Source organism: Zea mays, chromosome 5 (genome assembly GCF_902167145.1).
Source record: "Zea mays cultivar B73 chromosome 5, Zm-B73-REFERENCE-NAM-5.0, whole genome shotgun sequence".
Taxonomy (NCBI): domain Eukaryota; kingdom Viridiplantae; phylum Streptophyta; class Magnoliopsida; order Poales; family Poaceae; genus Zea; species Zea mays.
In genome coordinates this window covers 41,342,482-41,412,950 of record NC_050100.1, presented here as the reverse complement: position 1 = coordinate 41,412,950, position 70,469 = coordinate 41,342,482, and the positions used below count along the sequence as shown (strand labels likewise).

Below are 70,469 nucleotides of genomic sequence, written 5' to 3'. Positions count from 1 at the left end.
GCAGCTGAAGAAGCCTCCCCGCCAAACTCAGGCACCACAGCCGGTTCAATGTAACGCGGCCAGTGGGTAAGTACCTTCATCTTTTTGCCCGCAGCCTTTGGCACAAGTTCAGTTGGGGCGGCCAAGGCAGCAGCTTTTCTCTTCTTCCCCTGTCCACGCAGCGGGTAGTGGTAGTCGGGGTAGACGAAGCCGATGGCGTCAAAAACTCTGTTTATTCTCTTTTTCTCCGACCTCCGAAGGCTGTAGATAATGCATTATCTTCTGCCTTGGAATAAGCTCCAAGCAGCTCATCACTTGTAACTTCAATGCATTTTAGCCAGTCATTGTTTGGTTCATTGAATTTATCCCCATTTCTGAATGTATACTTCAGTCGGACCAGTTCACCTTCGCTAGACTTGGTGATGGTCTCCTTCGGCATTTCCCAGCTCTCTATAAGCGGTCATACTCTGAATGTTATATGCTCTTGAATTAAATCTCTCATACCAATGAAGAAGCAGACAGTACCAAACGCCTTTTGGCACGCTTCGGCGACGTCATCAATTTCAACCTTCGGTTTTCGGAGACCGAAGCGGGACCATATGGGGCGCATAATAACCTCCTTGATGTCCTCCCTCGTTGTCAAGTTGTTCTTCACATAGAACCATTCTTCCATCCAAATTCTGGGCCATCTCTTCCGAAATGTTGACACTGGGTGGCTTGCGTTGGGGCGGGCGATAAATCCATAACAACCGAAGTTGTTGTGATATTGTTCTTTCCCTGTGGCCTTCGTCTCATACAGAAGTTCGTGCATGCTGCAGAAGCATTTTGCGCTTGGCTCTATCTCTTGGCTTCTTACTGCCCAGACGAAGACTCCCATCCTCAATATGGTTTCGAGGGTCAATTGATGAAGGAAAATTTGAAACGTTTTCAACACTTCAACTACAAACCTGCTCAGTGGGAACCGAAGCCCAGCTTTGAAGAAGCTTCGGAAAATCACAACTTCGTTCTCCTCAGGCGTAGGAACGTTGTTGTCTCTGCCAGCCCTCACAATAGACATATCCCGAAAGTACCTTCCCCTCATGTTTTCAAGGTGACTTTGCTTGATGGTCGATTTCTCGAAAATTGCATGACTTGGTCTCCAAGGCCGATCCTCGGAATCTTTGCCCCCACTTTCCGCATCATAACTATCACTGTCACCAGTATCTTTAGACAGGCCCTCCAGTATCTCCTTAGTAATCTTCTCTGTATTTGATTTTGCCATTGACTCGATAAATCCAGCAATGTAAGGATTCGCAACCTTCTTCTCCTCAAAAAGCTTCTCCTCTTCAGTTAGCTTCGTCTCAGCAGCAACATTCTTGTCTTGAGACATTTTTTCCTTCAGAGATGACAAAAATGTGTCTTTCTAACCGAAGCTCAGAAAGCTTGAGAAACTAGCAAGCGTTAGTGAGCAAGAGCTATGAAATTGAGAAAATAAAGCAAATGGCACAAGCAGCGTACCAAATGTGGTTGGTGCGACTTCTTATTTATACGCTCGGCACGCTCCAAATCGGGGGCCCCCGTCCGTCATTGACCGTTGCTATTCTAGCAAAGGGAAGGTGTTTTTTCGGACCTTCGGCTCAAGGCCTTCATCCATGTCGCAGCCTGAATTCGTTATCTTAAAAACGTGATTTAACAATATCTTCCAAGTGTGACATATGAACATGTACCTTCGTACTCGGGCTAAAAGCATGTACGATGTAAAAAGCATGATCGTGACGAAGGTTGGAGTTGCTCTGAAGCTACGCGCAAGGGAGCTTCAGCTAAATGGCGGTAAAAGGAACCGACTTAAAGGGGAAAAGGCTATCTAGTCCTCATAGAATTGTCTATAAGTCAATAATAAATGTAAAGGGCATGAATGTAATTTCTCACAGGCTATGTCCTGTGCCTATAAATAGATGAACAGTACTCTCGTACTGTTTACGCTGACTGGTATCCACTTTCGCGTCACGCTTGTACTTTCACTTTTCGTCAAGGCGAAGGTACCTTTTGTAATTTAATATTGTTTCTGTCTTTCCATAATAGTATAATGATAATGAATTAATAATGTTATATAATTGTATATGTTGCCTTGTTCTTAACTCATAGCATGGTTATATTAACATATATCATGGTTATGAAGGTATGTCCCTTCATAACCTTCGTCTGAAGATCATTATATCCTAAGGGAAATAATGCTTCGAAGGACGAAGGACATTAACATTTAATATTTTGTGTTGCCTTGTTCTTAACTCATAGCATTTGAGAACATGTCCCCAACAGTAAGGTCTGCAAAAAGAGAAGTTAAATCATCATTATCATCACTAGAGCAATCCTCATCATTGGAAGTAGTGTATTTGAGGGTATTTCTAGAATGTACATTCTTCTTTTGCCATCCTTAGCCATGAGACATTTGTGTCCGACGTTGTGAAAAATAAGGCCTTTGTTGACGGTGATGTTGGAGGCATCCTCGTCGGAGGAGGAGTCGGTGGAGTTCTCGTCGGAGTCTCATTCCCGCCCCATGTGCGCTTCGCCACCCTTCTTCTTATTGTCGTCCCTGTCACTGTCACTTGTATATGGACATTTAGCTATAAAGTGACCGGACTTACCACACATGTAGCACACCCTTTTGGAACGGGTTTGTAGTCCTTCTCCTTCCTTTGCTTGAGGATTTGTCGAAAGCTCTTGATGGTAAGAGTCATCTCCTCGTTGTCGAGCTTGGAGGCGTCGATTGGGAGTCTACTTGGTGTAGACTCTTTCTTCTTTTCTTCTATTGCTTTGAATGCAACGGGTTGCACCTCGGGTGTGGAGGTGGCACCTTGCACCAAGTTGACAATATATTTGGAGTCTTTGATCATAAGTTCAAAGCTCACAAACTTGCCAATTACCTCCTCGGGAGACATCTGTTTATATCTAGGATCTCCACGGATTAGTTCACTTGAGTGGGATTACGAAAAACAAGAGATCTAAGAATAACCTTGAACATTTCATGGTCATCCCACTTGGTGCTCCCGAGGTTGCGGACTTGGTTGACCATTGTCTTGAGTCGGTTGTACATTACTTGTGGCTCCTCTCCTTTGTTGAGGACGAATCGACCAAGTTCTCCCTTGATCGTTTCGCGCTTGGTGATCTTGGTCACCTCGTCCCCTTCATGCGTCGTCTTGAGGATGTCCCAAATTTCTTTAGCACTTTTAAACCCTTGCACTTTGTTATACTCCTCTCGACATAAGGAAGCGAGGAGTATAGAGGTGGCTTGAGAATTAAAGTGCCTTTTTGGGCGGCCTCATCGGAGTCGTAGTCCTCGTCGCCCACCTATGGTGCTGCGCTCCTAAACTCAACAATATCCCATATGCTTCCATGGAGTGAGGATTTAGATCCGAGGTCCTGGTGTGCGCACCAACTCTTGGAGTTATCTAATCTAATCTGGGTCGTTCTCTTCATATCTGGCGACACGGGTTGGCTCACACCCTGTTCGGCCAGGGCTATTTACGCCTGAGCACTCATATTTTGTTTAATTCAACCCGTAGTCCACACCTAGAGTAGAAGTATAGCGAATAAGTCCTGAGTTATTCAATTTGAACCCCGAACCCCCTAGTATTTATGTTCCCAGTCCAAAATTATCCGAGATGTTCAAAATAAATGGATTTGAATATAAAAAATCAATGATCTTGTAAAATCCATATCTTCTTCGTTTTAGCTCCAATTTGACTCGTTCTAGTTGCACTAGTTTGTAATAATGTTTTCTACGCAATAACAACCTCAATTTTATCATAACACATATTTTTATAATTAGATATTGTTTAACCCATATGTAATAGATCAATCTTTCCAATCAAAGTTAATCCGACTATACTTATAATCTGACTAAAATGTGATCACTAATCAAATTATAACTTGGATTAAAGATAAACTAGTTATTTAATTGCCATATCTTTTCTGACTTATATTAATCAATATAGAATGTAGTTATACTCTTTAATCACCTAAACTTTAGAAAATCATATCTTTTTAAGTGTAACTCTGATTTTATTGGTTTTCGAACCACCAAGCTCGAAGCGACGCGTAGGATATTCTTACGTTGTTGGTTCTCATGTTTGGTGTAATGTTATCTTTATGTACTCTTTGTCTAAATTGTATGTATTGCTACGAATAGTGGTGAGGTCACGAGAAATCTGAAGACCAGCTTGGGGAGGTACTTTGGATCTCGAGTCTAAGGCAAGTTATGCCCTTGATCACTCTTCTTTACCTAATAATGTTCTTCTTAATCACTATGACATGCTCAGGTTAATTTGATGGGACCTAATAGGTTTCCCTAGATTTGTTTATCCCACATCTTGTTTACCACTGGACTTTTGGGTAGTTTTGCTATTGCTCTACCTGGTTTTAGAATTAATATTATATTATGATCATGTTCCAGTTATGCTGTTGTTTTAATTATTGTTCATGACAAGGTCATTGTGTTAATTGGAACATGGAGCTTAACTTGAGATATATGTGCTACCACAAGGGTGGAATGGGACGCCCTTGGCTGACTAATTAGAAAAGCTAGTAGAGGACTACCTTACCCAAAAGGGGCAAGGGCAGTAGAGGAGCTGCGTATAGGGAGGTTCTCGGGTCGATCATGCTGCGATGGCTTTTCGGACGAGGGATTCCTATATTGCCCTTCTAAGAAACCGTAGCGGGTTTCCTGAAGCTAGTGGAACTTTGTAAAGGCCTCGTAGTGCTACCCTGCCTCGCCTTCTCGGTAGAGGTGTATGGGGTCCGTACAACCCCGTAGCAACTGGGTAACACAACTTAGGGGTAAAGGGCGCAACCTCTGTAGAGTGTAAAACTGGTATATCAGTCGTGATGTAACACTATAAAAACCATCAACTAAAAATAATGCATTTAGTTATTAATGGTAATTATGGTAATAGATTTTTCATTCAAGTGTTTGTTATTTATTTGCATTTGGAATAATTTTTGATTGTGCATGATTGATTTTTGGATATTTAATAGCATTTCTTCTTAAATGAAAATCTAAATAAATAATATAATAATTATTAGTCCAGAAATAAATATTTTATTCATAAATAACTTTGGTATAATTATTATGAATTTTAGGGTTATTTAAAAGTATATTTCGAATTTAGAAAAGAAATAGAAAAAAAGAAAAAAAAACCTAACCCTAAGGCCCACTAGGGGCCCATGAAACCCCCAGTCGCGCGCCCTCCCCTGGCTTCTCCCAGCCACCGCCCCCTGCTTGCTTCTCCTCCCCTTCCCTCTCTTGCAAGCGGGCCCCACCCGGCCCCACTCTACTTCTCCCTCTCCCCTTGCTTCCGAGCCGAAACCACGCCACCAGGGACACCGCCCGTCCAGCGCCCACGCTTAGGACCCGACGCCAACCGCGCCCCTTCCCCGAGCCTACCGCGACCGAGCAGCTAACGCGCCACGCGCTAGAACCGACCGTGCCCGAGCACCGCGCCGACCCCGACCGTTCTTCATCTTCACGTTATGGAACTTCACTGCTTCTATTTCTCCTCCCCATTACCTCCCGCCATTGATGGCGCCATGAAGACCCAGCTGCCTCTCTCCCTCCCCCGGACGTCTCTTTCTCTCCCCTCCCTCCTTCTGTAAAAACCGAATCATGGAGCTCTCTCTCCCTACCCGAGCTCGCCCCATTCTCTCTCTCAAGCTCCTCGCCGTTTGAGCCTCCGTCGCCGTCGCCGGAGTTCACCACGCCATCGCCGGAGCCCGTGGAGCTCGCCGGAGCTACACACCCATCGTACCGAGCCTTCGCCTAGATGCACGCCCAAGTCGTCCGCCATTCGTCGCGAGGTTGAAGACGACCCAAAAGAATTTTATGTATTTTCGAAATTACTTTTTGATTCAGTTTGTGAATTTTATAATTATTGTGTTGTAATATGAGCATATTGTGATTCAGGATTCATGCGTATGTGCGCTATGGAATTTTTGGTAGATATACATGCGATAAGTAGTGCACCATGATTATTCATGTTATTTGTTTACGATGACATTTAGAATGTTGGATTAGAGAGAAGTATGACGAAAATTAATATACACATGTTGGTGATAAAAACACTAGATAGGTAATTTTATAGTTAATTTTGTTCACGATGAATGTTGGAAATTATTTAAAAGATTATAATCATAAGTTCATTTTAATAGATAATAGAAGCTTTTCTTAACATGGAATTAGTAAATGGTATAGAATTCATGAAATATAAATATAATGGGTATTAGATGATTTATCTCCGATTATTTTTAGTGGTACTTTCTTTTAGAAAGAAAGGAGAAAATACCACTAGTCGTAATGAAAATAGATTTTTACTAGCCAAAATAATCCATAAGTATAGCACTTAAATTCTTAGAATTAGTAAAATACTTGTTTATGTCAAAATAACCATGTTTATGTTATAAAAAGCCCAATTGGTGATTTATATTGATTCGTAGAATATTAATGTTGGTAGAGTCATTTTTTAGCTATACGCATAAATTCAAGTTAGAAATAAAAGGAATAAAATCCATTAGTTTATTTATTAGTATTAAAGAAAATAATTAGCCTTTATTTTCATAAATAATGTCAATACATATTAATACATCTTAAAGCTATTATTATAGTCGCCTACTCATAATTTCAATAATAATGACTCGCAATAATAGTCATAATGAGTTAATAAGTATTTACATTTTAAGACATATTTATGAGTGTGATAAGTGTGATGTATGAATGTGAATGTAATGGTGAATGATTATCCTGTAATGGTGTATGTTTATTTATTTGGCGTACATATTCTTTTGTATATGCGATACGCAAATCGATGCTAGAAGTGGATTGTGAGTTAGACGAGCCTAACACGTTCGAGGACGACCCACAGGACACGTTCGAGCAAGGCAAGTGGATTCTCCCTCTGCATATTCTATTTGTACCCAATTAATGCATATAATAATGTTTACTTTTTTGATATACTGCATAATTTGATGGGATTTACCTAATTAAGGATTTTCTAGATTTACCAACTGTATTCCTTGATTACCCTGGGAAAATACTATGCTTTGCAAATTGATGCTACCGCTCAACTTGTTAATTTTGATGTCACTCATTATTTGATATTAATGTTCTGGAAATGAAATTGGCATTATTGTTGTTAATCCGATGATTAAACAAGATCATATGATTTAATTGGAACATGGAGTGACCACCTAGGAAAACAGTGCTATCATGAGGGTGGTATTGGACGCCCTTGGCTAAATAACTAGGGAAGTCTTATGTTGGGTGCTGGTCATGGTCGACCGGAACGAGGGCATCTGCCAAGCGCTTATATTTCTGGCTCAGGCAGATTGGATACGGGCATAGTTCCCAAGCTTTACCCTACAGACTGGACTATAAGTTGGTTACGTTAGATGTGCTCTATGCAGTTTGACCATTTTCAACATTTGCATATTGAGGACTCTAGGGAAAAGCCTCGTAGTGAGACCCTAGCCATTCACCTCGGAAGTGAATGCGGGTCTGATCAACCTAGGCTAGAAGGGAATCGCGACTCATGGGTAAAGATGCACCACCTCTGCAGAGTGTAAAACTGATATGTCAGCCGTGCTCACGGTTAAGAGCAACTTGTACCCTCACATGATAATTGAACTTAAAGATGGACAATAAATCGAGATCTGATGATCTGCCAATGGTTTGCTTAAGTGGTTTCACTTAATTGTTTTTGATATACTCTTATACCTTTGCTTAAATGGGATACTTGGGATACACCCTTATTAGTAAGACAGGTGTTGTTAATAAAATATTGACCAACTAAAATGCTTATTGCTCAACCTTAGCCTCACCTTGTTAAACTTGCATTAATTTTCCCCCCACTTGCTGAGCCCCAACCATAAGTGAGCTCACCCTTGCTAATATTTTGATCAGAGGGTGATGCTGGAGACTTCGCTGATGACAATGATGAGTTTTAAGTCTAACAATGTGTCAGTCATCTTCCTGTGGGAGATTACCCATATTTAATTCTGCCTTACTTTGATGTTGATACTTGTTAAAGATACAATGATTCAGATGATGTAATAAAGTGCTCTACTCTCTTTACGCCTTTATTGCATTGTCTTTTGATATATTACACTTGTGACGTCAACATATGTGTGGAAATGGATCTTGGCACACAAATGTTATGCATTCGGTTCTGTCCCTGGAACCGGGTGTGACACGTGCTCACGGTCAAGAGCGACTTAGGACTCTCGCATGATTAATTTATGGAACTAAACTTAATCTGTCATATGCATTGCATCACGGGTGTTATTATCAGTTGTGATTTCTTACTTAATTGGGTTGGTATCTACTTATACTTAGTAACTACTAATAAAATTTTGACCAACTCTAAAAGAAATTCTCAGCTTTAACCAACTCACTTGGTAAGCCTTACACTTCACATGTGCTCCCACCTTTGGTGAGTTCATGCACATTATTCTTCATAACTTGTTGAGCGATGAACGTATGTGAGCTCACCCTTGCTGTACTCACATCTCCTCAGGTCAAGAACAGGTACCACAGGATGAGGCGTATGAAGGATGTTGTGATGAGTTTGCGAGTGGTCTAGGCTGTCGTCTCCCAGTCAACTGTGGTTGCTGGATTGTTGTCTTCGTATGATATAATTATTTAACTATTTTATACAGAACTTCGTTATATATTAATGTTGTGACATTCGTTTTTGTACCATATGTCATCATATGTGTGAGACTTGATCCCAGCACACTTGGTGAATTTCGTGCCCGGGTTTTGGACCCCTAAAATTCGGGTGTGACACCCAGGGATCAGGGATCAATATCCCTGACATTAGCCCCCGAGCCCCGGGGGGAGTGTCTCCCCTCAGGAGCTTTTTCTCGGGTCGGGGGACGTATGCCTTTCCACCTTTCTAGCTGTTGCAGTGGCTATCCCTTCGCAAGGCATGCCATCTTTGGATGCAGTCTGTTTCTACTTAAGGCGGGGATGAGTGATTCTTCCTTCTTTCAAAAAACTTAAGCAAGTGTTCGCCTATCATTACCTCTAAGCTCTTGACCCTCAGGTTCTTACCTTAAATGGGATCTACCGAGGGGTCTCCATTGGCTCGTCATGGCCAGAGCCGATGTCTCCTCTCCCTCTCTCCTACTTCTCGGGAGAGTTATGGAATTTTTCGTATGGCACAGGAGGCTGCCGAGGTCGAGGGTGAGCTACTCCTATCCTGACTTGCTAAGTCTGATGGTCTCATGGCTGGTAAGGCATTCACCCCTTGCTTTCTAGATTCCTCGGCGGTTCCCTTGCCCTGATATTCTTATCATGTACCAATGTGTATTGTGGTTCTCCAAGTTACTTGATTCTAAATAAAATTTCATTGATGCAGGCAACTCAAAGCAACCTAGGCATTGTCTTCAAGAGCTTCCTCGTATAAGGACGTTGGTGAGTACAAGAAGGCCATCACTGAATGCTCCAAGGTATTGTGTTATCATATAGGCATCTGAAAGTGCACTTTGATTACTATGATAGTATGATATGCTATTAGGCATGATATGCTTGTTAAACTGTTTATTATCTTCGTTCATGATGTGTTGAAGTTACTTATTAATGTCTTTTAAAGTTGAACTGCTTGCATAATTTCATCAAAACCTTTAAGTTTTATGGGATATCAGGTTCTTAGGTTTCTTGGTTTAGGAGGAGATAAACATACATGAACTGATATGTTCCTTTTTTGACCCATTGTTTTTTGCTTTCTGTTGGCTTCCAATTTATGCCTTGATCTTGCTTTTGTATAGATAGTTTTTGGTCATTTTTTACATTATGTTATGGGTAAAGAACACATTTTGATCCCTGATCCATTGATTTCTAATCTAATTTTCTATGGGGATTGTATACTTTCAGGCATGGAGAGATGTCACTCTTTATGTGTTTTTAGTAGTGTTGTACTTATCGAACAAGTGGCCTGCTTCATTCTTTAAATTTGCTGCTTCTCTATATTCACTCCCAGTTTTGTTTTTAACCGATGAAGGGTTGCCTCTGTTCTCCGCATCAAGTGTTTTGTCCATGTTTTTCATTCTCTAGTGGCATTTATTGAATTGAGTAAATTGCTATACATTATAGCACTGGAATTAGGCTAAAGACAGGGGCGGACCCAGCGGGTGGTCCATATAGGGCATGACACACCCTAAGATCATATAAGGGTAGTTAGCATTGTGGTGTAAGTACTATCATTTCAACTTGACAGTCAAGGTTTGAGTCTTGATGATTTCTGTTTTTTGTTTCTTTTTTTGATATTTTTTCTGGCACACTCTAAGCGTAGCTAGAGAATCCCGGCACGAAGGAAGGAACAGGAGCAGGTGCTTCGTGAGGTGACAAAGGACCAACTGAATTTTCCTTCGTAAGCCTGTTCATGTCTTGACACAGTGATTCCTTTGTATATGTTGTTCTGTTTTTTTACTATTGTTGATTTTCATGTCTACAAGAATTTCTTATTTCCAATATTTAGAGTATGTCATTTGACTAAAGCTTTGAATTTGCCATGCTTAGCATGGCCTTTTGATCATGTTAGGCTATTAAATTCACAACGTGTGTTGAAGTATATTAACTCAGGTTCACTCATTGTGCACGGTGAAATTGTTTTTGGTGGTTGTTAACACGACAATGAATCTTTACTGCTCTATAAGAGAACAAAGTAGGCGTCCACCACCGCTTCGTGGCTCCGCTCCCGCACCCGTCCTCGCGATGCCTGCTCCGTCCCCGTAACGCACGCCGCGGTCCCCCGCGCCCTCGGCAAGGGCGTTCGCCCCAAATCCGCGTCCCTGCCATCTTCTGCCCCAGATCCGCGTCCACATCCACGCTCTCCATGGAAGGCGTCCGTGATGCTCGCGTCATCCCTAAACCCTGCTCGGTCTCCATGGAAGGGTCCTCCACCTCCGCCCCGGATCCGCGTCCCAGCCATCCTCCACCTCGGATCCGCGTCCGCGTCCACGCTCCCCGCTCGGTCTCCATGGAAAGGTCCTCCACCCGTGGACCTTGCCCCCACCGCACTCGTCCTCTATACGGGGGAGAAGTTTCCATCCAAATATTTGGGGCAGACCTCCTCGCCCCGCATCTCCCTTGCCATCCACGGATCTGGCCCCGCCCCGGATTCTGCTCGCGTTAAGGGCCAGTACTCGGCGTGGGCGGCCCTGAGCGCAGCGCTGGTCGCGTACCGGTGCCTCAGCGGCAGCCCCAAGAACCGGCTGGACATGTCCGCCGTCGTCCAGGCGCTGGAGCCCCTGCTCGACCTTGACGACGACGTGCCTATGGCACCCCTGGGCCACGCCGACCCCGTCGTGCTATTCGTAGCGGCCGCCGCAGAGGAGAATAAGGAGCGGGCCCCAAGGAAGGACGTCCTCGGCCACCGACGCAGGCCCATGTCGCCCAAGGCGAGCCCCAGGAAGCACCCCAGCGCCGGCACCAAGGACGAGTTTTGGGTGTGGCATCTGCCGGCCGACCAGAAGACACGTCTGAGCTTGGGCGATGTTGTGCAAGCGTGTGCGTGAGGCAAGCTGGCGAGGTGCTATTGGGGCTGAGTTTGTGCCTTGGACCAAATTATTGATTTTCAGTCTGCTGTTACGATGAGATGAGATGCAGAGTGTCGCCGCCGTCGGTCTCCGGCTCCTGCGGAAGTAGCTCAGCAGACCCCTACGGTGTCCCAGAATTCAGGTGGCGGGGCATTCGCCGGTACAAGCAGTTCCGGTCAGTCGACACGAACATGTCTACCGGCGACGACTCCGCTCTTGGCCAGAGACTAAAGTGAGTTTCCATTGATCGGTAACTACTACTCCCTCCGTTGCAAATCAAATACATTTTGTACTATAAAAGATTAGATATATACTAATAATCATTGCCTTTACGAGAAGAGGATGTAGAAAAAAAAGATAACTGAAGTTAAATAGTCTAACTCTAAAATATGTACTTATTTTAGAACAAATTGGGAGTACTACTGATCTGTTGGTGCAAGCTACATTTGACTGTACAAATAATATGCACACAGACAATAGATTAGAACAAGAGACCAACATAAAGGGTACTATCCATAACATCAACAGCAAAAAGCCTCAAATGAAAAGGGTACTATCCATAACCATTGGGGAAGAGTTCAAAGGCACCGAATATTTCTGTCTCCTGGCTATGAGTAGGATTACATTTATATGGTATCCAAAATAATTTGTAGTCAGCATTTATTGGACAGATGCACAAAAGAAAAGACAGTCAAACTCTTGGTTACTGAAAATCATTGTTGCAATAGCTCGAGTACACAGCAATCCGAAGGAAAAAAACACTTGCAGGTCCTTGTACAATAGAACCGGAATCATTCAAAGGCAAGAAAGTAAATTATTTTTACTATTATTCATACAGCACGACACATTGTAAGTCCAGTTTCAACTTCTGTTTTTAACCTGAAAACTTGCGTCCTGTAATCTTCTCGGACTCATATAGAATATGATTGATAAGGCCCCTTGCAGCACTGCACAGCAGGAAACAATTTCATAAGGTATGCTCCAACCATGATAAATTACTGGAAGATAAGACGGTAAAATTGAAAGCAAAAGTAAAAATTTACACAGGGCAGTCACTTACTCGTCCTTCATTTTCTGTATCTTCTCTGGATCAGTTTCATGCATGTTTTTCTTGAATTGTTGTCTCACCATGGCGACTAAAAGTTTTGTATTGTGTTTCTGGTTTACAAAAGGCTGGTTCAGTCTATTATTAAAAAAATCACAACTTCATGGTGGAGAGCAATGGTAAATTTTCAGATAAAAATATGCATACCTGATGGCCAATATACTTCGCCCTCTGTAAGCATTCACGATATAACTACATCATGAAAAAGGAGAGAACAATAAACAGAAAAAAATGTTTTTCTCCAGCATCGACTACGATTTTGTTTTGTTTCATTCATGACAATTTTTAATAAAAGTAACAAAAAACTAGGCTACAGGGTGCATATTAGATGTGTCTTCTGGAAAAGCTGAAGCTAGAATTTAGGGTAACTGATGCAAATTAATGAAGCCTGATGACTAACTATTCATTAACAGTACAACAGTACAAGTTGATTTGAAAGTTGGTCGCGACCCATAATACCAAGGAGACCACAGCAAAAAGCAAAAGGTGCAAAAGAAACGTTACCCTGAGCACATTATCAAAAGAAAGTTCGCCGCTTGGATGAGTGCCATGAGAAGCGTCACTGATAACGCCATCGAGCTCGGCAAGAACCTCTCCATCGCCTACAACCTACAATGCCAGGCCAAGATGAAAGGGAAATGTGCCCTTGGGCCATTTCTAAGTATTTTGGTGATTTAGTGTCCAACACAAGTGCCTAAGTGTAAAATGGTGGACAAAGTACAAATCAAGGATAAAGGTATGTTTCTCAGACTTAATACATTGTTTTAGAGACTAATGCATTGTGTATAAGTGCTGGAAACAGGAAAAATCGAATTGGAACTGTCTTGGCTCGAGCAGCCAAGAGTCTGCTCAGTCTGGGAGCACCGGACTGTCCGGTGGTGCACCGGACAGTGTCCGGTGCGCCAGGCTGGCTCGAGCGAACTGGCCGCTCTCGGGAATTCACCGGACTGTCCGGTGTGCACCGGACTGTCCGGTGAGCCAACGGTCGGCCGGGCCAACGGTCGGCCGCGCGATCTGCGCGGGACACGTGGCCGAGCCAACGGCTAGAAGGGGGCACCGGACTGTCCGGTGCGCCAACGGCTCTCTGGCTGCCAACGGTCGGCTGCGCCAGTTAAGGAAAGAAATCGGGCACCGGACAGTGTCCGGTGTGCACCGGACTGTCTGGTGCGCCACGCGACAAAAGGCAAGAATTGCCTTCCCAGATTGCTCTCAACGGCTCCTAGCTGCCTTGGGGCTATAAAAGGGACCCCTAGGCGCATGGAGGAGTACACCAAGCATCCTTTGAGCACTATTGATCACTCACACATCATTCTTGCGCACTTGTTCGACATTCTAGTGATTTGAGCTTCGTTCTAGTGTGCTAGCCATTCGAGCTTAAGTCTGGGTTCTGTGTGTGCGTATTTGCTGTGATCTTTGTGGCTTGTGTGAGTTGCTAATCCCTCCCTTACTCCGTGCTTCTTTGTGATCATCTTTGTAAGGGCGAGAGACTCCAAGTTGTGGAGATTCCTCACGAACGGGATTAAGAAAAGCAAAGCAAAACATCGTGGTATTCAAGCGGGTCTTTGGACCGCTTGAGAGGGGTTGATTGCAACCCTCGTCCGTTGGGACGCCACAACGTGGAGTAGGCAAGCGTTGGTCTTGGTCGAACCACGGGATAAACCACTGTGCTATCTCTGTGATTGATCCCTTGTGGTTATTGTGTTTTGTTGAGACTCCTCTCTAGCCACTTGGCTATTATTGTGCTAACGCCTAACAAAGTTTTTGTGGCTTAAGTTTAAAGTTCAATAGGATCACCTATTCACCCCCCCCCCTCTAGGTGCTCTCAATTGGTATCAGAGTCGTTCTCTTCAAGAAAGGGACTAACCGCCCGAAGAGATGGATCCTAAGAGGAAGGGAATCGTGATCAACGACAAGGAGAAGGAGTCCTTCATCAACGAGCCGAAGGATGACAAGCCTACTGACTCGGGCTCAAGCCACAAGCGCAAAGACGGGAAGAAGAAGAAGACAAGGCGCATCAAGGAGATCGTCTACTACGACAGCGACGAATCTTCCTCTTCCCAAAAGGACGACGACGACTACGAGAAAAAGAAAACAGTCAATTCGAACTTTTCTTTTGATTACTCTCGTATTCCTCAAAGTACAAATGCTCATTTATTATCTATTCCACTTGGTAAACCTCCTCATTTTGATGGAGAGGACTACGGATTTTGGAGTCACAAAATGCGTAGTCACTTGTTCTCTCTCCATCCTAGCATATGGGAGATAGTGGAGAGTGGAATGCATTTTGATAGTAGTTATAGTCCCATGTTTATCAATGAGCAAATTCATAAAAACGCACAAGCTACTACTGTGTTGCTAGCCTCATTGTGCAGGGATGAGTACCACAAGGTGAGCGGCTTGGACAATGCCAAGCAGATCTGGGACACTCTCAAGATCTCACATGAGGTCAACGACGTCACCATGCTCACCAAGATGGAGTTGGTGGAAGGCGAACTCGGGAGATTCGCAATGATAAGGGGAGAAGAGCCAACCCAAACGTACAACCGGCTCAAGACCCTTGTCAACAAGATATGAAGCTATGGAAGCACGCGATGGACGGACCACGACGTCGTCCGCCTAATGTTAAGGTCTTTTACCGTCCTTGATCCTCATCTTGTGAACAATATTCGTGAGAATCCTAGGTACACCAAGATGACGCCCGAGGAGATACTTGGAAAATTCGTGAGCGGGCGAATGATGATCAAGGAAGCAAGATACGTGGACGACACATTGAATGGTCCAATCAATGAGCCTCAACCTCTTGCTCTCAAGGCAACAAGAAGCAAGGAGACGCTACCTAGTAAGGTGGCATAAATTGAGGCGGTCGGACTTAATGATGAAGAGATGGCTCTCATCATCAAGAGATTCAAGACGGCACTAAAAGGTCGCAAGGGGCAGCCAAGCAAGACCAAGACAAAGGGGAAGCGCTCATGCTTCAAATGTGGTAAGCTTGGTCGTTTTATTGCTAACTGTCCCGACAATGATAGTGATCAGGATCAAGGGAACAAGAGGGAGAAGAAGAAGAACTATAAGAAGGCAAAGGGCGAGGCGCATCTAGGCAAGGAGTGGGATTCGGATTGCTCCTCTTCCGACTCCGACAATGAAGGACTCGCCGCCACCGCCTTCAACAAGTCATCCCTCTTCCCCAACGAGCGTCACACATGCCTTATGGCAAGGGAGAAGAAGGTATGTACTCGAAACTCTACTTATGCTTCTTCAAGTGAGGACGAATCTAGTGATGAGGATGAAATAGATTATTCATGTTTATTTAAGGGCTTATATAGATCTAAGATTGACAAGATTAATGAATTGATTGATGCTTTAAATGATAAGAATAGGCTACTAGAAAAGCAAGAGGATCTTCTGTATGAAGAACATGATAAGTTTGTAGAAGCACAAAAATCTCATGCTCTAGAAGTTAAAAGAAATGAAATGCTTTCTTGTGAATTATATTCTTGCCATGAGACAATTTCTAGCTTAAGGAGCATTAATGATGATTTGAATGCTAAGTTAGAAATAGCTAGTAAATCAACATCTTGTGTAGAAATTGTTGAAACTTGCAATAGGTGTAAAGACTTTGATATTAATGCTTGTAGCAAACACCTAGCCTCAATTTCTAAATTAAGTGATGAGGTGGCTAGTCTTAATGCCCAACTTAAGACTAGCAAAAGTGAATTTGATAAGCTAAAATTTGCAAGGGATGCCTACACGATTGGTAGACACCCCTCAATTAAGGATGGACTTGGCTTCAAGAGGGAAGCCAAGAACTTAATAAGCAATAAGGTTCCCATTCCCGCCAAGGAGAAAGGGAAGGCTCCTATGGCAAGGAGTACTAAAAGGAACCATGCTTTTATGTATCATGATAGAAGACAGTCTCATAGGAGTTGTAATGCTTATAATGTTTTTGATGCACATGCCTATGATTCTTATGCTATGTTTGCTTCTAGTTCTTCTTATTTGCATGATAGAGATATGTCTAGGAGTTATGTTCATCATGTGCCTAGAAAGAATATTGTTCATGTTGCTAGGAAAGTTATGGATGGTCCTTCTACAATTTATCATGCTTTAAATGCTTCCTTTGCTATTTGTAGAAAGGATAGGAAGATAGTTGCTAGGAAATTAGGGGCAAAATGCAAGGGTGATAAAACTTGCATTTGGGTCCCTAAGACAATTGTGACTAACCTTGTAGGACCCAACAAGAGTTGGGTACCTAAGTCCCAAGCCTAAATTTGCCTTGCAGGTTTATGCATCCGGGGGTTCAAGCTGGATTATCGACAGCGGATGCACAAACCATATGACGGGGGAGAAGAAGATGTTCACCTCCTACGTCAAAAACAAGGATTCCCAAGATTCAATAATATTCGGTGATGGGAATCAAGGCAAGGTAAAAGGATTAGGTAAAATTGCTATTTCAAAAGAGCACTCTATCTCTAATGTGTTTTTAGTTGAGTCTCTTGGATATAACTTGCTATCTGTTAGTCAATTATGCAATATGGGATATAATTGTCTATTTACAAATGTAGATGTGTCTGTCTTTAGAAGAAGTGATGGTTCACTAGCTTTTAAGGGTGTATTAGACGGCAAACTTTATTTAGTTGATTTTGCAAAAGAGGAGGCCGGTCTAGATGCATGCTTAATTGCTAAGACTAGCATGGGCTGGCTGTGGCATCGCCGCTTAGCACATGTGGGGATGAAGAACCTTCACAAGCTTCTAAAGGGAGAACACGTGATAGGTCTAACCAATGTTACTTTCGAAAAAGATAGACCTTGTGCAGCTTGTCAAGCAGGTAAACAAGTGGGAGGAGCGCATCACAGCAAGAATGTGATGACCACATCAAGACCCCTGGAGCTGCTACATATGGACCTCTTCGGACCCGTCACCTATCTAAGCATAGGAGGAAGTAAGTATGGTCTAGTTATTGTTGATGACTTTTCCTGCTTCACTTGGGTGTTCTTTTTGCAGGATAAGTCTGAAACCCAAGGGACCCTCAAGCGCTTCCTAAGGAGAGCTCAAAATGAGTTTGAGCTCAAAGTGAAGAAGATAAGGAGCGACAATGGGTCTGAGTTCAAGAACCTTCAAGTGGAGGAGTACCTTGAGGAGGAAGGGATCAAGCACGAGTTCTCCGCTCCCTACACACCACAACAAAATGGTGTGGTAGAGAGGAAGAACAGGACGCTCATCGATATGGCGAGGACGATGCTTGGAGAGTTCAAGACCCCCGAGTGCTTTTGGTCAGAAGCCATGAACACGGCTTGCCACGCCATCAACAGGGTCTACCTTCATCGCCTCCTCAAAAAGACGTCGTATGAGCTGCTAACCGGTAACAAACCCAATGTATCGTACTTTCGTGTATTTGGGAGTAAATGCTACATTCTAGTAAAGAAGGGTAGGAATTCCAAATTTGCTCCCAAAGCTGTAGAAGGGTTTTTGTTAGGTTATGATTCAAATACAAAGGCGTATAGAGTTTTCAACAAATCATCGGGTTTGGTTGAAGTCTCTAGCGACGTTGTATTTGATGAGACTAATGGCTCTCCAAGAGAGCAAGTTGTTGATCTTGATGATGTAGATGAAGAAGATGTTCCGACGGCTACTATACGAACCATGGCGATTGGTGATGTACGACCACAGGAACAAAAGGAGCAAGATCAACTTTCTTCCTCAACTATGGTGCATCCCCCAACTCAAGACGATGAACAGGTTCATCAACAGGAGGCGTGTGATCAAGGGGAGCACAAGATGATCATGTGATGGAGGAAGAAGCGCAACCAGCACCTCCAACCCAAGTTCGAGCGATGATTCAAAGGGATCATCCCGTCGATCAAATTCTGGGTGACATAAGCAAGGGAGTAACTACTCGGTCTCGATTAGTTAATTTTTGTGAGCATTACTCCTTTGTCTCTTCTATTGAGCCTTTCAGGGTAGAAGAGGCCTTGCTAGATCCGGACTGGGTGTTGGCCATGCAAGAGGAGCTCAACAACTTCAAGAGGAATGAAGTTTGGACGCTGGTGCCTCGTCCTAAGAAAAATGTTGTGGGAACCAAGTGGGTGTTCTGCAACAAACAAGACGAGCACGGGGTGGTGACAAGGAACAAGGCTCGACTTGTGGCAAAGGGTTATGCCCAAGCCGCAGGTTTGGACTTTGAGGAGACTTTTGCTCCTGTGGCTAGGCTAGAGTCCATTCGTATTTTGCTAGCATATGCCGCTCACCATTCTTTCAGGTTGTTCCAAATGGATGTGAAGAGCGCTTTCCTCAACGGGCCAATCAAGGAGGAGGTGTACGTAGAGCAACCCCCTGGCTTCGAGGATGAATGGTACCCCGACCACGTGTGTAAGCTCTCTAAGGCGCTCTATGGACTTAAGCAGGCCCCAAGAGCATGGTATGAATGCCTTAGAGATTTCTTAATTGCTAATGCTTTCAAGGTTGGGAAAGCCGATCCAACTCTTTTCACTAAGACATGTGATGGTGATTTGTTTGTGTGCCAAATTTATGTCGATGACATGATATTTGGTTCTACTAATAAAAAGTCTTGTGAAGAGTTTAGCAGGGTGATGACGCAGAAATTCGAGATGTCGATGATGGGCGAGTTGAACTACTTCCTTGGGTTCCAAGTGAAGCAACTCAAGGACGGCACCTTCATCTCTCAAACGAAGTACACGCAAGACTTGCTGAAGCGGTTTGGGATGAAGGATGCCAAGCCCGCAAAGACTCCGATGGGAACCGACGGACACACCGACCTCAACAAAGGAGGTAAGTCCATTGATCAAAAAGCATACCGGTCAATGATAGGGTCGTTACTTTATTTATGTGCTAGTAGAGCGGATATTATGCTTAGCGCATGCATGTGTGCTAGATTTCAATCCGATCCTAAGGAGTGTCACTTAGTGGCGGTGAAGCGAATTCTTAGATATTTAGTTGCTACGCCTTGCTTCGGGATCTGGTATCCAAAGGGGTCTACCTTTGACTTAATTGGATATTCAGATTCCGACTATGCTGGATGTAAGGTCGATAGGAAGAGTACATCGGGGACGTGCCAATTCTTAGGAAGGTCCCTGGTGTCATGGAACTCTAATAAACAAACTTCCGTTGCCCTCTCCACCGCTGAGGCCGAGTAGGTTGCCGCAGGACAGTGTTGCGCGCAACTACTTTGGATGAGGCAAACCCTTAGGGACTTTGGCTACAATCTAAGCAAAGTCCCACTCCTATGTGATAATGAGAGTGCCATCCGCATGGCGGAAAATCCTGTTGAACACAGCCGCACAAAGCACATAGACATCCGGCATCACTTTTTGAGAGACCACCAGCAAAAGGGAGATATCGAAGTGTTTCATGTTAGCACCGAGAACCAGCTAGCCGATATCTTTACCAAACCTCTAGATGAGAAGACCTTTTGCAGGTTGCGTAGTGAGCTAAATGTCTTAGATTCGCGAACTTGGATTGATTTATAGCATACATGTGTTTATGCCTTTGATCATGTTCCTTATGCATTTTGTTGCTTAGTAATGGTGCTCAAGTTGTACAAACACTCCCTGGATCTCACAAGTCTGTTGCAAAGTGATGCACATGTTTAGGGGGAGATGTGTTACAACTTGACCCTTTGAGACTAACCATGTGCTTGAGTTTGCTTGATTTAGTCTCAAAGAAGGATAGAAAGGGAAAAGGTGGACTTGGACCATGAAAGACTTCCACTGCACTCCGCTGAGAGGGTAACTTATTCCAAGTTCATCTCACGTACTCTTATTGCCTTTGCATTCTTATTGAAGATTTTGGTAAGGCAATGGGGTTCAAGGGGCCAAGATTAATCCCGTTTTGGTGCTTGATGCCAAAGGGGAAGAAAATAAAGGCCAAAGCGACAAATGGATCAGCTACCACTTGAGAGATTTTGAAAATAGTAGAATAGAGCTTTTGGTTTGTCAAAACTCTTTTATTGTCTCTCTTGTCAAAAGTTGGCTTCTTGTGGGGAGAAGTGTTGATTATGGGAAAAAGGGGAGTTTTTGAAATCTTGAATCAATTTCTCTTAGAATGACTCTCTTTAAGTCTTAACATGTGTGTTTGACTTAGAGATAGAAATTTGAGTTTGATTTGCAAAAACAAACCAAGTGGTGGCAAAGAGTGATCCATATATGTCAAATTTGAATCAAAACAATTTGAGTTCTTATTTGAATCGATTATGTATTTGTTCTACTTGCTTTATATTGTGTTGGCATAAATCACCAAAAAGGGGGGAGATTGAAAGGGAAATGTGCCCTTGGGCCATTTCTAAGTATTTTGGTGATTTAGTGTCCAACACAAGTGCCTAAGTGTAAAATGGTGGACAAAGTACAAATCAAGGATAAAGGTATGTTTCTCAGACTTAATACATTGTTTTAGAGACTAATGCATTGTGTCTAAGTGCTGGAAACAGGAAAAATCGAATTGGAACTGTCTTGGCTCGAGCAGCCAAGAGTCTGCTCAGTCTGGGAGCACCGGACTGTCCGGTGGTGCACCGGACAGTGTCCGGTGCGCCAGGCTGGCTCGAGCGAACTGGCCGCTCTCGGGAATTCACCGGACTGTCCGGTGTGCACCGGACTGTCCGGTGAGCCAACGGTCGGCCGGGCTAACGGTCGGCCGCGCGATCTGCGCGGGACACGTGGCCGAGCCAACGGCTAGAAGGGGGCACCGGACTGTCCGGTGTGCACCGGACATGTCCGGTGCGCCAACGGCTCTCTGGCTGCCAATGGTCGGCTGCGCCAGTTAAGGAAAGAAATCGGGCACCGGACAGTGTCCGGTGTGCACCGGACTGTCCGGTGCGCCACGCGACAGAAGGCAAGAATTGCCTTCCCAGATTGCTCTCAACGGCTCCTAGCTGCCTTGGGGCTATAAAAGGGACCCCTAGGCGCATGGAGGAGTACACCAAGCATCCTTTGAGCACTATTGATCACTCACACATCATTCTTGCGCACTTGTTCGACATTCTAGTGATTTGAGCTTCGTTCTAGTGTGCTAGCCATTCGAGCTTAAGTCTGGGTTCTGTGTGTGCGTATTTGCTGTGATCTTTGTGGCTTGTGTGAGTTGCTAATCCCTCCCTTACTCCGTGCTTCTTTGTGATCATCTTTGTAAGGGCGAGAGACTCCAAGTTGTGGAGATTCCTCGCGAACGGGATTAAGAAAAGCAAAGCAAAACACCGTGGTATTCAAGCGGGTCTTTGGACCGCTTGAGAGGGGTTGATTGCAACCCTCGTCCGTTGGGACGCCACAACGTGGAGTAGGCAAGTGTTGGTCTTGGCCGAACCACGGGATAAACCACTGTGCTATCTCTGTGATTGATCCCTTGTGGTTATTATGTTTTGTTGAGACTCCTCTCTAGCCACTTGGCTATTATTGTGCTAACGCCTAACAAAGTTTTTGTGGCTTAAGTTTAAAGTTCAATAGGATCACCTATTCACCCCCCCTCTAGGTGCTCTCACAAGATCACACGTGAGGTCCTCAGGATCGTCGCTCCAATGGATACGGTTTTGTCGGTGCAATGGATACAGCTTCTGTGTATGTGGGGATCCTATGTATGTGTGCGTGTGATAGATTGGCGTCGTCGACCTGTGTAACTGTGTTGATTTTTTATCTCCCTTCTTCCACAGGTGACATCCCCTTCCACAACGGCTGCAGTGTTGGGCTTATGGATGAGGGAATAGTGGCTGCAATGGTGGGCTTATCCTATTATTCATGCAACTTGTGAGTGAGTACATGTGTTTAAGCACTACTTCGAGGAGCTGGAAGAGGAGTCGCTGAGAGATAACTTTGGTGTTGTGGTAAGCAAATTTCAAGTACTTCTGTTTGATGTGCGGCTACTAGGACTTGACAGAATGGGGCGCCATTTTGTGCTTACAGTATGAGTTGCTTGATGAGATGATGGATTTTGGGTACCCACAATATATAGAGGCAAAGACCTTGATCCTGTACAGTTTTATTGTCAGACTGGTTAGACCATATGACAAATTGAGATAAATTGTAGTTAGCAGCAAGACAATATGAAACTGAACAAAGGAAAGTGGCTGAGTGAATTTACATGTTCCATTCTGTACATCTCATAGTCATGACGAAATTGATTACATTCTTCGGTCCCCTTAAAGTATTCATCATCAAAGTTCTCATCTGTATTTTATGTGCAGTTACAGGGGAAAGACATCATCCAGTTATTCAAATGGAGATGAAATTTAAAACTATAAGGATCTTGTCCCATGAAAGACTACAAATGAGGTTTAATTTCATTAGATCACTAGATTGTATCTTTTGCATTCCTTTGGCATGTATGGCTGGGCTGGCCATGTCGGGATTTTCAATTTTTGGTCACTACACATGAAACCATTTTGGACACTAATCAGTAGCTAGCTACAAAAATTGTTTATGTTTTTTTGGCCAAACATGCATGCCTGAACTATCGTATCTAACAATTTGTCAAAGAAAGTCTTAGCTTTTCTATGGATTAAATCTCATTTACTCTTCTGGGCTAAGCTAATACTAAATTCTATGGTGTTTAGTTTCAGCGTAAAGTCTATGGTGTTTCGTTTTAGCTTGGACTGGGATAAGAAAAATTGAAGTATGTCTCTTGGCCTTGCCATCAGACTTACAGTGATTCACGACATGCATATTTTCCTATGGAGGTACTGTATTCCACGATCATTCAGTTGTAGCAGCTTGATGCCTGACATTTTCTGTTCCTTTAGCTTTTTAGGTGTTATATCCTAAATTCGGTTGTTGCTGGAAGGTATTGGGCCTGTTTGTTTCGGCTTCTGGCAGCTTCTGGCCACCAAAAGCTGCTGCGGACTGTCAAACGCTCAGCTTTTCAGCCAACTTCTATAAAATTTGTTGGGGCAAAAACCATCCAAAATCAACATAAACACATAATCGGTTGAGTCGTTGTAATAGTAGGAATCCGTCACTTTCTAGATCCTGAGCCCTATGAACAAATTTATCTTCCTCCACACGTAATCGTAATGATACTCAGATTCTCCCCACAGCCAGATTCTTCCCACAGCCAGATTTTCAGAAAAGCTGATCAGAAAAAGCTGAACCAAACAGGCCCATTGTATCACTGAATAACTAGGCAGAAAACATTTATGAGGTCCTCACATCTAAATGTTACAGATTGGTGGAATGATAAATTTTTATCACTCATTTGTTCTTGTTAAAAGAAGCTCGTAAGGATGCACTGGCACCATAGTTTTTGTTTCTTTTCATTTGTCTCAGTAATTTTTTTTTACAAAAGACTCAATATTATCTTTAGCATATGGTGCTTTCAAATTGTAAATTCGTGTGTGCCATCACAACGCACAACAACTCCCACAAATAGGGCCTTTATTTGGGCGTTTGTAAGGCCTATACAACAACAAATAGTTGAAGGAGATTTAGTGAAATTTGTTCGTCGAGAAGTTAAGCGGATGCATTGAAGCCAATTTGTGTCATTCGAGACCTTGTTCAAAGGTATCTGAATCTTTAGTCTTGAACAGCGAATCAGTTACTTCTGTTGTATAGTTAGGTATCCTGATATTATGCAAATGAATTTGATTGTGTAGTTCTTAAATTAGTCACACACATGGTCGTAGAAGGTAAGACATTCAAGTCAGGTGTATTGGATTAAGTTTTATGTGTATTGGATTAAGTTTTATAGGTGTGGGTGGTAATAGTCGTGACTGCCATTTAGTAAATATGCTAAAAATCATTTGTTCCAATGCAGCTTGTTCATAATTTTTGGTACATGTTTTCTTTCATACGACTTATCTCCTCCCTCTACAAAATAGGGAGAAAGCATCAGACATAAGTAAAATACATCACATCTACTAACTCAAACGTTGATTCACTATAGAACACTATCTTTCTTTCTTGTCTTTTACCATGTCTATATTCAGTCATTTGCTCTCGGATTCCTAGCAATTTATGAAATGTAGTTCTATAGCATTCTATGGAAAGAAATGTATGTGGAGAAACATATTCTAGGTGTTTACATAACATTAGAACCTGTCAAGTATCCCCTCACTTCCATTTCACCTATCGTGGCCTCTCCTAATTGGTTTGCCGTCGCAACGCACGAGCACTCACCTAGTTTATATATATTTACAGTTGAGGAGGAAGACCAGAGAGTCCAAGAAAGAGAACGTTACCCTTGGACCCACTTTTCGTGAGGGATAGTGTTGCTCACATTACTTAGCCTAGGTCTTTTAAAGCCATTTGGTCTGCCAAAAGGCTATATCTCTACTACTATTATGTGAGCACTGTAGGCGTCCACTATCGCGCGGTGCACGTTCTGCCGCTCCGCTCACGCCCGCGGCCGAACGCTCCCCCGCACCTTCCATCCTCCGCGCAGCCACAGCTGCGATTCCCTGCTCCCCGCACCTTCCATCCTCTGCGCAGCCACAGCCGCGATTCCCGCCGCCCCGCCGCGCTCACCTTCCCTCCCGCGGCAGAGTGCTCCCTCGACGGGGCCGCCCCAACCATCGCCCTCCTCATCCGCCATCGCGATCCACTCCTCGACGCAATCCATCTACCCCACAGAACTGCTGCCGGCGTGGCAGATCTCCTCCTCGGCACCTAGATCTCCTCGGCGCGATCAACGGCTGAGCCCGCTGCCCCCACCACACAACCGATATGCTCTCCATGGAAGGTCAGGGACCTGCTCGCCCATGATCTCCATGGAAGGTGGTCTACTGTCGACGGCCTCTCCCTCGTGCTCCTTCGTCAACCCCGTCCGCCGCGCCGCCGAGCCCCGAGATCGCGCCGATCCGCCATTCTCGCGCCCTCGCCCCGACACGCGCTCACCACCGGCCCTCACCAACCTCCACTCGCGTTCCCCACACCACCCTCCACCCCATCCGCGTCCGCCCCATCCGTAGCACGCGGGCTGCAGCCGCCCCATCCCTAAAATGTGGGCGCTGGCGCTACCACGGCTCCGCACCATGCCTCCGCGCTGCCAGACAGCGCCGGGCGATACCATGCCCCCACCCCGGCTTCTTCCTGCCAGTGTAATCGGCCACTACTTCTCCACTGCTGCTCGCCGTCTCCTCAACCACCGCTGCGCCACACAATCCTCCCGCGACGTGTCTGATTCAAGCCAGGATGTCTCACAGGAGGAGCAGCGGAAGCCCGAACCGAATCCAACCGAGTCATCTCAACGACTCCGCCAGTTTCCAATCGCCCCTTTTTTAGGCGTTCAAGTTCCTTCGAGATGATGACAAGCAGAGGAGAGGTAACCCTAATCCCAAATTCCTTTGAGTTTCACTGTCACTTCCCAACACCTGGACAAAATCTAAAAAGCTGGTGGAATCCGGATCAGAGATAGCGTCTCCTTCAATCCCTCTGGCGACACCAACAACGCATCCCCGTGGCCATCCTCGATTCTCCTTGCCAAGGAGGCGACAGCCAAGTCGTCGCGGTCACGGCCGGCGATCCACTCGAGGGTGTTCCTGGTGAGTAGCACCACTGCGGTGGGGATCGGGGATGGGGGAGGCGGCAATGGCGATGGCGGGGTGCAGCTCGCCGACAACCTTAAGATCTTCAAGGCTGACAACTTCGATCTCGACGTCTAGGTGAGCCTGCCTGCCTGCTATCTCTGTTCTGGTCGTGTCGCGAGATCTAGCTCGCCTGCTGCATCCTGCTGTGATAGTGGGTTGGACCGTGTGGGTGGTGCAGTGGAGTCGTGGAGAGGTCTTGTATCCCGTAAAACAAAAGAAAAATTGCCCAACAACCAATTATGGTCAAATGTTTACATCAAACATTATTTGTTGGGTTCAGGTGAAATTATCCAAATCAAGTTAGTTGGATTTGTAATGGGTGGATGCAAATTCTCTCCTTAGAAATAAATACATTTATAGAACTAGAAAAGTGGACGTAGAGAATTATTTATAGTTAGGTTTTACAAAAAATGGAAGATGGAATAGTATCACTAATCTCTACAGGCATTGCTTATTTTAGACTCCACAAGTGCATGGCATATTCAGTTGATCAAGTGAGGCAGATTACATTTGGTAATACCAAGTGACAAACAAAATATATAAATTAATTGGTTCAAAAAAAGACAACACGACGCTCTGTACTCGTCTGTGCCTACCTAACCACATGTAGTAAAAGGGAATCACATGAACAACAGACATCAAGGGGCCATTTGTGCTTCTTCATATTATTACACAATTTAAGCGACTTTCCATGATCTGAGATATTTGTGAGTGTATATGCATTTGATTAATATCCGTTACATTTGGTATCTGCTAAGGCGTTAATATTTGTTTCCAAACAAACATGGTCGACTGTACGTCATACACAACAAATAAGGAAATGTACATACAAGGGAAAATTTCCTAACTGCAAAGGAAAAATTGGAAACCAGATTGAGATGGTCTTTTGATGAATTGCCGGGCACAAAATGATGAGTGTCGTACACAAACATGCAGCACAAACTCTGGAGGGCCTGCTGGTCTAGATTCAAACTGTTAGCATGGAATAATTCATGGGATCAATGATCCATATAATTTATGGTATTCCCTTCATTGCTTTGAACTGAAGTATGGGAGGGAGTTGTGCTAGATTGGACAGTTCCCTTATGTTTCTGATCTTTGTCTCCCACTTTGGTCAAATTCTGTTTTAAAGGTCTAAATTCGTGCTTCTTTATATTATGCAGATTCCTTCCAAGGCTCTGTGCAGCTGTTCATCCATTTCTCCCTTCGATGTCGGTGTTTGTCCCTGCTATGTGTGTTGGATCACCATTGACATATATGTGGAAGTAGGTTCTCTGCTGAAAGAATACATACCTGTAACAAACTGGGGATTAGACCGGCATACAGTGCTGGTACCCCACCTTGGTCGACAATCTTAAGGCATGTTGCAAGCGCATTCATTCTGGTTGCTTTTACTTGCATCTGTAGCTGCCTAAGGACCACTTCAAATGTGTATGTAGCAGCTTCAGCACAGCAACCAGCAATGGCCCCATAGAGTAAAGTCCTCACAGTACCCAGTTCAAGTTGATCCAATGCATTTGTCTCTTGTTTTTGTTGCTTCATCATCGATACCATTTTCTTTCCTTCAGGAGAATGCAGATAAGCCATCTTCAGTATGCCATACACTCCATAGAATACAACGCCAGAGGATGCCATACTGATAAGAGAAGGCACCAATCCCTTATACAGCGAGAAGAATCCTTCAGTTTGGATCATGTGGCGGGCAACACCAATGACCCCACCTAAAGCTTCACCACCAGGAGCATCCATCTTTGTCCTGATCTGAAACCAACAGCTCAAATCAGGTAATAGTCAGTGAAAAGATGACAACAAAGTAAAAGATTAAAGAAATATGTGGTACAAATTCTTTAAAAAAAACCTACTGTATCCATAGGTATGCACATGATCGTTGTTGTAACACCAGCAAAAGCACCAGCAATAAATCTTTCAAAGTTTGCAGATTCTTCGTTACCAGACCACTTGAGCAGTTACCAGACCATTTAAAAGATTGAATCTTATAAATATTTGTGTGTGTAGCTGTGTTGTCAGTTTATAAGTGCTTCTTTGAGTAGCCATTACAGTCCCTGGATACTGTCTTGGTTTAGTTAGGCCCAAGCAGCCCTTGACATTTATCTACATTGTCACAGGTTGATTAGCCCTTGACATTTATCACCAAGGGACAAAGCACACTAACTGCTTTATACTCTGGGACATAAATACTAGGTACTTAAGATGATTTAACAATTTTAACTATTTTATACTCTGGGACAAAGCACACTAACTAATTAGCCCTTGCATTTTGTGGTCTGAGGACTCCGTGTAGGCTGCAGCCCAGTCCTCATTGTTCTGATTAGCTCTGCCATTTTTTTATCACAGGATCTTACATCGTTTCTGGACAACACTACAGGGATCTTGTGAAGACATAGGATGGTTGCAAAGAACTCGGGCATCACTTCGTTCAGTTGATGGGACAGGTCACTTCAAGGAGATTTTGCATGAGATAAGGTGAATTTTTTGTGCCCAGTTTTAGGAACTCTTGACACACAAAAAGGAAAAACGTTACACACTACCACTTCTTTCAGAAAGTATTGGACTAGAGATTTTCGTAACACCCCCTAGGATTGAGAAATCTGCACCTCTCTTTCAAATTATAAGACATTTCTCTCTTTTCTAGATACATTGTTTTAAATATGTTTTTAGAAATATTGTATAGCTATGTTATAGAAAAAATCTACGTTTGTAGAAAAATCCAAAATGTCTTATAATTTGAAAAGCATGGACTATTTGCTTGGTTGTCAATTAGTAAGTAACAGTTTTCTAAAATATTGTAAGCAGCTTGCTAGCTCATTGCTTGGTGCTTAAGTAGTAAGTTAGTGCTTGAGTTCTATGTGAGTTCCTTTATATTTAGATTAAGAGTGATTCACGTACTACTGAACTTAAATACTGAATATTTACTTAAAGGAGTCAACAATGACCATGAACTATTTGTTCTTTCTAGAATCACACCTTTCGCTACCTAAAACAAGTCTACCATATGAGATACAAACAACACCCATGTTTGCATGTACTAAAATGGTTGCCGGCAGCAGCTGCACCTACGGTTAGGCTAGCTGATTGCTAGCAGCATTAGCTGCAGCATAGTCACTGAAATAAACTGAAATGCCACATTGGAACCTACGGCTAGCAAGCACTCTGCACTAGAAACATTGGATTTTTTAAAGTCATTATGGCCCGGGCCTAAACCACACGCTCACACATCAAATCATCTGTAAGAAGTATTTTTGGATGTCTGAATTAAATGTCACATAACCCGATTACGTATGTAGATGTAAGTTTTAAGTTATTGTTTCTAATTGGCACTCGTCAACTCATTCTCTAGGTGGAACAATCACTTCTCATCACAGGTTTTGGATATGAACATGATGATGCTAGGATGACCAATATAAATTTGTTTAAGGAATTTACTGCCCTAAGCAGGGTAAGTGTTTCCTGAACTACAATTGTTTTTTTTGGCTTTTTGCAGATCTGCACATCTGAATTTCCTATTATCCTGTTGGGCTGCCTCTTTTTTGGAGTGACTGTAGCAACCACTTCTAATTCATTTTCAATTGTATTGAACTGGATGTTGACCTTCCTAGCATAATTAGCTCTATTTTTTAAAAAAATAGTTCATTATGTATGTTTCTATTTTTTATGGTACCGCCTATGTTTATATAAATTTAGCCTAGCACTGCTTGAATAACAAGTGATTGAATGAGGCTCATATGCAACCATTAAATCAATATTTATGAACCAATGTTTGTTAAAGTAATAAAACATTTACAAGGACCATCGATGACCTCAAGAAGCTGGTGGTGGCGTAGATGGGAACGCACCCCGAGAAGATTTGCATCTAGAGGTGGTGACCCCACCTCTGTCCTCAACCGCCACCTCGTACCTCGTCTTCGGCGCCGCCGGCTCCTGCCCCCCTTGGCACGCCTTCGGGGTCCTCGCTGGCGGCAAGCACCTCCGTCCCGGAGGCATCTGCCGCTGCAGCATAGACCACCGCGTCCTCGCTCAGCAGCACCGATGTCGATGATGGCAACAAGGAGGACGGCTCCGCGAGCACCCCCGAGATCTGCTGCTGCCACTCCCACGCAGCTCTTGCTTGTGAGATCTGTGTGCAGGTTGATGTCCTCGTGGCGCCACGCCGACCTCACCGCCACCAAGCGCGCCACCCATGTCCTCACCGACCTCGCCAAAAACTATAAGAATAGGTGTAGTCACTGTCGGGGTGTACATCCAATTGAGTTTTGAGTTGGTGTTTAGCTTTCCCTTACCAGGGACGGATCAAAGCACCGTAATAAGTGTCGATATAGCTCTTTCAATTGCGCCTATTGTTTTGTGCGGGCTATATGGATCAAGGAACCCTCTTTGCAGCAGAGGTTTGTTTTGTGTTCTGCTGCTAGTAGTCGCATGTCAGTTTAATCTTTTGAGTTCTGGAAGCTGTTGGTCCCTTAGGTGTTTGGGAGATCCTTTTGAATCGAAGCACACACACTCAGGTGCTATGACCTTTGGCATTTCATAGTTGCATATTTAACTGGTGTGCGAAGAGCACCAGGATAGCACCCTTGCAGCAGGAACTTACTTTTGGTTGCTTTTCTGTTGCCTGTCATATCCCGATATTTGTTTCCTGCAAATTTACTTTGTTTAATTGTATTCTATTGATTTTACAGCTTTTGTACTTGTACAGTTACATTGTCATCTGGTTTCTATTGCACGTGTAGCTGATTAGTTGTAGTCACTATCTTGCAAGCATAGATATTAGGGAGGTATTATGTCCAGTCAAGTTTTGTGTTGGCTATGTGTAGCGAATTAGGATTGCTTTTCCTGGGATGGATCAGAGCACATGTACTGTGGCGATATAGTTGTTTCAATAGTATAGTTGCCAAATTTTATGTGTGTGCTATATAGACCAGGGAACCCACTTAGAAGCAGAAAATTTTCTGTGTGCGCGCGAAATTTTCTGTGTGTGCTAACAAATTGCAGGCAACCATCTTAACAACAAAAGAGGCTCGTACAATAGCAGAGATGATGCTAAACCACTTGTGCATGCAAAGTATCAAAAAGGAGACCAGACACATGTTGATGAAACATCTAAAAAGGTAAGCAACTTGAACCACTGTTTTCTTTTCTTGTTTCCCATGAGAAATCAACATATGTTATCCACAGATCTTTTACATGGACCCTGTAGTTATTTTTTTCCTTATCGTTTTTAGTCAAGTTTTCTGATGGGAAAGTTAAGTATACCTAATCCCCCCCAAAAAAAACACCCACCCACCAAAACACATGCACACAACCAAAAAACAAACAAAGAATTAAAAAATTTGTATGTTACACTATTAGTCTGCTTGTGGTGTTGTTTTGGTAATTGCTGGTGTACTTAGCTGAACTTTTGTTTCATTACTATAGTTTTGATCCTTGTCCTTTTGTTTGTGTTATAGCATCCATGCTGCTTTGATCTAAAATATACTGTTGAAAAAGCAAAACTTTAACTGGAGTTTGAATTCCATTTAAATCATGCTATTTGGCATATCGATTGATCCCTACTACATAGATCAAATTATGTAGGCATTTCATACGAATTATTGTTTAAACGCAACCATCAACCCACGCTCTTGGAATGATTTTTTTTCTTACAATAAGTTTTGGCATTTAGGTCCTGGAATCTGAATGCACAAATGTGGAGACCTTATAGAAAAGGGCACAAGCACACATGCATCTTGCTGATCTTGATTTGGCGGAGGCAGACATCAAGAAAGCTCTAGATAAACTACAGATCCAGACATGTTAATCATATGTACTACTGAAGTTGGCTTAATGAAATCTTTTGAGAATAACTTGCCTATTTAACTTGTGTCCTTTTTGATGGTGGCGTTGTTTGTTAGCTACAAAATCATCAATCAAAGATTGTAATTATATCATATCACTGTTTTCTATTAATTTTTAAGCTGCCGTAGCAAGGCACGGGCATCCTACTAGTTCCCGTATATGGTACAAAATGCAACATTCGTCTCAGGATTTATGTTTCTCGACTATGGTGACAGGCCTGTTTTCATCCTTCTTTCTTCGTTGTCTTGTATTCTTTTTGTCAAGTTGGGCATCCAAGTATCTGCCAATGTATACAAAAGAAATGAAGTGTTATAAAGGGTTTGTATCCTGCTTGCCTGAATTTGGGAAATCTATCAATTGCATCAGCTGGTAAAACAAGAATTGACTCGAAATTTGGATACTGGTTGAAAGAACCAAATGGTCTAAAAGGGTTGAGTTGGACTAAAAACGTTCAAACCAAAAAAACCGTGGCAACGCATATACCTAATATACACAGATTTCTTCATCATATCTGCCTGCGTCCCTATCCCTCCGTGGCCGATCGGCGGCCGCCGAACTACTGCACTACAGCAGCGGAAGGGGCTCGTACCGTCGCATGTATACGGCAGCCGACCAACCAACCAACTCCCCGGCAGCCGCAAATCCTTCCGTCCCACCGGGAAACATCCCTCTCCCTCTGACGCTGCTGCTACTCACCCTCTCGGATCCCTTTCCACCCCACCTCCCAGATGCGGCTGGCGACGACAGCGCCGGCGCCTCCGCCTCCGGATCCGTTGATCTAGTTGCTGCTGCTTGATTGGGGTTAGGAGGAGGTGGAAGAGGAGGGAATAGGAGATGTTGTTCTGGAAGGACGGCGGCGGTACTGGTGGCGGCAACGGACGGGACCTTAGCGGCGGGCCGCCCTGCGGCCAGGTTCGTGTACTCGTCGTTGGCGACTCAGGTCAGTCTGCCTCATGGGCTAGATAGTGAGTTGGTTTGGCTTAGTGGGATTTAACTTAATTGCGGCTAGATTATAGGCTCACGGGCCAACCAAGTATCGGCACTCTTATTCAGTGTATCATTTCTTCGATGTCTTGCTTACAGTTTAATTCGTGGATTCTCATTTCCATCCTAGACGGACATGTTCCGCAGACTATTCATGTTTAATTTATTATGGACAAAACTTGTAGCCAACTCATAAGAACACCCCCAGGTATACTACAGCTAGTTCTTTCGTGTATTAAGATCCGAGAAAGTCTCGTGAGATATACTTTCACCACTAATTTCCTATACAATATGTTACCAATTACTGCAAACCAATATCTTACTAAAAAAACATGTGGAATACAAATCTACCGATGTATCTTTTGCGCACTTAACATACAAATTTGTAATACACCCTACATTTTGAAATGGAGGAAGCACTTGAAATACAATCTGTGTCATGCTCTGCTGTGGGACAGAATAATGTTTGCGTCCAGAGATTATTAGCATGAGATGACTTTACCAGAAGAATTTAATGAACCTTTATCATATAGTAGCTATGAAATGATTTGAGTACCACCACAATATCTTTTTTTAGGACAGCTTGGATCATCTGTAGGCTATAAGGCCTCAGATCAGAATGTGTGAAATTTATCCTTTCCTGCTTTTAGAAAGCTATTATTAACATGTAAATGAATTCAACAACCTGATTTCTCAGCAATGCCAGAGTGACTTTCTAATGAAATCGAGAACTTGATTTGTAATTAGTCATTTGAGTAGCTCTTCCCCCCTCCCATCAGTATGAAATGAAATTCTAAATTTACACCACTTGAATAGCAACTGTTTCTTGGACTCTTGTGCCTTTCTTTGTGTGTGCCTTTTCAGCCTTAAAAAGCCGTATCCTTTTAGGAGTTGCCCCTTTCATATACTTGCGTCTAAACTTTGTGAGGCCAAACATAGTTTTTCCTTGTACCTCATGAAAATTCTCTGCTTTCTTATTCTCTTGTTGACAGGAGGCAAGGCCAAAATAATTGGAATTGTCTAGGGAATGTTTGGAAATTACAGATCCTGGCATATATTATGGCTAAATTATAGTTGTTTATAGGTTCATGAGCCAACCAAGAAACAGCACTCTAATTCAGGGGGCACTTCTCAGTTCTATTAGTCTCTGCTTCCTTACCAAAGGGACATGTTCTGCAGATTATTCTGGTTTATTTTGTGAGCTAAGCATGTAAATAACTCCTGGAACTCTCTGCATGTTTGAGCCACGTTCACCATTCAAGTTAAAATGCAATACTTATAACGGAAGCAGTGTCATGCTTTGCTGTGGAACACGATAATGTTTGTTGCCAGAGATTGTCAAGCGCATGATAACTTTACTAGCAGAATTCACAGAACCTTTATCATGTAGCTATGAAATGATTTGAGAGCTCCAGTGATTTCATTTGCTGCACAGCCTGCATCATGTGTGGTCTATTAGGTGTAATATATAAGATCAGTTTGTGTTGAATGTTTTTTTTCTCGGAACACACAGGAGAACTGCGCCTCATTATATTAAGAAGAAGTAACCAAGGTCTAAAGAAAGGCCCTATACAGAAAAAACCCCTTACTGGGGCCAGAAACAAGCATACAGAAAGAGTCCATCTAGAAAAACACAACCCACACTCTACTAGAGCAGCCCCTAGGACTCAGCTAAGGGGGCTGCCAGATAAGAAAGCCTTTGGCACCCGCTATTTCCCACCGTCGCCTCTCCTCATTTGCCCAGCGAAGGATTAGAGTTATATTGGGATTCCAACCATCGAAAACACATCTATTCTCGATGATTCCAGATTGCCCAAGCACCCAAAATGATGAGGGAGTTCGTACCCTTTTTAATAAGCCCATTTGCTAATTAAAAAGCTACTTTGGTAGAGCTCCCCTTCCCGATTTTTGAGCTTCACTTCTTGATTCTCCGATGGAGTGATTCTGGTGGGTGAGCAGTGCGGGTAGTTGTGTGGGGAGCAGGTGAGAATCAATTCTGATTTCTAGTGGCGATTGAGTGGGAAGCAGTGGAGAGCAGGTTTTATTAGCTCCCAGCTTGTTATGTAAATAGAGAAGTGATTCTTGTCAGCTCCCCACTTGAATCTAGTTGCATTTTAAGAGTTTGGTAGGGATCTGCAGAATCCACTCTGAAGAAACTGGGTGTGGAGCTCTGGCAAACTGGCCCTAACATTCCAATGAATTCAAGAAATCAATTTCTCTTTGGCCCGTTTGAGGTCCCATCCGTTACCTTTTTTTTGATATGAAACTATAATTTGGATGTCAGCTGTTTCTTAGACTGCTTTGCCTTTTTTGTGTCATCTTGTTCAACCTTATAAAAACTGTATGCTTTAATGTGACACTCCTTTATGTGAAGCTGAACATATTTTTTCCTGTACCTCTCACAAAAATGGTAAATTCTTGATAATGGATTGGGTTTCTTGTTCTCATGTTGATAAATTTCTACACCAAAATAAGTGGAATTGTCCGTGGAATTGAAGAACCATATGTACTACTTGATTACTGTTTGGAATAAATTACAAATTCTGTCACTATCCTTGTCCTTGACATATATATGAAAATATGGTAACAGTGATTCTCTGCTATCCACAGAACACAACCCACAATGGATGGTTGCACATCATATTGCAATTTGCTATACAAGCACATTGCTGGAATGCTATTGAACACAACTCAAATATATCCTGTGTGCCCTATTAGATCTTGAATTAACTATTGTGATCATATATTGATATGAACTCCCAAGTTTTCTATGATTCTGGGTATTGGTCGAAATGACAAAGTATTAGACAATACTTGAGTGCCTACTGAATATGCTGTAGACTATACCACTTCTTTTTAGTTGCGTGCAAAGTATGGCAGATTATCATTGTCCTCAAATTTTGACAGGTGTTGGCAAATCTTCATTGGTGCATCTCTTACTGAAAGATTCTGCAGTGGCTCGACCAGCCCAAACAATTGGGTGTGCAGTTGGTGTTAAAGTAATCCTGGGCCTAATTCCCTTTGTTTTAATTTAAAAAAATATATTCTCACACAAGCATTAATTCCCATTCTGCAGCATATTACTTACAGTAGCCCAGGGAGTTCATCTAATAGCGTCAAGGGTGATGCTGAAAGGAACTTCTTTGTTGAGCTTTGGGATGTTTCTGGACATGAGCGCTACAAAGAGTGCCGTTCACTTTTTTATTCACAAATTAATGGTAGGTATTTTCCGCATCATTTTTCCTCCCAATATAGTAATCCCATGCTGCATCTTTGCAGAAGTCATTATTTTTTCTGTGCATCTAGTTAAACTGTGCAATATTCAACAATATCCTCTTTGAATGATATTTCATCTTCTCAGCTAGCCAACCATACCTGTATGAATATAGGGAAAGAAGAAAAAAAAACATAGGGCACATAAGTCATGACTGTACTGTAGCTTCCAATATTTCTTTCTTTTGTTATGTGGACTATGTTACAATTTGTTAAGTCAGCATGAAACTTTCTGGCATGGTATGTCCACAATCTAAAACCTTATTGTCCAGTTTTGCCCAAGTTCTGTTCAATTTGTGGTTGCATGCTGAAGCATGAAGTGATGTGGAAGAGATGGTTTATTGTCAGAATAATCTATAGTTCTGGGCCCTTGGCCCAGAGGCATTGTAGGTAGGGGGCAGAATGCGGTGATCTATTTACCAGTATGAAATTTTTATGGTCTACATATTCTTAATGTATTGCTACTGAATGTTAATAGATAATGTGTTTTAAAGTTTTTTTTTCTGACAAGAAGATAGTTTAAAGATTCTTAACCTTTTTCAAAATTATTTATCAGGTGTCATATTTGTTTATGACCTCTCCCAGAGGAAAACAAAGACAAATTTGAACAAGTGGGCAGTGGAGGTTTCTGAATCTGGGACCTTTTCAGCTCCTCTTGGGTCTGGTGGTCCCGGTGGCCTTCCAGTTCCTTACCTAGTTATTGCCAACAAAGTGGATATTGCTCCAAGAGATGGTAGAAGAGTGAGCAGTGGTAATCTTGTTGATGTTGCTCGTCAATGGGTTGAAAAACAAGGTCTGCTTCCATCCAGTGAAGTGCTTCCACTTGCAGATAACTTTCCTGGCAATTCTGGTTTGCTCACGGTAAAGCTTCTCTATAGTCTATGTACCAATATTTGCTGTCTGATGTCTTGCTTTAACTGACTGCAGTGTGGTGATCCTTAGGTTGTCTGGCTTGTGGAGAAACAAGAATTCCTGTTTTTTTATTGAATATGTATGTGCTATGCTATTTAAAGTTTGAAATAACAGGTGTGACCTTTGAATACAGGCTGCCAAAGAGGCAAGATATGATAAAGAAGCTCTAATCAAGTTCTTCCGCATGGTTTGTGCAAAAGAATCTTTGTCATTAGATTAGTGATTCACACTAATATTTACTAATGGTATTGTGGTACATCATTCAGTTGATAAGGAGAAGGTATTTTTCGAATGAGCTTCCTGCCCCTAGCCCATGGTCACTCACTCCCAGGGAAGATACCATTCTTCCCGTAGAAACTGTGAACGATGATGACATGTTCCAAAGAAAAAGGTGACTCACTCTATCTATTACTGACAGATGCATGAGGGATTGATGGAATAAACATTCTCTTTGTGATTTTATCTGGTATTCTTGATGAGAAATGGATATTATGCCGAGACCTGATCAATAATTTGGTTACTTTAGCAACATCTCGTTGACACGCTTGTTTCCTAACTTGTAGCTACGGCGGACAGAGCTACAAATACAATGGGGTTACCCCACTGCCTGCACAGCGGAACCTAACTCCGCCCCCCACACTCTATCCACAGCAGCCAATGTCCTCTTCATCAGAAAACTACAGATACCACAGATTTTCCTCTTCGTCAATACCTGATTCAAGTGGTGGTTCAAAAAGCCGAGCGAACCTTAATATATGATGGGATATGTAAGTCCTTATCCATTATCACCTGGAGTGTGGGAAAAAAACATGACACCTGGGTTTTTTGGTTCTCAGGTTTTTGATCTTTTTGAGTTGTTCATCTGTCTTTGATTTGATTGTAATATGTGCATGTTGACAGGGCGCCAGAGCATTATGTTTGTGGGATCACTAGTGATAATTCTTTGGTTCTTCTCTGTATATCTCCTAATTTTGTGTATGAATTCAATATAGTTATTTAGGAAAACACATTACATGGTCAGATGGTCTACACTGTGCAACGGCAATCTGAATCAATCTTTTTTCCTGAGTCCCTTCAAGTCACCTGGGAGAAATCAAGTCTCGTGGTGTTATGGGGCACAGCAACTTTATATAAATCAGCATTCAGTCTGATGGGTTTTCACTCTATCTGGTTCCTTATAGACAGATTAAAGGCATGTTTGGTTCATTACCTCAATTGCCACATTTTGCCTAACTTTTCTACCTAAGGTTAGTTATTCAATTCGAACGATTAACCTTAGGCAAAGTGTGGCACATTTAGCCACAAACCAAACATGCCCTATGATTGTCAAGCACATATTTTGTTGGCTTGAGAAATGTGTTTGGTATAGGCGAACCCTACTGGCAGGGATTTTCGACAAATTTGAATTTTAGTTTGAAAAAAGTAGCACGTGGAGTCCACATTTGTCATTAATTGCTACTTTCTCCGTTTTCAAGTTGTAAGACATTTCGGATTTTATAGATATATTGTTTTTATAAACATACTATGGCGTTGTTTGAAAGCATCCAGTTTTTAAGAAACTGGTTTATAGAAATTGAGGTGATTCCAAAGACTCAGTGAAGAAACTAATGGGGTGTTTGATTTAAAGAATGAGCTAGTCTATCATCTTCTCACTATTTTTGTTTGATTTGTGGAATAGAATGAGTTGATCCATCACCACTTCATTCCTTATAGTTATTTAGTTAGTACTAATATGAGGAATGAATTCATTCCACCAAATTTGAGGAATGAACCCATGATGCACCACTTTAATTTGGATGGTTTGATTCCTCAAACCAAACACTCTATAAGAAACTGGTCTCTTCTAGTTAAAAGATAAAAACTGGTTTCTTAAAAACTGGATTGCTTCTAATTAAAGCATATATATCTAAGTTTGTACCAAAAGCTGCGTATAAAAAAACACTAAAATATCTTACAGAAATATAATCTTATTTACACAGCCAAATGTGGCCTGTGTTGTCAATAAAACAAATCGTGGTCATGGCACTATTTATTTATAAAGTGATTTCAGCATCGCTCTTTGTTTGTACTCCTTTACTAGTAAATATTTCTTATCCATTACTATTATAAGAGGTGTAGAAGCAACGCATGTAGAAGGATAGAAATGAGGAGTCGTGCTAAATTAAGAGCATTAAAAATCTTTTTATAGGGCTTTTCAAAGATTTATAATGAAGCATAACGGATAAACAATAAAGCATATAAAAGAACTAATCGATCAAAGAGGAGCGAGAATTATTATCGATATCTGACATACTTTATTGGAATGCTTAGAAACATTTGTATCTCTTGCTTTTGTCTCTCTTTACTTATAATAATAAGGCTGCATGTATCCTAGTTAAGGTCTTCGTACCATCTAGATGTAACAGTCTTGAAATTAATAAACCTCCCCTTATAAAAAAAACATCTATGCATGCTGATGCGAACAAATACACGACAGTTTTCCATTATATACTAATCTTCTTACTGTAATTCATCTACACTCATGTGTGGAGCCAGAATTAAGACATAGGAGGGGCCGAGCAGTCCATCAATTCTAAAGGTCCCGTTTATTTCCTTTCATTTTAAGGAATTAGAATCTTACTATTAGAATAGACTATTTTTTAGAATGTGACATTCCACCATTTTCTAAAGTTATCATATAAGTCTATCTTAAATTCATGGGGTGGGTGATAGAAATTGATTTTATAGATTTACATGTTATTTTTCCGATGTACAACTTATAGCAAACTCTTCTACTTGCTTCGTTATAACATAAATGTAGTATATAACTATCTCTCTCATATGATTTAAGATAATATACAAATATATTACATATATAAATATATGAACTTAATTAGTTTTATCTAAATTATAATTATTAAAATAGAATTCAATTCCAATGAAACAAACGGGACCTAAGATAAAAAAATATCATATGATATATACACATGCGTATATTAATTTGCGTATACATAGATAATGTAACTTCATGTAAAATAATCTTCCATTTTATTTCATAGATCTGTTTTAATAAGTTTTGTAGCTAAAAGACTTTCTCAATGGTTGCGGTTAAGATTGGAAGGGTGCTCATTAATCTTAATAATCCGTATACCATTTGATAAACTAAAGTTTAACACAATTTGATATAGCTTTTTATTAAACCATCAAGTGGTCGTAATATATTTGGCTCTAGATAGTTATATACTCAAGGTGAAGCATCAAATTCGTGGCGCACACAGCAGCTATTCAGTGACAACTTTGGACTAAATTTCATCAATTTTATTATTAGAACGAATTTGATACGATCATTTTTTACTTAGATAACGAAATTTATTTTGTCCAAAGAAAATTCCACATTTCATGTTGTACATACATAAACAGTACGCCCCCCTCCCCACTGTCGGCTGGATTTAAAGTGCAAGATACAAGAATGTACCTTTAATTTAAGTATACATAATCAGCACCTGTTACTTAGACACTGAAGCATCATGATGTTCTTCATTTATTTGACTAATTAACAGGACCATGCAATCCAAACAACAAGGTGTTACTGTTTACATGACTTGTGCCTTTTGTTGTCCGAGGAAGTACAAGGATGCTCCTCAGCGACACAGCTCGCGACAAACTTAGTAAAAGGGGGTAATCTTGACTCCCACATAGTTATCTGAAACTCCTCATCGGGTTGAACAGTAGCTGAACCTTGCACCAGGTCTGCAAACTTCACCTTGGGCAGTTGTTCCATGCACAATCTAGCGTCGCCGTGGGGTGGCATGAGACGAAGTACAGCAGAAGAAGGCTGGACCAGCATTGTTATGTCAGTCGGATGGTCCCTCTCAACAAGTTGCTTTGGATGCTCACCGAACCTGGAGAAATTGCGCTCCACTGACTGCCTGAACCTCTTCAGCATATGGAACCAGAACCTGACGCTTTGGTTCTTCCTCAGCAAGTCGGCGAGCGTATTCGCTACAAGGAGCAACCCGTTCACGTTCATGGCTAGCTCCATAGCTATCGACGATAGCTGTGGGTGGTTCTCTGGATCTGTCCCTCCGAATGCGAGTGCCTTGAAGAGGTAGGAGAACTCTGCTTGTGACAGGCTTCTGAGGACAACTGGCTTTACAGTTCCAAACCTCGCTATCTCTTGGAACCTGCTCACGATGACCACTTTGCTTCCTGCGCCCATCTGTGGCGATGCGTCTGAATAAAACTTCACCCATTCACTGTCACCCACATCTGAAATAAACTCGACCACAACTAGCGTCCTTACAGGCATGAACATTTTACGGCTTACTTTCAGAAAGCTGTTGCTTTTCAGGTGCAAAACCGAGGAGAAGTGAGAGCGAACCATATTGTCATTGCAAACATACCCGACTAGGCTTTTCTTCCCGGCTCTGTATGCACCAGTTACTGGTACCACAGCTGGAGCACCTACAGGAGAATCGTCTTGCAACAGCGCATTGATCAGCTCTTGCTTCTCCACAAGGCGACTGAACATGAAATTGTCGATGTAGATGTAGGTGTCGTATGGTCTTCTGTGCATCTGCTTGCATCCACCCAGCAGAATGACGAACTCCGTCATGTTTGCAACAATCGTTTCCAGTTTCTTCAGAGAAGCTTGTAGCTCGTGGTTGGAAGTTATGGCAGTCCTGAAGCTGGAAGCTGCTGCACGAGTGCGCTTGAGAGGGGATGACAAGGCAGGTGGTTGTGTCACCTGGCTGTGGGATGATGTGTCTTCTTCAACAGGCTTGAACCTGATGGTGCTGAGTACATGGTAGCCTTCGTGCATGCCATCCACGAGCATCCTGAGCTGCAACAGCATCTTGGAATTGGTGATGTACCGTCCCTCGGCCTCCTCGACCACAGTATGGAGTCTGAGCAGGAGATGCTGAAGCCTTTCTAGCTTGTCTTCCACACATGACCTGTCGGTGTGTTTCTTGATTACGAAGGAGATGAGTCGGCTGAGTATTTCGCCAGAAATGGCAGATAGAGCTACCTCCATCAAGCGAGGTTTTGAGTCGTTGAGCAAGAAAGACTGGCTGCATGCTTTATTTTGATACACAGCATATGCTCAAACGATAAAAGAACTAATTCGAAGGATGTTCAAGGCTACTATAATTTACTAGGAGCAGTTAGCTCGCTGCATGCATCACAGAAGAGTTTTATATGATAATAAGGATGACTTTTGACTTTGTCGACAGAACCAACACCAACTCCAAGGCAATAAAGATTGGGAGTTCTACGTTTCATGTGCCTGAACTTTCAAACAAAAAAAACGCTTGCAATCAACTAGCTAGTACAATTAAAAGGATAACATATACTGGACAATTCATTTTTTACTATACTAAAACAATGATAATATTATGTACTATCTGAAATGCAAGAACTGTTAGAATTTCAATGTTCTAGTTCCTCTCAGCCCATAAACACAAATTCTCATAAACCTTAAAAACCCAATACTTGTGTTCCTAATAGACTTCAATATTTAAACACATGAATAGAGATAAAAGGTTCAACACCAATTAATATCACATTGCTCGTTAGTTAATATAGAGGTAGATAGTTTTTCTTTCTCGTGGAAAAAATACAGTATAAATATTATTTAGTGAGTGTTTGATTTGAAGAATTAATCCATTCTAGATGAAGTGGTGCATCATGAGTTTATTGCACAAATTTGGTGGAATGAACTCATTCCTCATATTATTATTAGTTATTAGCCTATGGGAAATGAAATGGTGATGGATAACTCATTCCATTCTACAAACCAAACAAGAAAGTGGGGATGGATAAGATGATGGCTACCTCATTATTCAAACCAAACATGCTATTAGAGTTTCTAGTTTGAAAAATCCTAAGGTAGTCAATTAGTATTTTTTTTCTCTTTATCATAGCTTCTATATCAAAACATTTGTATGCATCGGCGTTTGGAAGAGTAGGTCTCTAACCCCGTACTTGCAATTCTACATAGGGAGAGGATGAGTAAGTTTTTATGTAAGCACTATTTGCGAGACTGCTCTCAACCTCCACGAGAGGTTGTTTTCTATCATTCTATAGAAGGACTATAGAGGAAAAGTGAGTCTAAGGAAGATCCAACCAAAGAACCAAATCAAACTCATCTCTTCAATACCTAGACACTCCTTCAACTACTGTTAGTTGATAATCATGCAAAACAACTTGTTGATATGTTAAAACAAGAAAGGCACATTTCTATTATAAAGATGTAGGACAATCCATCCAACAAATGCCCTAAAAAGCATCTTCACTGGGTGTAGAAGAACGCCTTGAGGAAGTCTCACACACAGAACGATTAAGAGCATGTGGTAGATGATAGCTTAAGAAACACAGTCATTCACGAGTGTGACAAAGAGAGATCATTAAGAACTATACTGTTCTAGTAGACAAAGCCCTAAGACCTTTTGTTAACGAAGATAAACTCAAGTGTGAACAATGGATATGCGAATAAATCTTGATACCATCCTTGCTTTTCTTTCTAACCTTTTTTGAATCTCGACACGAGATTTATGTGAAGAGGGGGTAGTTTGTCATATCCCAAAATTTTGAATTTTGGGTTGTGAATTGAAAACACTAAACCACACAAATGGTTTTAATATTGATATAACATTTTCCGAATTAATTTAAAGTTGCACATATGTGGTTAGAAAACAATGAACTTTTCAAACTTCTCTAAATTAAACTAACAATCTTTTGGTAGTGTGATGTTTGCTTTTGGTTGTTTTGTGCTGCTAGTGTATAAAGTTTTCAAAACTTGTTCATAACTATGACCTTCTCTCCCTTTGATCTATCTCTGTCTGTTTACTAATCAAATCTAACTTCCTTGGTTTTAATTCTTTTTCTTGGAATTTGTAAAAAAAATCTTTTCCTTGCACCGCAATTCATTTTCTTATGTTCTTTGTTCATAAACCTGTCTCTAAAATCTTACCGAGAATTTTTCTAGTCGTTTTCTAATACCATTTTCCTTTTATTTGTGAGTGTATTATAATATTTGAGATACACTCAAATATCATTTCTTAAACTCTAAATATTCTATATAAGTTTCTCATATTCAAAATTATCTCTTAGAATTTTTCCGCATTTTTAAGGTCGTATGCGACCACAACAAGCCGATCCGTGCTTGTTCGTTTCCAGCTCCTACGAGCGTGGTGACAGCACATAGAACGCATGTGCACATTTTAGAGGAAGAGCGAAAGACAGAACTAAAACAGGCATGAAAACTTGTTAAATTTTCTTGATTGTTGTCACCGGTTTGACAAAAAATTATAAATTTCCTGCGGCTTGTGATAGACGGCCGACAAAACTAGTAATTTCTGTCGCCCATGTGGTTGCAGCCGATAAAAATAGTAATTTTCGTTAGTCAGAAGCAAACAAAAATTATATAATTTATATAGAACGGTTTTTTACCGTCGAAAATTAGACAATTTTGATAGATTTATCTAAAAGTCAATAATTTTTTTTTCTGTTCTGCTCATCGTGTATGGTTTTACTTTTCCTTATCCTACAAGTTGAAAGGTATGTCAATAATTCCACGCTAGCGTTGTTGCATCGGCTTATTTGGCTAGCTGACAACCACAATTACTGCAGCTGTTCAGACTGCTGCAGCTGAAATTTATAGAGACAAAATACTGTAGAAATCGTAGTCGCAGCTGGATTAAAACCGCAGCTCTATGTGAGTTGGAGAGAACAACGATGACACCCTTTCTTTGTTGTTAACAGCAATCTTGGCATACACGAAATTAAGCTTGTCCATATCATCATTCAGCAACCTAGGTATGCATGTTTTTTTTATGAAGAATAGTCAAAGCATCCTTAGAAGTCTTTTCGAGAAAAAGAATATTTTAGTCTTGAGACAGGTGTTTTGCTTTTCGTGCATGCATTTGGAACAGTTGGTCCACCTCTCTAAACCCTTTGGTCAAAAGACGCGTTATACGGTTGAGTTCCGGAACGTGAAAGAATGAAAAAGTATTCAAAGCGATTCCAGAAAAAACAATCCAATGCTAGGACACGTCTGGTCAGTAGTTAGTATATAGCACGTCATTGTTGTAAAGAGAGGGGAGACGTTGTTAGAGCAATGTAGGCGGGCTACCATTAGGGCCTGTTCGGTTGTCCAGGATTTGATCTGAAATTATTCTACCTAATAAAATCTTATATAAAATAGATAAATAATCCAGACAGTAACAGTTCCAGGCCACCGTTCCTTAGTAGGAACCGAACCAGCTAAAAGTAGGATGTTCATAGATTTTAAGACAGTTTGTAAAAGAAATGTGTGGATCCGGTATCTAAAATATGTAACTTACATGATTAGAGCAACTCTAATAGTTTTTCAAAAACTTTCTAAATCTTAAATTTAAGAAGTGAACAGAAAAATGCTACTCTAGTAGTTTTTTAAATACACTTACTAAATTTAGTTAATTACTATTCAACCCTATTTACTATCCATATTTGACAACTCCAAGGAACTTTCCTAAACATAGTGGGGCCAATTTTTCCACATCGGCGTGCTTATTTTTTTCTCCTTTCCCACACAACGAGGTAGCTAGGTATGACATGCTAGCTCTTTTTTCACTTTTATGTGCAGCGAGGCAGCTAGTTCTGACACGTGTGACACAAGCTTATCCTTCGTTGTCGGACCACTGTTGCCTCATAGGTTGTGTCACCAGACCACCTCTCCCCATAGGTCGTGTTGACAGACCTTCTCTCCTCATTCCTCGATATCCTATGCTCTTGATCCCGTCGTCAACTAGGTTCGACAGGAACAGGTTTATCAAAAACTAGATTCAAAATCAAACTACTCCATAAATATGAGGAACTATTGAAGACCAATCTATTTTTGTACTTCCAATAGCTATTTAGCAACTTGCTAAACATGACTTTATAAAGCTTTTTTTAAAGAACAAATGGAGTTGCTCTTATAGAGTTATTATATAAATAGGCTTTTAGTTGATAATACGTGACTTGACAATATCATTAAATACCACTGTTGACTGTATTATTAACCTTGCTCTTAGCTATGTCAGGTCAATCAGTTTAGAACAATACACATATCCCTTCACTATTCTTTTTAAAGCACGAGTTTTATGTATCATGCATCACACGAAGCATGTATTTTCATCTACCAAGTGTCTCGAACCGCTGCCGCGACTCTCCGCCGCCATGCTGCTTCTAAGAATAGTCAAAGCATCCTTAGAAATCTTTTCGAGAAAAAAAAAAGAATATTTTAGTCTTGGGATAGAGTGATGATGTGCTAGACTTGTGTGTTGGTATAATACGTGTTTTGCTTCGTGCATGCATTTGGAACAGTTGGTCACCTCTAAGCCCTTTTGGTCAAAATGCGCGTGATGCGGTGGAGTTCCTGAGCGTGAAAGAATGAAAAAGTATTCAAGCTAGTTCAAAGAGATTCCAGAAGGAAAAAAAACGACCCAATGCTAGGAGCCTAGGACACTGGACACGTCTGCTTGTGGACTTGTGGTTGGTAGTTGGTTAGCACGTCCTTGTCATAAAGGAAGGGGAGAAGTTGTTAACTATGTGAGGTCAATCACTTTAGATGTGTTTGGTTTGATGTACAAGGAAGGATAGAAGAAAGCATCCACAGTTTTTATAGTGTTTAGATGAGAGTCACATGGAGGTGAGATAAATAACAGAGTAATTTTTGGTGACAGCGTGATCTCAAAAAATGGAGAGGACGGTGTCGTTCTCGACTCATCCTATTTTAACCTCAAGTCAAACACATTATCAGAGCGCGTGGTAAAGGAGACCTGAATAATGGAGGCCAAATTGTAAAAGCAAATGTATGCATCGATATGAGCTAGGCTTCCAGTTTCTGGACAATTCAATCCATTCACATCACAGCTAGCTAGCTATGTATGAGGTTACCTGTCCATTCTTCAATCCTCTACGAAGTGAGTAGTCCATGGAATCTGCCATAGCTGCGGTTGCAGGTGAGCTCGTCAGCCGGTTCATCTCCTTCGCGTTGAACAGATGCTGCTCCTCAAGCTACGAAAGATCGGAGGAGAAGCGGGAGAGGCTGCGGCACCTCCTGATGAGGTCTCACACCGTCGTCGAGGAGGCAGATGCACGGCACATCACCAACTCCGGGATGCTGACGCAGCTGAAGGTGCTGTCGGAGGCCATGTACCAGGGCTACCATGCGCTGGACGCCCTGAGATTCCAGCTCGACGACGAGGTTAGCGACGACGACTCACCAGCCTGCTCCTCTTCCGCCACTCGACGTCTCAAACGTCGCCGCGCAGTTCTTGCTCCGGCGGCGAAAGGGGAGGGCAAGGCACAGGCCGCACTGGAGAACCTGGAAACAGCCATGGCGAACAGCGCAGAGTTCGTCGCGCTTCTGTGCGGGTGTGAGCGCCTGTCCCGTCGGCCCTACGACGCGTACCTCTACCTCGGGAGTATCATGTTTGGCCGACACGCCGAGAAGCAAAGGCTCCTCAACTTCTTGCTGCAGCAGCAGCCAGGCGACGACGGCGCACCGCCTCCCGTCCTCCCAATCGTCGGCGCTCTTGCGGCCGGGAAGAAAACTCTGGTCGCCCACGTGTGCGCCGACGACAGGGTGCGCTCGAAATTCGCTTCGGTGCTCCATCTGAGAGGAGACGACTTCCTCCTGAACACCGTCCACCATGAGAAGGCCATGCTGCTGGGGGTATCGTCACTCGTAGTTGTCGAGCTTGTCTCGGACGTAGGCGACGAGGAATGGGACGCGTTCTACTCGTTCGTGGCGAGAGCGGCTAGTGCAGGAAGCAAGGTGATCGTCATAGCCAAGCATGCAAGATCAGTAGCAAGGTTTGGTGGGTCAGCAAGACCACCAATCTTTCTCGGCGCTCTGTCGTACGAGGAGTTCTGGTACCTGTTCAAGAACCTGGCGTTCCAAGCCGCGGACCCGGGCGAGCATCCAAGGCTAGTGCACATAGCAGAGGGGTTTGCTAAGGAACTGCACCAGGGTGGATCGCTTGTCGCAGCGAACGCGTTGGCTGATGTGCTGAGAAGAAACCTGAACGCTCAGGTCTGGCTGTCGATACTGAACAGGTGCAGAAGAGTGGTCGAGAAGAACCTCTGCGCCTACGGGCAGCAACCGAAGCTGCTCCTGGAGCAAGGCCGTGAGGTGGACATAACGGAGTTCGTCGTTCCGAGCCCTGCTGGTATTGGTCACCTTCGCATGATACCTTGTACTAGTAGAGGTAGTAGCAAGGCTTACTCTCGAGTTGTCAATGATCTACCAAAGGTGGCGTTTGGAGAGCTACTGTTAGATCCTTCTGTTAGGCCCAAAGGAGAATTTAGTCTGCTGACGTGGAAATCAAGGTTACCCCCTTATACTTCATTCATCAACTTCGTTCCAGATTGCACCGCAGACATGCCTCAAGGACATAGCTTGTCAGGCAGGAAGCGCCAAGCAGTGCCTTTCTGATAACACAATGTATTTACATGTCGGATGTACTGTTTTCAGACATCTAGCTACAGTGATTATTGAACAGTTTGCAAGCTACTGCTGGAATGTTGTTTACAAAACCAGACAGGAGTGGTGTTGTTTACTGTTTCAAGAGAGACACTCAGACAGAAATAGTGCGATGTGGAACTAACCAACTTTACACCTCTCCACTTTCGACCCTTCAACACTACAATTTTACTTGGCCAAACAACATTTTTTTTCTTTTGCTAAGGAAAATGTGTTGCACAAGGCCGGGTATCGATTTGCACCCCCTCGCCCTCTAAAATACTAGTCAGTAGTCATATGACCATAGATGGTCATGCACGTATGGTACAGGCACAACTCATATAATAAAGCTCGTTATCCCCCATTGTTGCCATTCAAGTTGGTCCACATGATCTGACAACATGAGAAAAGTGAAGTCTTTACAGACAAGTATGCTGCATCGACGACGACCAATTCACATGGTCCCTAGTTCCCGTTCCTGTGACTCTCCTCATCTACCGCGTCCTCAAAACGTTGGTCATTGATCTGGAGCTGCACATATAAATACCAGTTGCGTTACCAATCAACTTGGAAAGATCGAAAATATATATCAGTTGCGTTACCAATCAACTTGGAAACGTCGAAGGACCCAGATCCAATGGCTTAGGCTACCAAGGGAGGCTATATCTGAACTTCAAATATTACAGTCCTGATGAAGTATTTCCATCAGGTTCATAGATGATGCTCCCTCTGTCCCAAACTAAAATTCGTTGACTTTTTAATGGGTTGGTGTATGTGTTCTATATATATGTCTACATTCATCATCTAGTTGAATATAGACATAAATCAAGAGCTAAAACAAATATGTATATGCCTTCATAAATATACTGCATGCCAATACAGTAGGGAATTCAGAAATTGCAAAATAGCACCCAAATAACACTCTTGAACAGGGGGTGCGTGGGCAGACACATCCAGACCCACAACCAAGTTAGCATCAGTTCAGCCTAAATAACATGTTCTGCTCTGGTTCATTTAAGAAAATACTCGGGAATTAGATTCTAATTAGATCTTAAAATGTTAGCAACTTCCTAAACTATAGTTCTGCAAACATGTTCTCACAACAATCGACCTATGGTAGGTAGCAGAAGATATGAAGACGAAACAAACATTAAACAAATTAAAGGCAGTGACAACCAAACATATAAGGACAGCTCAGGCTGCCAGATCAAAGAAGAAATAGTGTGTTGGGGAGAGCCCTGACCGAAGGTCCATATTAACAAGGGATTGTCTAGTTTACAATTTCAGGGTAACAAACAGAATCAAGTTCAAAGCACAAGGGAGCTTCGGATCATGGAGGAAGTTGAAGCTTCAGATGGATATAAGCTGAAGCTCTCAAATCTTCAAAGCGCCGTACGGCACGTCAAGGACATCGAATGATGAAACTGCACTTCTATTTCTATGAGCAACATTTATGTAATAGGAAGGGTAGAACTGTAATTTCATACAAAGATGTATATTAGTTTGAGCCTATAGATAGATGAACAATGTCCATTCGGGCATCTCTGCATTTGTGTCCCCTCCCCGTGTTTAGAGAACCTCCAAGGTATATGCTTCCAAAGGTTACTGACTACTCAACTTCCATTGTATTCAAGTCTTTCCCTAAGATGCAATTATTGGCAATGTGCTTTACTAGGTTATTCGATTGAAGGAACATGCATTCCACCTTCAACCAATTTGGTGCAACTCATCTTTTACACTTTGTAACTTCTCATGAATTTAGGTATATTGTTAGAATGGGTGTTCCTATATTATCCATGTATGTGGGCTGCTCGCACATTAGAGTTAGTGTTCCCCTAGGTCTATATATGTAATCATCCTCTATGCAATAGATGTGGAATCTCAATCTCTATCATGGTATCAGATTAGGTTTCCTTCCCTCCCTCCCACCCTCAGCAATCGTTTCCCCTGTCACCCTCAGTAGCCACCAGGGCCTTCCGTGCCTCTGTCCCCGAGAGGTTCGTCCTTCCCTCCCGAGGGCAGCCCCTCCACCCCTCCGCTTCCAACAGTCGCCAGCCTTCCCTCCCCGCCGACCGCCGCCAGGCCTCTCCCTCGCCGGCGCGGATGGGCCTGCCGGCATGTTCTCCCCCAGCGTGCTCTCCTTGCCGTCTTGCTCCACCTCCACGCCGCGCCCGCGAAGTCAATGCCCAACGTGCTGCCCGTCAGAGGGAACGCGTTGGCGCCGGCGCTGCCGAGGGTAGAGCTGGCAGCCATCTTCTGGGTGATGGCGGACCTCCTCGGTGAACCGACGTGGCCGCAACACTGCCAACGGCCTTGCACCGACACGTCGTGGCCAAGCCTGCAGTGCGAGCTAGCATCCGACGACGCGCACATGCTCCACGCCATCCGCCTCAACTTGGGCCCCGACGTCACTACCTCGCCTCACTGTGCGGCCTGTCGCACCTCCGGACGCTCTCCATCTTCAGCTGCTTTGGCCACCGTCGAGCTACCGCTTGCGTTGTTCACGTCGTTGTCGTCCTTGCTCGTTGTCGTCCTTGCTCGAGCAGATCATGCTCTAGTCCAACCCCGGCACCCGCGTAGCCCCCTTCAAGCTTTTCCCGTCGTCGGTGTTGTTTCCCCCTGGGTTGTACCCGCCCCACCGCCCTCCCCTTTATTCGTCACCACCACAGCTGGATCTGTCACTGTCGCGGCCTTTCCGGCCGGATCCACCGTCTTCATGGCTAAATCTGTCGCTGTCGCAGCCTTCCCCGCTGGTTCCGCCGCCGCCGCCTCCCCTGGCTAGAGGCCAACACGACCCCTCTAGCGGGCACAACCACCCTAACCGACGCAGGCGCACGCGCTACCGTCAGCCTCCCTGGCAGGGCTCCTCGTCGACCGGACGAGGGAAGAAGCAAGAAGGCCCATGATGCCACCATTGTCTTTTTTTGTTCAGTCACCCCGCCGACCGTTGACGCTCAAACGTCGACCCCTCCGAAGAACGAGGTTGATGTTGCGTGTCTCCAAGTCGCAGCAGCGTCGCTCGTGGTCCAGCTATCTTCATCGGATCTGTCGCCCTCCCGGGCGGTGGAGTCACTCGTGCCTACTCTTCGTCTAGCTTGCTCACGTTCTAAGCCCAACACCGTCCACCACCCTTCAGGATGTGTCGCCCTTTCTCTCTTTTGGCATGTCGTCCGAAGTTCTCCCCTCTTCGATGGAGGACACAGTTGGGCTTTGCGCTATCGTCTACTCGCCACAATGACTTCGGACCAGCGCTGCCCCTTGTCAGCTACGACCACCTCAACTTCAGCTGCCTCGGCATTCAGGCTTCAGGGGCTATCATCTACATGGAGTGCACATCAGTCTCTACTTCAGCCACAACATTCGCACCCTCACGTCGCTGTGATTGCAGGGGGATTTCAGCTTGTCGGCTCCTACCTTCAGCTTCTCCAGTCTCATCGTTTGTTGTGCTCCCGTTGTGACTGCGAGGGGATGTTAGTGTGTTCCTAGGGCTGGAAAAAAAGCTCGAGACTCGCGAGTCGGCTCGAGCTCGGAGTGGCTCGGCTCGAAGCGGCTCGCGAGCCTCGGGCGAGCCGAGCCGAGCCTGTTTTTCAAGCTCGTCGAAGGAGCGAGCCAAGTCGAGCCGATCAGACTCGCGAGCCAGCTCGCGATCTATGCCAAATTAATTAATTTACAAAATTGCAATGGATATTGGATAATTCTATGGATAATAGGATTGTTTCTTAGCTTTTGATGATGAATTTATGACATTTCATAATTTAGATTACTCATAATATTAAATGATGATTGTATATTCCACATTTATATTTTTTAAATTATTTATGCAATAATATTTATCATAGTGTGGCTCGCGAGACGAGCCCGAGCTCGCGAGCCAACTTCGAGCTGAGTCGAGCCGAACTGAGTCGAGCTCGGCTCGGCTCGTTTCCAGCCCTATGTGTTCCCATATTATCCATGTATGTGGGTTGTTGGACCATTAGGGTTAGGGTTCCCTGGGTCTATATATGTAACCATCCTCTATGCAATAGATGTGAAATCTCATTCTTTATCACATATGGATGTCTTTTCGGACTCCTTCCTCTCCTTTCCACCCTCTTCGAAGTGGAGAGGATTTGAGAGAGGCAGACCTCTTCCGTAGGAGAGAACATGGATATATATAGTGTCTTGTCTTCATAGGCCATATGGGCCTACAATATATGGGCCTTGATATACTTAACATACACAGTATGCTAACACATCTCATCCTTAAAAATTAGGTCGAATTCATCTCATCTAACTACATCTCCAAACCAAACACACGCTAAGAGTTTTCTTGCACTCACCATATGCAACATTAGTTTTAATAAAAGAATATATGAACAAAGAATCCAATTGGCTATTTAATTTAGTCATGCAAAACACACCAATCATTTAAATGACTGCCTACCTCGATTACAGCATGGTTAATATCCTGCTCACCAGTTTGACCAATTGGGTTGACATCTGAAAACTCAGTGTCGCTTCCTGAATGCAAGACAAATAAAGGAATGTTATGTTAAAGATATGTGGGAAAACATGCAACAGATACAGAATTACATAAGAAATTAAGAATGTTTACCATCTACCGTATCTTCATAACCCTCATCACCATGAACCCAGCCATGTTCTTCATCACTCTCTGTTAAGTGCCAATTCTAAGAACACATGAAAATACTACAGTTCAAGGATATAAAAAATTATGGGCATGTGGCATTAGTTACCAGCACTAGGATCAGGGTTAAGCTCAGCGCAATTGCAGAATGCTTCAAAGAGTTCATCCACTGAAAAGTCCATCAAGGATCCAAGATGCAACAGGAATAACAAAATTGTTCGAGTAATTGCACAAGTGGTTTAGTTGACATAACTTAGTGCATACAGAAGGAAAAGAAACAAATATCAGCCCTAGTAAAGACACTTGTTTGCAGGAAGTCTTACATAGGGAAGAAATTGGACAGCAGCAAAATGACAAAGGTGTCTAGAGCCTCACCGCAAGTTGGAAGCGCTCCTCAGTAAATAAAAGAAGAGTAACATGTTTACTCTAGATTATGCAAGTACGCTCATTTTTAATCAACTGCTACGATACAGTACAGACCACGGGTCAGTGAGAGCCCAAACTAGAATGACAACAGTAGTATTTGCGACAAGTGAATAAGTTAAAGAGGTAACCCTTAAGTTTGGTAACAATCTCTAGTCACTAGCCATATAAGAACACAAAAATTAACATGTGGAATAATGTCAAAAAAAAATGAATTACAAAATAATTTAATAATTATATTTGTATGAATTCTAAATCAGGTATACTACCATCATACGCAATCATTTCTTAAAAACAAGGATCTTGACAAGACAACTTGCAAAAGGATACATTGACCAGGATCTGAAGGTATGATGCGCATTTCCATAACTTTTGAGAGCTCGAGTTCTCCATTTGTTTCAGAATCTGACACATCAGACTCCTCGTCAGAAATAGCTTCCGTCTCGATCTTCACAATCCAATGAAAGGGGGGTCAGTTAATACAGAAACATAATGCAAATTAGTTAGCACAAGAGCATCATACTGGAGGCCCAAAATTGATTCACAGGTCACAGGATATGCATATCAGCAATGCATGTCGGAGTTTTGCAATTATACATTTTATTATACAAATACTACTGACATTGCGTACAGATAGAGATTAGTCTTTCCTCAAGATGTCATTGTACAGTGGCTCAGACAAGTTCAATCGGTTTGAAACTTGAGACATATTTAAAAACTCTGACAGTGGGGGTAAGACTGTCCCACGGTATTTCACTAAGATCTCAGTCGAGAAAACTGCTGAACCCCAGCCTCACCCGTGGAGCAGACTGTAAAATGGGCCAGCGACCACTGCCGCAACCCCCAGGTTGGGCCACACCGTTATCACAGGCCAAGGTGCTCCCACACAGGGAGGTAGGGGATTTTTATAGCTCCAGCCTAAAATTCGCTCCCAGGAGTCAAACCCAGGACCTGAGTGCTATTGAGGCCAACTAACCAATTGAGCTAGACACCCATTAGCAAACTTAAGACATATTTTAGAAGTAAATGACACCCAATTGAGCTAAAAACCCTAAACCCTAAACACCCAATTGAGCTAGACACCCATTAGCCAACTAACCAAGCTCTCTTCTGTTTTTTCAGCTTCTGCCCCTCCCTGCTCTCTTAACCATCACCTCCATGGACATTCAGCCGCCATCTCCTCCCTCCCCAATACTTCAGTACTGTGACACAACAATAAGTGCATTAGATTCTTTCAAGGATTTTATTTTGAAGGCTTTGTAGTTGTAATTTTTATTGAATGGCGACGCTTCCTCTCCCACCCCTGGACCTCTCCTCTCCCACCGACGCCTCTTCCCCTACCTCCACTAGCCCCACGTCGGTGCCTATTCCGGGTTCGATGGCCACTCCCCTCCCCCTCACTAGCGTCGACAGGTCCCTCCCTTGTTTCTCGATGCGGTGGGCGATCGAAGGCGCAACGTTGGTGTGAAGACGGTGCGGCCTATAAGAATGTGTTGGTGTCTTCACAGTCCCTTGTTTCTCGTCTCGAGGAAGGGAATGGTGATGACAGTTGGGTGAAGGTGGAAGGTCATCGAGCTCGTCGCTTAGCCCGCTGCCCTTCCAAGCCAGCTCCCAGGCCCGTTCCTGTTGATCTGCGGGTAAGATGCTTCAATTGATTCTTTTTTTATCACCGAGCGGCGAGGTGTCGGAACCGTGTACGGTGCTTCCTCTGTCGGCTGCCGGGGCACCGTGTTTACGTGTGCCCACACCGGCAGACAGTCTAGGTCGTTCCTAGGCGCAAGTTGATGTGGCGGCGAGTCTCCAAGGAAGTCCCGGCAGGCGCTAGTGCGGAGCATGCCATGGCGGGCGGCTCAGCGTTGGGTGGTTCCGCTACCACTGATGGTGGGAAGCGACATACTCGTCGCGGACAGCGAAAGCGTAGGATCAAGGCTGGTGATGGACTTGGCGATCATGGCGTGGCCGGCAGCGTTCCATTGCTGCTATCATTGAAGAATTCGTCGCCTACTGCTTTGGATGATGCTCGACCTTTGAGAATCATTGGGCGTTCTGGGAAGATCGATCGTGCTGATATTGAGCTTCATTGTGCTCTCATCGTCAGCGTTATTGGACAGAAGGGCTCTGGTCGCGCCAGCGAGGTCCGGGATGCGCTCGCCTTGAGGTTTGACCTTGACGCTGATGCGCTCCACCTACGTAATGTTGCGTCAGGTTCCTTCCTCTTCTTCCCTTCAGAGGACCTAGCTATTCGAGTCTTCAATGGGGGAGCACCACTTCACGTCCCTCCTCTCCGGATGCATGTTAAGAGGTGGTCTCGTCAAGCTTTTGCTTCCGGTAGCAGTGTCATGCCTTCCCTAATCGACATTGAGCTCTAGGGTGTTCCTGCTCACCTCTGGGGAATTGAGACGATGGAGGCTCTGCTTGGTTCATTCTGTCTGTTATCAAGTTGAAGGCATGGTGCCACTCTCCTAATCGGCTGCCGGAGGTGTTGGGCCTCCATGCTGTGGAGCCAGCGGTCCTTGGCGAGGACGGGGATTGGGTTCCACGTTCGTTGGTGTTCCCTGTGACGGTGAAGGTTCTTCGACCCTTAGTAACCGGGAACCGGGAACTTGGCCACGTTCCTCGTTCCGGGAACGTTCGTTCCGTTCCGAGAACGTGGGAACAATCTCGTTCCAGTAGTGTTAAATCCTAGTTTTAGTAGCGTACCGTGTACCACGTTCCCGTTCATCGATCCCATCGATCCGGGAACCTGGTTACTAAGCTTCGACCGAAGGGTGTCCTGGGGGAGGAGCAACCTCCTCTACCTCCACCGGATCTCTCTAATGATGGTCGGGATCAAGATCGTCGTGAACGGCGGCCACGGCTGCTGGGCCATCAGGCCTCATCTGCTCAGGCCTCGGTGCACTAGCGGCTGGGCCATTCAATCGGCGCCGATGCATGGACCTTCAGATGATTCATGCTGCCCATCAACCTCAGTGGGTGCATTGGCGGCACCTGTTTTTCCTAGGCGTGTCTCTTCGGTTTCATTGACTGGACCAGTTGATGCCCCTGCTCTCCCACATGTTTCGGTTGAGGAGTTGGCGGCGCCTGGTGTTCCTGACTTTTTGAATTCTTGTCCGAAGGTGTCTACCCTGGGCGTCAAGGTGCTACATGTTGTTATGGCCCCTGCTCTAGTGGGACCAAATGCTCATTTTATAGTGTATCAGTCTCGCTTCGAATCTGGTATTGCTGTTGGGGAGGCTGACCTTTAGTATCTAAACCGGTGGGATCACATATGGATTCTGGTGCCCCTGCTGAAATGGTCGTTGTACCGGTGGAAGGTCAGGAGGTTGGCTTGGATACTTCGATTATGTCTGAACAGATTGCTGCTGTGAGTTGCAATGACAAAGATTCTTCTTGTCTGTTGATTGGGGTCGTCTAGCAAGATGTTGTTAAGGAATCTTCCAGGGTGAAGAGTTCGACGACTGGTGTATTGTTTGGGTCAGCCAGTTGGAGAGCGAAGCCACCATGTTTCAAAGTCTATTCCAGAAGAAGGTCTCTGACTATGCCTGATCATGATGACATCCTAGTGTAGCTAGCTCTGGATGTATCTTGTGAAATTTCCTCACCTTTGAAGGAGTTCCAAAGTATGGTCACTAAGCCAGTTGATGGCTTGCTGCCACCTCCACAGACTATCAAGAGAAGGAAAAAGACCCTACCAAGTAATTTTCAGCCCAGGCGAAGCAGGAGGGTGGTCAAATTCCCTCCAGAGCTCGAATTCGAATCGGCTGCCCAGGTCTGCAGGCATCTAGGTTTCTGTGATGTTAATGAAGTTATTTCCCTCCAGGACGCCAGAAAGTATGTGAAGTTATTTGATATTGGGCTCTCTAGCAATCACATTGCTGCGTTGGCAGCTCTATTTGGCTGGGTGTTTCCTCAAGACAGACCTGTTTAGGTGCTGTTTTTGGTGATATGCTGGTAGTCTTCCATTTGTTTTTATATGGAGTCTAGCTGTTTTCTGATATGGAATGCAAGAGGTCTGAATGACCATGCGAAAAGAGACTCAGTTAAATATCTGGTGGTCGATATTAGGCCTTCAATCGTTTGCCTGCAGGAAACCAAATTGTGTTCTATTTCAGACTTTGATATTCTTTCCATTCTTGGGTCCGGGTTTAGTAATTTTGTATATAGCCCAGATGTTGGAACCAGAGGAGTGTTGATATCTTGGCGTGATGGGGCTTTTTCTTCAGTGGCTTCAGTTATCAAGCAGTTTTTTGTTTCAGTTCAATTCCAGGAAGGGAATGGTGATTGCTGGTGGTTCATCAGGACAATCTTAAGCCATCTTTCCTTCAAGAATTAAGAGAGATCAGAGATGAATGTGAGGGACTGTGGATCATTGGTGGTGATTTTAATCTGATTTATAGGGAGGAAGACAAGAACGATCCCAATATAAACAGGGCTATGCTGGGTAGCTTCCGTGGACTTGTTAATTCCTTGAATCTGAAGGAAGTTCCATTGAAGGGAAGGAGATATACTTGGTCCAATCAGAGGAATGATCCCACTCTTGTTAAGTTGGACCATGTATTCCGCACAAGCAGTTGGGAGGATTTATTTTTGGATGCTTCTCTTCATAGTAATGCTACCACATCTTCATATCATTGTCCCTTAACCCTCAAAGTCAGAGAGGTCTGCATGGGGAAGCGATGGTTCCACTTCAAGAGTTTTTGGCTTGAATTCCCTGGGTTTCTGGAGGTGGTGGCTGCATCTTGGAACCTGCCAGTTCAGAGCTCCTGTCCTCTGAAAAGGGTGTCATTGAAGCTAAAAAGATTGGCTCGTGTAAAAAGCTATAGCAGAGCTATACCAAAGCTATGATGGGCGCTTTAGAATCACATGAATATAGTTAATAAAGAATAAACAAACAATAGTTCTTGGTCTATGCCCACTTAGTTCACTTCAAAAACAAACCATTAATAAGAAAAAATAAGAAAGAATCTTGTACCAACCACAAGCAGAAAAAGATTAAAAAACCAAGAAAAAAACTTAGCAAACAGTTCTTTTTAAGTTAAAAATATGTTTTGGTTGGGAAACACTTACAAATGCAAAGTTACAACCAGATAGTATACATGAAAAAACCCGGGAGGGCATACCATTCTCAGCAAAACCTCCCATTGCTGAAGTTTGAGCCAACTTCTAAGGCAAGCACCTCAGTTACCTCTCCAAGGTGGAATTTTAGTGTGAAGTAGTCCCACTCCCACCAGGCCCGAAGAATCATCACAAAAAGAGGAAAGACATGAAAAGATGATAATACACTGGTACACATGGACCAAAGAAAAATAGCTCGCGTGTAATTGGAATGGTCCTCCCAAATCTATAAGGCTCCCCATATACCAAGTGAACATTTAACACAATAGTCAGCCCTTTTATTTATAGAAACCAAAAACTTATGTTTTATAGAAAGAAAAGATAGACATTACAACATATTGAAACTTCCTTCTATGCAAGAAGTGCAAATCAAAAGCTAGAACTACAATGTTCAAAAATAAAATACAATAGACAAAACAAAAGAGCTACGAGTAAAACGTACTTGCCAAATGAACATCACAATTGTAATATCAAATAACATCCAAAATCAGCATAAACGAACTCTCATGTGAAATAAACTAGTAGCATTATGACTAACCAGAACCATTTAGAACACTTACCTTCACGTGCATCACTCCAATCTGCATGTTACCATTAACTGCCAATCAATACTTAATTTCATATCATAGCAATGGATGCATAATGTAATGTCTCATATCCATTTACTCTTGCAATCAAATAGAAGGTACGCTCTACATTTGCCTGAATCCAAACCCCTCAATTCAGTTAATTTTTGACCCAGCCCATGAAGTTTTTTTTTCCCTTGAAGGAGTGGCAAGAGCTTTGTCTTTCAATTAAGACGGTTAGGAAAACAACAACTTTATGTACTTATATGTGCCGTGAACCCAGCCAAAGCTTGCATTTTCGAGAAATATGCATCTATATAACACGACGAAGTTCACATTCATCACCAGAAACGGGCATCAAACTATCCCCCGAATCAGAAGACATCCAGGAGGTCGCGAACCGACCTGTGTGTAGATGCAGGGGTATGGATACGCCTCGGGATCACGCGACACGGCGTGGAGCGAGATGGCAACGAAGTCCACAGCGTAGCCCTCGCCGCCATCGCTGACCCAAATCACCCTCCTGGTGGTGAGGTAAAGGGTTCCAGGGGCCTTCAGCACCCGGGGACCGAGGGCAAGCTCGACAACGCGATCGACACGGACGAACTCCTCGCCATCGGCAACCTCGAGGCGGGGTGCTCCGTCGGCGTCGATGTCGGCGAAGGTGTAGAGGCCGAGAACCATGTCTGAGCTAATGGAAGGAGCGGCGGAGGCGTTGTACTGACGAAAAGCTAGGTTTAGGTTTTGGGGCTTTCAGAGGTTTGGGTCCGACGGGGTTTAATTACTCTCTATTTTTTTTCTTTTTCTTCCGTTTCTCTCAAACAATAACAACAGGATGTTCACAGCAGGATCTTCATCACCTGTTTGTCTCAAATTTTTGTACGAGTTTTTTTTAAAAATCTGACTGTGAAAAAAAAACTGGTTGTTAGAAAAATCTGAGCATCATAGAAATTATTAGATGTGTGTCCGTGCATTGCAACGGGAGTACGCTGGGATGAGCACGATACATATCTGATCGGATCGTATATTTTCTTGTGGGTCTGGAGAAAGTTTGCTCGGAAGCCCATCTAGTTAGGTGTCCGTGCGTTGCAACGCAATACAAAATATTGGACAAAATGTCTCGTTATCTATGTGTTCAATAGTATATCCGAAAGAGAAGCATAAAAAAGCAGATAAGTGAGAGAGTGAAATAGAGACAGATGCAAGTGCACCGTACAAAAAAACATACATGTGTACAATGGTCATGATACAAATAATAGCTTGCAAGTTTATAAAAATTAGAATAGAATTGGACATTAGCCTACACCGTTTTAATGGTTGTACATATAAATACAATCTTCCAGCGAATTTAAGTTGAGTTGCTAGTGTTGTACATATATATATATATAAGGAGCTAACGGACGACTATATAGCACACACAAGCTGTCAGCTAGCGCGTCCAGCCCATCCATCGGACCAGATGCAGGTGGACCAGCCGCTCCCCGCTGCGGCCGCACACGGCCCCGCGGACGCCAAGGTGAGCGGGTTCCCCCCCCCCCTTTTCCGCCGCTGGCGTGTGGCTCCGGCGTCACGGAGCGGTCGCGCAAGCCTACCGGATCTCTCCGCTTCGGCCCCAGCGTCGTGCTTGGTGGTTCACTGGTTCCCTCGTTTGACCGTCTGTAGATTTGCGGCGCGCGAGGCGAGGCTAGGTCTAGCTACGTGCCCCTGCTGCGCGATTTTCTCGTGGGAGAAGCAGTGTTGCTTACCGGAGAGGAGACGCACTGCCTTCCTGGTCCTTGCGTGCGTGCTATGCAAACTTGTCGCCGCCCCATGCTTTCTCCATACCGGGTCGTGCGTGTGGAGTGGAATCGCGGCGGGGGTGGCGGGCGTGCGCGTGATCCGCGGGCGTGGAGCGGAATCGCGGCGGGGGTGGCAGGCGTGCGCGTGATCCGTGGACGGGAGGGAAATAAGGGCGGGGGCAGTCTACACTCTACTCTTAATAGTTAGTAGAGAAGTAGTATAGATTTTGCAGGTTACATGGTAGATGTATTAAGATCGAACACAATAATCAGTTCAAATAAAGCACAAATTATTGTAAAAGTTTGCAACATATTTAAACAATATTACCTAATGAAGCGGGAGAACAGTGAAGAAAAGAAGGGATTAGATGAAGAATGAGCCAAAGGCGAATAAACTAACTGCAAAAAAATGCAAAAAAAGTAACTGGTGCCGTCGTCCGTGGGGATCGAACGAACCCACGGCCACGTGGTTAAAAGCCACGCGCTCTACCACTGAACTAGGACGGTGTTACGTGTTTGATAAAAAATTATCTTCTTTTTATTTCTTTAAACGCCACAATTAACTGCGCATCAAAACTACTGGTTTTCCATTGAGCAATTTAAAACAGCTATCAAGCTCCAATTGTAAACATAAAACGCTCAACGAAGCAGTTTACATAGGCAAGGAAACTCAAAACCGGTAAACGACAAAGAACTTGTTCATATCTACAGACAAACAAACATAGAGAATGGTCTTGTAAATCTGGATACTACATTTTTGCCCCCGAGTGTAACAGAAAACTGAGGTGTCTAGGTGTTACACTTCCACTTGGATGTTGGCACGCAGTTCAGGTAGTGGCACCAATGGCAGCCATCGTTCCCGTTCTTCCCTTTGAAAAGCATCACCAGTGAAATCACAAACCTGTGGCCCAAGAATTTTGACATTAGTGCTATTTCAAGCTTTCACAAAAACAAGTAACATCTTTATAGGTCGTCCAAAATTTAGCATTAGTCCAGAATCACGAATCTTTGTAGCATGTTTTCTGCAATATATGTTTAATAAACGCATAAAGACATGTCTACAACAAATATATTGAACCAGCCATATGGATTTACTTACCCAACTAACAGCAAGACGAGTGCCACAACCCACAAAATATACTGGTATGCTTTGTACTTGGTGATAGTCGCCTAGAGGGGGGGTGAATAGGGCGAAACTGAAATTTACAAATATAAACACAACTACAAGCCGGGTTAGCGTTAGAAATATAAACGAGTCCGCGAGAGAGGGCGCAAAACAAATCCCAAGCGAATAAGCAAGTGAGACACGGAGATTTGTTTTACCGAGGTTCGGTTCTTGCAAACCTACTCCCCGTTGAGGAGGCCACAAAGGCCGGGTCTCTTTCAACCCTTCCCTCTCTCAAACGGTCCCTCGGACCGAGTGAGCTTCTTTTCTCAAATCAAAGCCGGGAACAAAACTTCCCCGCAAGGGCCACCACACAATTGGTGCCTCTTGCCTTGATTACAATGGAGTTGTGATCTCAAGAACAAGTGAGAAAGAAAAGAAGCAATCCAAGCGCAAGAGCTCAAATGATCACGACAAATCACTCTCACTAGTCGCTAGGGCTTTGTGTGGAATTGGAGAGGATTTGATCTCTTTGGTGTGTCTAGAATTGAATGCTAGAGCTCTTGTAGTAGTTGAGAAGTGGAAAAACTTGGATGCAATGAATGGTGGGGTGGTTGGGGTATTTATAGCCTCAACCACCAAAAGTGGCCGTTGGGAGGCTGTCTGTTCGATGGCGCACCGGACAGTCCGGTGCGCACCGGACAGTCCGGTGCCCCCTGCCACGTCATCACTGCCGTTGGATTCTGACCGTTGGAGCTTCTGACTTGTGGGCCCGCCTGGGTGTCCGGTGCACACCGGACAGGTACTGTTTGATGTCCGGTGTGCCAGCATGGGCGATTCTGACTTCTGCGCGCGCAGAGCGCGCATTAAATGCGCGGCAGAGAGCCGTTGGCGCGGAGATGACCGTTGCTCCGGAGTCACACCGGACAGTCCGGTGCACACCGGACAGTCCGGTGAATTATAGCCGAGTCGCCCTGGAAATTCCCGAAGGTGGCGAGTTTGAGTCTGAGTCCCCTGGTGCACCGGACAGGTACTGTTCACTGTCCGGTGGCACACCGGACAGTCCGGTGCGCCAGACCAGGGGTGCCTTCGGTTGCCCCTTTGCTCCTTTGTTGAATCCAAAACTTGGTCTTTTTATTGGCTGAGTGTGAACCTTTTACACCTGTATAATCTATACACTTGGGCAAACTAGTTAGTCCAATTATTTGTGTTGGGCAATTCAACCACCAAAATTTTTTGGGAACTAGGTGTAAGCCTAATTCCCTTTCAATCTCCCCCTTTTTGGTGATTGATGCCAACACAAACCAAAGCAAATATAGAAGTGTACAATTGAACTAGTTTGCATAATGTAAGTGTAAAGGTTGCTTGAAATTTAGCCAATAAAACTACTTACAAGATATGCATGGAATGTTTCTTTTATTTTTGACATTTTGGACCACTTTTGCACCACATGTTTTGTTTTTGCAAATTCTTTTATAAATCTATTTCAAAGATCTTTTGCAAATAGTCAAAGGAAAATGAATAAGATTTGGCAAAGCATTTTCAAGATTTGAAATTTTCTCCCCCTGTTTCAAATGCTTTTCTTTTGACTAAAACAAAACTCCCCCTAAATGAGATCCACCTCTTAGTGTTCAAGAGGGTTTTGATATATAATTTTTGAAATACTATTTCACCCCCTTTTGAACATAATAGGATACCAATTGAAAATATTCAACACTAAATTTTTTAAATTGGTGGTGGTGCGGTCCTTTTGCTTTGGGCTCCTTTCTCCCCCTTTTTGGCATGAATCGCCAAAAACGGAATCATTAGAGCCCTTTTGTACTATCTTCCCCTTTGGTCATAAGTAAATGAGTTAAGATTATACCAAAGACGAAGTCCTTTTGCTTTGAATTCTCATTTCTCCCCAAAGAATAGAGAGATGCTTGGAGTGATGGCGAAGTATGAGTTACGGAGTGGAAGCCTTTGTCTTTGCCGAAGACTCCAATTCCCTTTCAATATACCTATGACTTGGTTTGAAATAGACTTGAAGACACATTAGTCATAGCATATAAAAGAGATATAATCAAAGGTATTCAAATGAGCTATGTGTGCAAGCTAGCAAAAGAAATTTCTAGAATCAAGAATATTGAGCTCATGCCTAAGTCTGGTAAAAGATTGTTCATCAAGAGGCTTGGTAAAGATATCGGCTAATTGATCTTTAGTGTTAATGTAAGAAATCTCGATATCTCCCTTTTGTTGGTGATCCCTAATAAAATGATACCGAATGGCTATGTGCTTAGTGCGGCTATGCTCGATGGGGTTGTCGGCCATTTTGATTGCACTCTCATTATCACATAGTAAAGGAACTTTGGTTAATTTGTAACCGTAGTCCCGCAGGGTTTGCCTCATCCAAAGCAATTGCGCGCAACAATGGCCTGCGGCAATGTACTCGGCTTCGGCGGTGGAAAGAGCGACCGAATTTTGCTTCTTTGAAGCCCAAGACACCAAGGATCTTCCCAAGAACTGGCAAGTCCCCGATGTGCTCTTCCTATTAATCTTACACCCTGCCCAATCGGCATCCGAATAACCAATCAAATCAAAAGTGGATCCCCGAGGGTACCAAAGCCCAAACTTAGGAGTATAAGCTAAATATCTCAAGATTCGTTTTACGGCCGTAAGGTGGGATTCCTTAGGGTCGGATTGAAATCTTGCACACATGCAAACGGAAAGCATAATATCCGGTCGAGATGCACATAAATAAAGCAATGAACCAATCATCGACCGGTATACCTTTTGATCGACGGATTTACCTCCCGTGTCGAGGTCGAGATGCCCATTGGTTCCCATGGGTGTCTTGATGGGCTTGTCATCCTTCATTCCAAACTTGGTTAGAATGTCTTGAGTGTACTTCGTTTGGCAAATGAAGGTGCCCTCTTGGAGTTGCTTGACTTGGAATCCTAGAAAATACTTCAACTCCCCCATCATCGACATCTCGAATTTCTGTGTCATGATCCTACTAAACTCTTCACATGTAGACTCGTTAGTAGACCCAAATATAATATCATCAACATAAATTTGGCATACAAACAAGTCATTTTCAAGAGCTTTAGTAAAGAGTGTAGGATCGGCCTTGCCGACTTTGAAGCCATTAGAAATAAGGAAATCTCTTAGGCATTCATACCATGCTCTTGGGGCTTGCTTGAGCCCATAAAGCGCCTTAGAGAGCCTATAGACATGGTTAGGGTACTCACTGTCTTCAAAGCCGGGAGGTTGCTCAACATAGACCTCTTCCTTGATTGGTCCGTTGAGGAAGGCACTTTTCACGTCCATTTGATAGAGCTTAAAGCCATGGTAAGTAGCATAGGCCAATAATATGCGAATTGACTCAAGCCTAGCTACGGGTGCATAGGTTTCACCGAAATCCAAACCTTCGACTTGTGAATACCCTTTGGCCACGAGTCGAGCTTTGTTCCTTGTCACCACACCATGCTCATCTTGCTTGTTGCGGAAGACCCATTTGGTTCCTACAACATTTTGGTTAGGACGTGGAACTAAATGCCATACCTCGTTCCTCGTGAAATTGTTGAGCTCCTCTTGCATTGCCACCACCCAATCCGAATCTTGAAGTGCTTCCTCTATCCTGTGTGGCTCAATAGAGGAAACAAAAGAGTAATGTTCACAAAAATGTGCAACACGAGATCGAGTGGTTACCCCCTTATGAATGTCGCCGAGGATGGTGTCGATGGGGTGATCTCGTTGGATTGCTTGGTGGACTCTTGGGTGTGGCGGCCTTGGTTCCTCATCTTCCTTGTCTTCATCATTTGCATCTCCCCCTTGATCAATGCCATCATCTTGAGGTGGCTCATTTGCTTGATCTTCTACTTCATTATCTTGAGCTTCATCCTCATTTTGAGTCGGTGGAGATGCTTGCATGGAGGAGGATGGTTGATCTTGTGCATGTGGAGGCTCTTTGGATTCCTTGGGACATATATCCCCAATGGACATGTTCCTTAGCGCGATGCACGGAGCCTGTTCTTCACCTATCTCATCAAGATCAACCTGCTCTACTTGAGAGCCGTTAGTTTCATCAAACACAACGTCACATGAGACTTCAACTAGTCCAGTGGACTTGTTAAAGACCCTATATGCCCTTGTGTTTGAGTCATAACCAAGTAAAAAGCCTTCTACAGTTTTAGGAGCAAATTTAGATTTTCTACCTCTTTTAACAAGAATAAAGCATTTGCTACCAAAAACTCTAAAGTATGAAATGTTGGGCTTTTTACCGGTTAGGAGTTCATATGATGTCTTCTTGAGGATTCGGTGAAGATATAACCGGTTGATGGCGTAGCAAGCGGTGTTGACCGCCTCGGCCCAAAACCGATCCGAAGTCTTGTACTCATCAAGCATGGTCCTTGCCATGTCCAATAGAGTTCTATTCTTCCTCTCCACTACACCATTTTGTTGTGGCGTGTAGGGAGAAGAGAACTCATGCTTGATGCCCTCCTCCTCAAGGAAGCCTTCAATTTGAAAATTCTTGAACTCCGTCCCGTTGTCGCTTCTTATTTTCTTGATCCTTAAGGCGAACTCATTTTGAGCCCGTCTCAAGAATCCCTTTAAGGTCTCTTGGGTTTGAGATTTTTCCTGTAAAAAGAATACCCAAGTGAAGCGAGAATAATCATCCACAATAACTAGACAGTACTTACTCCCGCCGATGCTTATGTAAGCGATCGGGCCGAATAGATCCATGTGTAGGAGCTCCAGTGGCCCGTCGGTTGTCATTATGTTCTTATGCGGATGATGAGTGCCAACTTGCTTTCCTGCTTGGCATGCGCTACAAATCCTGTCTTTCTCAAAATGAACATTTGTTAGTCCTAAAATGTGTTCTCCCTTTACAAGCTTATGAAGATTCTTCATCCCAACATGAGCTAGTCGGCGGTGCCAGAGCCAACCCATGTTAGTCTTAGCAATTAAGCAAGTGTTGAGTTCAGCTCTATCAAAATCTACCAAGTATAGCTGACCCTCTAACACTCCCTTAAATGCTATTGAATCATCACTTCTTCTAAAGACAGTGACACCAATATCAGTAAAAAGACAGTTGTAGCCCATTTGACATAATTGAGATACGGAAAGCAAATTGTAATCTAAGGAATCAACAAGAAAAACATTGGAAATGGAATGGTCAGGAGATATAGCAATTTTACCCAAACCTTTGACCAAACCTTGATTTCCATCCCCGAATGTGATAGCTCTTTGGGGATCTTGGTTTTTCTCATATGAGGAGAACATTCTTTTCTCCCCAGTCATGTGGTTTGTGCACCCGCTGTCGAGTATCCAACTTGAGCCCCCGGATGCATAAACCTACAAAACAAGTTTAGTTCTTGACTTTAGGTACCCAAATGGTTTTGGGTCCTTTGGCATTAGACACAAGAACTTTGGGTACCCAAACACAAGTCTTGGAGCCCTTGTGCTTGCCCCCAACATATTTGGCAACTACCTTGCCGGATTTGTTAGTCAAAACATAAGATGCATCAAAAGTCTTAAATGAAATATCATGATCATTTGATGCACTAGGAGTTTTCTTTCTAGGCAACTTAGCATGGGTTGGTTGCCTAGAGCTAGATGTCTCACCCTTATACATGAAGGCATGATTAGGGTCAGAGTGAGACTTCCTAGAATGAGTTCTCCTAATTTTGCTCTCAGGATAACCGGCAGGGTATAAAATGTAACCCTCGTTATCCTGAGGCATGGGAGCCTTGCCCTTAACAAAATTAGACAATCTCTTAGGAGGGGCACTAAGTTTGACATTGTCTCCCCTTTGGAAGCCAATGCCATCCTTGATGCCAGGGCGTCTCCCACTATAGAGCATACTTCTAGCAAATTTAAATTTTTCATTTTCTAAGTTATGCTCGGCAATTTTTGCATCTAATATTGCTATATGATCATTCTGTTGTTTAATTAAAGTCATATGATCATGAATAGCATCAATGTTAACATCTCTACATCTAGTGCAAATAGATACATGCTCAACGGTAGATGTAGAGGGTTTGCAAGATTTTAATTCTACAACCTTAGCTTGTAGCATGTCATTTTTAGTTCTAAGGTCGGAAATAGTAGTATTGCAAACATCAAGATCTTTAGCCTTAGCAAACAATTTTTCATTTTCAATTCTAAGGCTAGCTAGGGAAGCATTCAACTCATCAATCCTAGCAAGTAAATCAACATTTTCATCTCTAGGATTTGAAGTTGAAACATTGCAAACATGTGAATCAACCTTAGCATTTAAACTAGCATTTTCATTCCTAAGGTTGTCAATCATCTCACGGCAAGTGCTTAGCTCACTAGATAATTTTTCACATTTCTCAATTTCTAGAGCATAAGCATTTTTAACCTTAACATGCTTCTTATTTTCCTTAATAAGGAGGTCCTCTTGGGAATCCAAAAGGTCATCCTTTTCATGAATAGCACTAACTAATTCATTCAATTTTTCCTTTTGAGCTATGTTAAGGTTGGCAAAAAGGGAACGCAAATTATCTTCCTCATCACTAGCATTATCATCACTAGAGGATTCATATTTAGTGGAGGATTTAGATTTAACCTTCTTTTTGCCGTCCTTTGCCATGAGGCACTTGTGGCCGACGTTGGGGAAGAGAAGTCCCTTGGTGACGGCGATGTTGGCGGCGTCCTCGTCGTCGGAGGAGTCACTAGAGCTTTCGTCGGAGTCCCACTCCCGACAAACATGGGCATCGCCGCCCTTCTTCTTGTAGTACCTTTTCTTCTCCTTTCTTCTCCCCTTCTTGTCGTCGCCCCTGTCACTATCACTTGATAATGGACATTTAGCAATAAAGTGACCGGGCTTACCACACTTGTAGCAAACCTTCTTGGAGCGGGATTTGTAATCCTTTCCCCTCCTTTGCTTGAGAATTTGGCGGAAGCTCTTGATGACGAGCGCCATTTCCTCATTGTCGAGCTTGGAGGCGTCTATTGGTTGTCGACTTGGTGTAGACTCCTCCTTCTTCTCCTTCGTTGCCTTGAATGCAACGGGTTGGGCTTCGGATGAGTCGCCAAGCTCGTTGATTTTCCTCGAGCCTTCTATCATGCACTCAAAACTTACAAAATGCCCGATAACTTCCTCGGGGGTCATTTTAGTATATCTAGGATTACCACGAATCAATTGAACTTGAGTGGGATTAAGAAAAATGAGAGATCTTAAAATAACATTTACCACTTCGTGATCGTCCCACTTCTTGCTCCCGAGGTTGCGCACTTGGTTTACCAAAGTCTTGAGCCGGTTGTACATGTGTTGTGGCTCCTCTCCTTTGTGAAGCCGGAACCGACCGAGCTCCCCCTCGATCGTTTCCCGCTTGGTGATCTTGGTGAGCTCGTCTCCCTCGTGCGCGGTTTTGAGTACATCCCAAACCTCCTTGGCGTTCTTCAACCCTTGTACTTTGTTATATTCCTCTCTACTTAGTGAGGCGAGGAGAATTGTTGTGGCTTGTGAGTTGAAGTGCTCGATTTGGGCCACCTCATCCTCATCATAGTCTTGATCCCCTATTGACGGTACCTGTGCACCAAACTCAACAACATCCCATATACCTTTGTGGAGCGAGGTTAGATGAAATCGCATTAAATCGCTCCACCTAGCATAATCTTCACCATCAAAAGTTGGTGGTTTGCCTAATGGGACAGAAAGTAAAGGTGTATGCTTTGAAATGCGAGAGTAGCGTAGGGGGATCTTACTATACTTCTTGCGCTCTTGGCGCTTAGAAGTGACGGATGCCGCGTCGGAGCCGGAGGTGGATGGTGATGAAGTGTCGGTCTCGTAGTAGACCACCTTCCTCATCCTCTTGTGCTTGTCACCGCTCCGATGCGGCTTGTGGGAAGAAGATTTTTCTTTCTTCTCTTTGTGATGAGAAGAAGATTTCTTCTCCTTTCCTTTGTTGGAGGAGATTTTCTTCTTCTCCTTCCTCTTGGTGCGGGACTCTTCCGATGAAGTGCTCCCTTGGCTTGTAGTGGGCTTTTCGCCGGTCTCCATCTCCTTCTTGGCGTGATCTCCCGACATCACTTCGAGCGGTTAGGCTCTAATGAAGCACCGGGCTCTGATACCAATTGATAGTCGCCTAGAGGGGGGGTGAATAGGGCGAAACTGAAATTTACAAATATAAACACAACTACAAGCCGGGTTAGCGTTAGAAATATAAACGAGTCCGCGAGAGAGGGC

The 70,469-nt window shown here is 43.4% G+C and overlaps 4 protein-coding genes, 2 long non-coding RNA genes, 1 other non-coding gene and 1 pseudogene across 11 annotated transcripts; 3 read left to right on the top strand and 5 right to left on the bottom strand.

The window, feature by feature from the left end:
• Positions 1-12,425: 12,425 nt before the first annotated feature.
• On the bottom strand, positions 12,426-12,841 carry LOC103628161 (uncharacterized). The gene is made up of 3 exons (XR_002261921.2): positions 12,800-12,841; positions 12,608-12,705; positions 12,426-12,494 (listed from the first exon to the last, which is right to left on the bottom strand). It is a non-coding gene; the product is annotated as an uncharacterized lncRNA (long non-coding RNA).
• A 12,255-nt stretch (positions 12,842-25,096) lies between these two features.
• LOC100383530 (mitochondrial adenine nucleotide transporter pseudogene) lies at positions 25,097-30,632 on the top strand (annotated as a pseudogene). The gene is made up of 7 exons (NR_160770.1): positions 25,097-25,904; positions 25,992-26,244; positions 27,333-27,434; positions 27,577-27,644; positions 27,738-27,953; positions 28,525-28,653; positions 29,528-30,632. The product of NR_160770.1 is annotated as a mitochondrial adenine nucleotide transporter pseudogene (transcript).
• A 1,830-nt stretch (positions 30,633-32,462) lies between these two features.
• Positions 32,463-38,354, top strand: LOC100194186 (uncharacterized). 2 transcript variants are annotated; one of them, XM_008683014.4, is made up of 8 exons: positions 32,463-32,959; positions 35,911-36,002; positions 36,080-36,221; positions 36,833-37,137; positions 37,322-37,375; positions 37,455-37,579; positions 37,752-37,955; positions 38,089-38,354. In XM_008683014.4, the coding sequence occupies exons 1-7, from the start codon at positions 32,854-32,856 to the stop codon at positions 37,945-37,947; spliced, it is 1,020 nt and encodes a 339-aa protein (XP_008681236.1). In that variant the 5' UTR covers positions 32,463-32,853; the 3' UTR covers positions 37,948-37,955; positions 38,089-38,354. The 2 variants fall into 2 exon arrangements, with proteins under 2 accessions (XP_008681236.1, NP_001132705.1); NM_001139233.1 differs by having other exon boundaries at positions 32,664-32,959; positions 37,752-38,125.
• A 2,323-nt stretch (positions 38,355-40,677) lies between these two features.
• LOC103628160 (uncharacterized) lies at positions 40,678-42,595 on the bottom strand. The gene has a single exon (XM_008648418.4). The coding sequence runs from the start codon at positions 42,200-42,202 to the stop codon at positions 40,754-40,756; it is 1,449 nt and encodes a 482-aa protein (XP_008646640.1). The 5' UTR covers positions 42,203-42,595; the 3' UTR covers positions 40,678-40,753.
• A 4,271-nt stretch (positions 42,596-46,866) lies between these two features.
• Positions 46,867-48,735, top strand: LOC100275339 (uncharacterized). 2 transcript variants are annotated; one of them, XM_008683386.4, is made up of 2 exons: positions 46,867-47,398; positions 47,466-48,735. In XM_008683386.4, exons 1-2 carry the CDS (start codon positions 47,194-47,196, stop codon positions 48,629-48,631), a joined length of 1,371 nt encoding a protein of 456 aa, XP_008681608.1. In that variant the 5' UTR covers positions 46,867-47,193; the 3' UTR covers positions 48,632-48,735.
• Positions 48,691-60,230, bottom strand: LOC100192551 (uncharacterized). Of its 2 annotated transcripts, XM_035967669.1 has the most exons (7): positions 59,795-60,230; positions 59,384-59,404; positions 54,039-54,156; positions 53,395-53,454; positions 53,253-53,312; positions 53,082-53,158; positions 48,691-49,189 (listed from the first exon to the last, which is right to left on the bottom strand). In XM_035967669.1, exons 1-7 carry the CDS (start codon positions 60,071-60,073, stop codon positions 49,124-49,126), a joined length of 681 nt encoding a protein of 226 aa, XP_035823562.1. In that variant the 5' UTR covers positions 60,074-60,230; the 3' UTR covers positions 48,691-49,123. The 2 variants fall into 2 exon arrangements, with proteins under 2 accessions (XP_035823562.1, NP_001354006.1); NM_001367077.1 differs by lacking the exon at positions 59,384-59,404 and having other exon boundaries at positions 48,985-49,189; positions 59,795-60,094.
• A 1,368-nt stretch (positions 60,231-61,598) lies between these two features.
• Positions 61,599-61,674, bottom strand: TRNAK-UUU (transfer RNA lysine (anticodon UUU)). The gene has a single exon. It is a non-coding gene; the product is annotated as a tRNA-Lys (tRNA).
• Positions 61,675-61,953: 279 nt separating this feature from the next.
• LOC109939467 (uncharacterized) lies at positions 61,954-62,329 on the bottom strand. Its single transcript, XR_002261920.1, has 2 exons — positions 62,267-62,329; positions 61,954-62,068 (listed from the first exon to the last, which is right to left on the bottom strand). It is a non-coding gene; the product is annotated as an uncharacterized lncRNA (long non-coding RNA).
• Between the last annotated feature and the right edge of the window lie 8,140 nt (positions 62,330-70,469).

Bases quoted from the DNA above. Each gene is read 5' to 3' on its own strand.
- LOC100194186 (XM_008683014.4), top strand. From the start codon at position 32,854: ATGTTGTTCTGGAAGGACGGCGGCGGTACTGGTGGCGGCAACGGACGG. The intron at 37,376-37,454 runs GTTTGTGCAAAA...TACATCATTCAG, and splicing joins TAATCAAGTTCTTCCGCATG to TTGATAAGGAGAAGGTATTT. The intron at 37,580-37,751 runs GTGACTCACTCT...CCTAACTTGTAG, and splicing joins GACATGTTCCAAAGAAAAAG to CTACGGCGGACAGAGCTACA.
- LOC103628160 (XM_008648418.4), bottom strand. From the start codon at position 42,202: ATGGAGGTAGCTCTATCTGCCATTTCTGGCGAAATACTCAGCCGACTC.
- LOC100275339 (XM_008683386.4), top strand. From the start codon at position 47,194: ATGCTGCTCCTCAAGCTACGAAAGATCGGAGGAGAAGCGGGAGAGGCT. The intron at 47,399-47,465 runs GTTAGCGACGAC...GTCGCCGCGCAG, and splicing joins GATTCCAGCTCGACGACGAG to TTCTTGCTCCGGCGGCGAAA.
- LOC100192551 (XM_035967669.1), bottom strand. From the start codon at position 60,073: ATGGTTCTCGGCCTCTACACCTTCGCCGACATCGACGCCGACGGAGCA. The intron at 54,157-59,383 runs GTAAGTGTTCTA...TGGATTGTGAAG, and splicing joins TTGGAGTGATGCACGTGAAG to ATCGAGACGGAAGCTATTTC. The intron at 49,190-53,081 runs GTAGGCAGTCAT...TTATATGTGCAG, and splicing joins TTAACCATGCTGTAATCGAG to CTCCAGATCAATGACCAACG.